The 72,089-nt window shown below is 44.6% G+C and overlaps 3 protein-coding genes across 6 annotated transcripts in view; 2 read left to right on the forward strand and 1 right to left on the reverse strand.

Annotated features, from left to right (window-relative positions):
• The window catches only part of LOC137432380 (uncharacterized), a 515,673-nt gene extending 513,174 nt beyond the window's left edge, over positions 1-2,499 (forward strand). For 3 of the 4 annotated variants that reach the window (XM_078783130.1, XM_078783132.1, XM_078783131.1), the window contains 3 exons: positions 175-373; positions 590-720; positions 890-2,499. In XM_078783130.1, coding sequence (XP_078639256.1) covers positions 175-373; positions 590-720; positions 890-1,714 — 1,155 coding nt within the window. In that variant the 3' untranslated portion in view covers positions 1,715-2,499. The remainder of the gene's footprint in view (positions 1-174; positions 374-589; positions 721-889) is intronic. The other variant, XM_078783133.1, reaches the window with a different exon arrangement.
• A 16,432-nt stretch (positions 2,500-18,931) lies between these two features.
• LOC137432379 (uncharacterized) lies at positions 18,932-45,204 on the forward strand. The gene is made up of 11 exons (XM_078783146.1): positions 18,932-21,842; positions 27,646-27,789; positions 27,968-28,193; positions 31,691-31,810; positions 32,194-33,296; positions 35,619-35,675; positions 36,022-36,088; positions 40,294-40,319; positions 40,720-40,775; positions 42,886-42,922; positions 44,799-45,204. Exon 1 carries the CDS (start codon positions 19,320-19,322, stop codon positions 20,631-20,633), a length of 1,314 nt encoding a protein of 437 aa, XP_078639272.1. The 5' UTR covers positions 18,932-19,319; the 3' UTR covers positions 20,634-21,842; positions 27,646-27,789; positions 27,968-28,193; positions 31,691-31,810; positions 32,194-33,296; positions 35,619-35,675; positions 36,022-36,088; positions 40,294-40,319; positions 40,720-40,775; positions 42,886-42,922; positions 44,799-45,204.
• A 1,965-nt stretch (positions 45,205-47,169) lies between these two features.
• On the reverse strand, positions 47,170-52,186 carry LOC137432383 (aspartate beta-hydroxylase domain-containing protein 2). Its single transcript, XM_068124273.2, has 5 exons — positions 51,746-52,186; positions 50,079-50,372; positions 47,875-48,256; positions 47,689-47,802; positions 47,170-47,466 (listed from the first exon to the last, which is right to left on the reverse strand). The coding sequence occupies exons 1-5, from the start codon at positions 52,184-52,186 to the stop codon at positions 47,363-47,365; spliced, it is 1,335 nt and encodes a 444-aa protein (XP_067980374.2). The 3' UTR covers positions 47,170-47,362.
• Positions 52,187-72,089: the final 19,903 nt, after the last annotated feature.

Genomic DNA, 72,089 nt, shown 5'->3' on the forward strand with positions numbered 1-72,089 from the left:
TGACATTGTTCGATCCCTACTAATTATTATTATTGTTATGATTGTCATTCTGATGAATAATACTGTATGAGAAAGTCCTTGGCTCTATCGAATTGCATAGATCATCACAGAGAGAATAGATCCAGTTTGGATGGCTGGTTTGGTCCTTAACAATAAAACCCCTTTGTTCCTCAGGCATCTCTATCTTTAGATGCCAGTGTGCTTACCTGGTTACTTAATCGCTGCGCTCCGCAGCTGGCTGCTCGATCCTCCTTGGCTCCCCCCTGGAAGGCCGGGGTTCGCTCTCTTGTCTTCTCATGCTTCCCCTCTCTGTTCACCCACTCGCTTTCCCACATTGCTCTACCTCGACTTTGGGACATGTTCTTCTGTGAAGGTTTCACTTTCCCTTTACTTTGTCACACACTTCTTTGATGTCACAATTTTGGTGTCTAAAAAACTGTTGAGTGTCCAACAAAACAAAAGAACAAATTTCTTCTCAGTTATTTTCATGACAGTCTCTTGTTGGAAAAACTTCAGGAAATGGGGTGAAGCTTTTGTTACTCCAAAATACAAATTTCGAGTACAATTATCTTTGGATGGCTGTCTGCAGGAGTAAGAGTGCTCTTGAGGTTGGCTGCTACTTTTCTTCGAGCTGGAGTGAGGGGAGCTCGAGGGAACCGGGGAATTAAAGGAACAGGACCCGGGGGATTTGATGGGACAGAAGAAGGTGTTGTTCGGGCGGTGAGGAAATGCTGAAGTGAAATTTAGTTGACCTTCAGCTTGGGCTAGTGCTCGAGATATAATTTTGTCATCGATGAAAACACAAAATAAAACAGGGAAAGATAGAAAAGTGACAAACAGATCCCATATTGTTTATTGACACATGATTCCCTCACCCCCTCATCCTCAGATCTTGGAGCAGCCTTTGTCTGAGACGGATCTTGAGCGGGCCTATGCCTCACAGTCCCGCCGACGCACCTCGACAGAACCTAACCGATCTTTGGGCTCACGAGCCCCATTGCCTTCCGACTCTCCACCCCCCCATCCCCAGCTTGTTGTCCTTGTTCTCCGCAGACTTACAGCTCCACATGATCTCCGTGGACCACGTCGTGGCACTGGAAGCAGTGGCAGCAATAAATTGCCGCATAGGACACCCCCAGCTTCACCAACAAGTATCGCAAGTGGTGCTCGCTTTGCCAGTGTTGCATGTCGGGTGAGTGGGAGGTTCTGGGGTGGCAGCCCCACTTCCGCTGGAGTTGGTGGTCGAGAGAAGGTTTGGCAACGACATCTTTGGGAGAAAAAGGAAAGGAGGGCTGGAAGTGGAGCAACTGCAGGTAGAGGACCAGGCCGAAGACCAAGTGCTGGTCTTGTTTGCTCGACTGGAGAACACGGTGTGTTGGCACCCGGTAGTAGGGGTGATGGGGTACGACGGAAAAGCCGAGAGATTTTAATTGGGGGGCAAGCTCATGGGCCAGGTGAACCGAATGCCATGGGACGAGAGGAAGGGGCCCGGACCGAAGATGATTCTTCCTCAGGTCGAAGACGGAGCCGTGAAAGCAGGGAGAGCCGTGGAAGCGGGGATTCTGGATGGAAAGGAAGTGATCGAGGCTCAAGCCCATCTAGTCGTGTACCGGACCCTCACACCATTGGAATCGGTCAAACGGTGTCAAATGAAATCGGTTTAGAAAAAGGAGGAAAAAATCGGGGTTTTGAAGGAGATATGAACAAGAAATGAATTAATATTTTGCTTATGGTTTGAGATTTCTTGCCTATTCTGGACCAAATATCCAGGCCCAAAAATGTTGCCTTTGCTGGCACAATTCAGAGTCCTCGTGCTTGGTGCTCTCGGCAGTTGATGGTAGACGTGCTCGCTGCGAGATAACAGATGCCAGGTTTGCCTGATTTGGCCTATTTGGTTTCAAGATGTCCATGTACACACACTATCCATTGGTTAGGCCGAAGTATGCTATGTTAACTTAACATTCAGTTACACCAAGAGGTTTGGACAGTGCGTTGAGAGCTGTGCGGAGATGGGATGCGAAGTCTGCAACATTAGGCTCTTTGCATGCTGTTTCTTCCTTATAGTATGTCACACAAAGAGCAATCATTCTTACAGGCCTTGTTCAAAATTCAGTATTCCTCTTTTCATTTTTTTCATATATTTGTGGATTATATTTTAGTCTTTTCTTGATCCTCCTTTTCTTGATTTTCTTGTTTCCTCCTTTCTTGATTCTGTGTCCTCTTGTAAACCATTTACCTTTTCTCTTCTCCCGGCCATATTAATCTCCATCAGCCCAATATTCTTGCCTATCGTTTATGTGCCCATGTTTGTACAAATCTGCAGTGGCTTGGTGTTTTTTAATCATTGTTTTGCACACGTGGCTTGGTTCTGTGCCTCGGGAGTGTTTTGTAAGCAAAAATCTATTGTGAAAATCTATATTGATATTTAGAGCTATATTGCTATTGATATTTACATCTATATTGTCACTTGTTCCTTCATATTAAAAGTTGTTTGTGCAATCTGGGTGCTTGTTTTGTTGCGTAGGCATTTCTAATTCGGTCAATGATCCATCACATGATTCATAAAACACGAATCTAGTTAACAATACGCTTGTTTGTCCGTGTGGCGTGCGTTTGAATCCCTTCCCCCGGAATAAGCACCTTGTTAAACTCGGACAGTGGACCAGAGGTTTATTATCGATAAGAATACATGCATGGGAGACGGCGTCCACAGCCGGCCCCAACATCTCAGCGCGCCACAACCCTTAGTCGGCTTAATATACTTTTCTCAAAGATCAAAGGAAAGCAAAACATCTCCCAAGTTCATCCCTCCCAAATGCCACAGACTTCCGCCTCGAAGAGAAGTTGTACAGAGTTGACAAGCAGGCTAAGCCTCATAGGAAAATAATGTTTTGCAAGGTCAAACATGGGATTTTGTCCAGTTTTTCTCAAAGCCAGACAACCAGATGCTGGACTGGAAATCGGTCACAGTGTGACGCTGCTGCCACCATCAGGATAGGGAATATAATGAAATCCCTCACACGTGTATGTGTGTGTCTGGAACATTCCCTTCCACCCATTAGTTGGAAAGTTTGCCTTTCTCCACCCACAACTTGTATTTGGAATGAAAATCATGGTCGCCATGTTGGTATTTTCTGCGATGCGAAATCAGACATTTTCAGAGCTTTCATATTCATGATCGCCATGCTCTCCCTGTAAGTTTTCCCTTCATTGTAAAAGGAATTTGAGCCAACAGGTATCATGGGCCTTGTGAAAGTCAGCTTCTCCGATTGAGGCAGGTTTTTGGGACAGGTATGGGCGCATGTGCTGGGGCAGCGCATCGCCACATCCACTTTCTGCTGCTACTCCAGGGGCCCCACATCTGACCACCCAACAGGCAGATGCTTGGCACATCCCCATCTCTTTGAGATGCAAATCGATCTGCTGCAGCCACGATGCACGTGGTCGGCCCGTTGGCCTCCCTCACTCACGAGCTCCGTCACTCACGAAGCTCCCTCAAGAGAATCTGGTGAGCAGGATCAGGTCAGGAAAATGAGTCATGTCCATACAGCTGAGCTGAGGCTCACGGACTATGCAGGTAACAAATTTCATCTGATTCTCTCAGCAAACGCTCATTGGACACAAAATCAGACCAACGACAGCCAAGGAATCTCCGAAGAGACCTGGTACTGAAGGAGTTAAGTATTTGTTTCAGATCCTTGGTCAGAGTCCAAATCTCACATCCGTAGAGAAAGACTGGAAGCACCAAGGACTTAAAGACTCCTGCATCGGTCGTAGTTGCCGCTGTTTCTGTTGATACTGATGAAGTTCCTTCAATAGGCTTTCTCAAGCTCACGATAATAATAACCATTCTTTTCACGCCGTGGGGCGCATCAGAGCTTCCGAGGCAGTTTCATTGGCGAAGGAGTACAATGCTGGACTGGTCACCACTCCGACGCAGGATTCAAGCTCATGAAAGAATCACCCAATTCTTGGTAACTCACCAAGACTTGGTACTCACGCTACTAAACCTATGGAACAACAGCACACTGGGCCTAACACTGGCGAGGAAACACCTGACGATTCAACGACGGCGAAGAACGACATATTAACTGTTGACACATTAGCAGAACACAGAGATCCTTGCTAATGCCTCTTCAGCTGAGGGCACTCATGCAAATGACCTTCGTCATGAGATGCACAGCCAACATTATGTCGATCTGAGTGCGTCAGATGCTCTCTCAGGAACGTCTTGGATAATGTTTGGTTGAATTTTACAGGCTGGGTGAATGGGATGAAATTAAGTATGTTATTCTGAAAGTCGTAAAAATCCCGTTAAATATGATTTTTTTTTTTTTTTTTTTTTTTTTGTATACAAGATCGAGGCTCGTGAAAGAGCGAACATTAATCACACAGAAAGACAAACCGACACATAAAACATATAACATCGGGAGCGGTAGACAAGATGGGGAGAGAGGGGGAAGGACACAAACACAACATTTGAGAGCAGGGACCGAGAGACATGGAGACATCGAGAGATCTGAGAGAGGGCGAGGGCTTTGGGGGGGGGGGGGCATGGGAAGGGGGCGGTGGGAGAGGTATAAAACATATGGACACTGCCAGGACTTCCAGGAAAGAAGTTGGAATTTCAAACAAGGTGGATCTGGGGTGAATTAGCGGGGGTAGAAAAGATCAAGGTTTTGGATGGGGGAAGATAAGAGATGGTGGTGAACAGCTGTTTTAAAGACCTGGAGGGAGGAGTGGGATTGAAGGGAGTGAGGGAGTTTGTTCCAGAGGCGGGAGAAAAGAGGAATGAAAGAGTGAAGGTGAGCAGAGAGCCGAGATTTCGGCAGTTTAACCATCAGAGGGTTGCTGGCAGATCTTGTGCGACCTGTAGGAATATTTGGGGGACAGAGCACAGAGAGAGCTGGGGGTGCAAGGCCGGAGAGGAGTCGGTAGAAGACAGAAAGACCACCTACCTGCCTGCGGTGAGTGAGTGAAAGGCCCTCAGAGATAGCTTCATCGCGGGAGATTCCAATAATTCTGAAAGCTTTGGTTTCAACAGCGTGAAGCCGAGCTAGGTGTGAGGCAGGAGCACCGGCCCATAGGGGAGAACAGTATTCCATTGAGCTGCGGATGAAAGCCTTGTATGTGGTGAGGAGCTCAGGTGTGCCGAGGAAGGACTTCGCACGACGGAGGATGCCCAGTCGGCGACTGGCTTTGGAGGCCAGCTTGGAAATGTGGTTTTCCCAAGAAAGATCATGGCAGATAGTGAGACCCAAAATCTTGAGCGACAGAACTTCTTGGAGAGGATTGTTGAGAAAGTAGATGGGAGGGTTGTCCAGTCGATCTTTTCGGAGAGACATAGTAAGAGTGTGAGATTTGTCAGGATTGAAAGACATGTTCCACTTGTTTGACCAGTCTGTGATTTTGTCCAGGTCTTCAGAGAGTGAGGAGGCAGCAGACTGCCGATCTGAGGGAAGAGGAATGGAGCGGCAGAGAGTGGAGTCATCAGCAAAGAGATAGAGAGGATTTTCGAGAGAGTCAGAGAGACTTATTTGATGGTGCAGCCTCCTGATTGTGCCAAAGTCTGAAGCCTCGGCCTAGTGTCACGGGTCCTTTTATCTTGATCTTTATTTATTCGACATCCTACGGATGTAAATGAACATTCGTCTCACTCTACGCACATTGCAAATCACATGCAGTGAATTTCATCTCCCTGCATCTTGTATTTATTGTTATTTAAAAAACCGCTTCTGTACACCGCCCATGAGGCTCGGTTTGCAAGCCACCGTCTACAATTCCAATACAAGAGACATAATTGCTCTTTTCTGGAAAATCTTTGTCGAGTTTGTTTTTTCCTCAAAAATAGACAGTGGTGAACACACATTCATGTTTAATAAATTGGCCTTTAAAACCTACCCTTACGAAGGGGGACAGACATCTGTACAAACACACAAACTGACATTGTGTTTCATATGGTAGATTGTCAGACTTAATGTACTATTTTGTAACTTTATCAGGATTGTTTACGTGTCAGGTATCATTTTGATACCTGTATCACTTTGATATTTGAGTGAATGAAAGCTTTATCGAGGTTGAAGTGTTTATATTGTACAACAACGAGTGTGCATTGGGTGTGGTGGTGGGGGACAAGGGGGGTGTCGGTGTGTTATTTGTGTGGGTAAAAATTATCATTCAATTATGTCACAGCACCGATGTTGACCCAACGTCGGCAAAGGAAATTCCTGTCCACCTACAAGGTCTTCATTCACAGCTTGATGGAGTACTGCTCTCCACTTTGGGCTGGATCCCCTGCATCACTTCTTGCTCAGTTTAACACCGTAGAAACCAAGACCTTCAAGATCGTTGGAATCTCCAGTGAAGAAGCTGAGTCCATGTGTTTGTCACTTTGCCATCGCAGACAGGTTGGTGGCCTCTGTCTTCTACCACCTCCTTTCTGGTCCTGGACCCTCTGCTCGTTCTGTGCTTGGTCTACCCCAGGTTTCTGCTCGGTACTCCACAATCAACCCCCTTCCAGTGAAACTACTTAAATCCAGAATCGCTACTCCCCTCCATTCATTCGTTCCTCTGTTTTCCCTGCCTGTGACACCAACTTCCACATCCTCTTCAATCTCATCCTTCCCTGCAGGAGTCCAGGTCTTCAAGACAGCTGTTCACCACCATTTCAGATGCACATGATCCCCCATCCACAACCATGATATTTTCCACCCTCGTTACCCTCGCCCACCCCAATCCCTCAATTTAAAAATTGATGGTTATTTTTCAACATCCGTCACATAATGTAAAGCGTTGGTGCAATGGCGTTACCGTATATTATTATTATTAATGTCGTTAAACTAACGCCAACGTGTTTCTTGGGACACTGGCAGTGCTGGCAACACAATCGGATATTCGACTTCACCTGAGAAACAAATATAATTATTAATAGCCGGCGAAGCCGGTGTTGTCAATAAACGAGTACGTATTATGTTGAAAACCTGATTATGCCTTGGCTCGAGAATCCGAAGCGCAGTGGGCGCAGCCATCTTGTGGATGCGGAAGTATGCATAACAAATTTAAAACGTTCATTAGGAGTTTCTTTCACCCGTCGTCGTTTGATTCACAATCTTATGCACCTCCGATGTATTAATAAAAGAATTTAAGACCAACATCGGCCCGCACGGGCCTGGTTATCTTCAACAAAACGCGTCACCAAACACCGGACCCAATGAGAGTCGAGCATTTGCAAAAATATGTCTAAAATGAAATCACTCACTGGATGGAGTGCTGGAGACACGGAGGTATATAATAAACCTGGAGAGCCAATGACGGCTGTCGGCTGAAGCTAGCGGAAGTTGCTTGGCTGCCATATTGGGAAGCCGATTGTGTCTGCGTCCGTGTTTGATCTCACAATCAGCTGATCTCACAATTTCTGATTCATTTTGGATGCTTACCGACTGTAAGGAGTCTTATTTGTGAACGCGCTGTTTCAAAATGCCACAGTGTGTTGCATTTGACTGCACAAATACCTCAGGGAAGGCCTCCACATGCACATTTCACAAGTAAGTGACAAACCGCGATCGCGGGTGTTCTGCTTTTTCAGTTTTTGGCGTGGTCACGGTGGTGGGGCTAGGTAATTAAGTTTCAATGAAGTTTGAACACTGTGTTTGAATTTGATGATGTTAGACCACGCGCAGGGTGTGCAATACGACACAGATCTCAAATATAACTGTATTGTGTATTCACTAGGGCTATGTGAGTATGTCAGACTGATGTCTGATTGACTCATTCATTGATTCAGATTGAAGTATCGAGATTGACTCGTCAGCTCGTGATCATTGTCAAGTGATTTAATTTGTGATGAGCTTCACTTAATTGTCCAGTCTACTACTGTCAGGGTTTCCATGCCCTCCTGTGTCACTCGTGAGCAGAAAGAGCAAATGGGGGTTACTTGTGGAAGGTACGAAAGTCCGACACATGGCAAACATTAGCAGATGAAGTTGTATTTAACTATACATATGAAACTCAAAATATTATTTTGATATGGAGTCGTTTTGACTCGGATGTTTTGACTGCCCTCTGAGGTTTTGACCCGTGTTACATATTTATGTGAATTACCATTCAGGTCTTTGCTTATCCGTGTGTAGTATATTAAGTTGTTGTGTAGTTGTTGTGGTTGGAGGGTCAGGAGCCCTTCTGAGGGAGTGGCCGGAAACGGAAGTGACCGGAAACGGAAGAAGAAAAGACACGAGGGAACAGGACGAGGATTCTTCTTGATCTTCCTCGCCCCGCGACGACAAAAGGTGGAATCGACCTCGCGCTGCGTGGAAAACAGAGGCGTTCCGAAACCCGTTTGGCGAGAGGAGTTACCTGGACGCGTAACTACCTTTTGACCCGTCAAGTCCCCGTGAGTTCGTGCACGGAACCAAGCGGTCGCACGCTGGGCCACGCGCGCGTTGCAAACCGCGCTTGGTTTTGCCCCGTCTACAAGGACGCGTACGGGTCGCACTTTGGGGCCTCGCGCGCGTTGGAAGCCGCGCTGGATTTTGCCCCGTTGCTTGGCAAGGAGGGGCGCTGCAGCAGCTGTCCCCGGTACGAGACGGCACGTTTGGAGCACGTCCGCCCGGGGTTCGTTCAACCGCCCGTGTGCGGAGACGAGAGACATTGTGAGGAGCAGAGACCGAAAGGGGGTGTAAGTACTCACCGGGACACACCTGTATAAGATGGCCATCTTAATCATAGGGAATTGATTGTGAATTGGGAATTGGTGATGATTATGTATTGTTGATTGCTCGGGGAAAATCTCAGTGGTTGTGTTCTTGAAATATTGTTGATGGTTGTGTCATTGAAATTGTTTGGTATCATTACCATAGAAATATATCCTTGAACGTCAGTTGTCTCTGGGGTGAAATTCATATGGCTTGCGTGGCGAAAGCGCATATATAATACAGCTTTCTGGCGAAGTTCCTCTCACGGTCCGGGGGTCACTGGGACCAGGTATTCACCGAGGGGACCACGTAACACCCGCAACCACATTTTGTGACCACAATGTATTTTGTTTCAAGGTTTCCAAAGGATAAGAACTTGTGCTCTCGATGGACATCTGCCCTGAGAAGGGAGTCCTTCTACCCCACCCCAGGCACCACAGTTCTGTGCAGTGATCACTTCAATGAGAGTGACTTCGACAGGACTGGTCAAACCGTCCGACTGAAGCCGAAGTACTCGAAGTACTCGATGCATGTCACATGCTTAAACTTGCAAGAAACTGTCTTGGATCCATGAAAATGATGGAGGATGGCAACAAAAAAGTCATCGCGTGGAAATACATCCAGGCACTCTTTGATCTGCAGAAGAGGGAAGGCTTGCGTCTGGGAAATAAGCTCTCCCGGAAACACATCGAGTGGAAGAGCAATGTCATGAAGGTGGACACAGCCGCTCAGACATTGAGCACTAGTGTGGCAGATGCAATTCGGTTTTGCAGGGACACTTTGCAACTATCAGAATTTCAGGGCAGTGAGGCTACCTGCCAATACATTGAAACATTGGACAAACTGTTTGACATTCTAAATTCTCGCAATCCATTGGCACGAAACTACAAGGCACCACTCATGACATCACGAGAAGGACTTTTCCTGCCATTCCTGGATACTGCCTACAGTTACTTGTCCAACATCAAAAACATGAATGGTCAAGTTATGACCAATACGCGTTTGAAAACCCCCTTCATTGGTTTCATGATCTGCATAGAGAGTGTCACAATTTTGTATTTCACATATGTCAAACCTGCCTCATCTCCCCTGCGATACCTGCTCACGTACAAAATGAGCCAAGACCACATTGAACTTTTCTTTGGAGCGGTCCGCATTGCATGTGGAAGTGGGAATAACCCAACGGCCCGGCAGTTTGTTGCCGCATATAAGCGCCTCTTGATGCGACATGACATCAAGTCGGCAAGTGGGTTGCCCTTTGTCTGATATGGCGAGTTCACCAACACTTCATGTAAATATTTAAACTGTAAAAGATGTGTTGCATGAGATGTCTATATCTCCGCTCCATTATTCATGTAACAATTACCATGTCCTGCTGAACGTTCCATTGCAACATGTAAGTCTTGTATGTTATGAATAGCAAAAACTTCCGAAACCCAAGAATTGTGTGGGTTAACTACATGACAGCGTTTCATGTCATTTATGTGACTGGTTTCTAACATCTCGGTAATAGAAACATACACATCTTAGTTACAATATAATGACTGAATTAAGTAACATCATATAACATGACAACAAATCAGATCTTTATATTGAGTAATATTATAGTTATAGAACAAGCCAAAGAATGGCAAACGACGATGTACCTCAATTTTATAGATTTCTAGAAAGCTTTCGACTCCTTGCCCAGAGAAAGTCTGGGTCATAATGAAGAAATACAGCATACCTGGAAAATTAGTGAACCTTGTAAAAGCCCTTTAACCAAGACTTTCAATGTGCGGTCGTCGACCAAGGTGAAACAGAATGGTTCAAGGTGAAGACAGGAGTTAAACAGGGGTGTAACATGTCAGGATTCTTATTCCTACTAGTGGGTGATTGGGTCATGAGAAGGACGATAAAGAACACCGAGCGGTCATTTTGGGCACTTTTTTTTCAAACAAGCTCTAAACCATTGGATTCCCCAGGAAAAATGCGTCTAGAATCAACTTCAAACTTAATGAACACCATTTCCTTAAAGAACGGGATTCTGAGCCCGAATATCAGTTCAAATATTAGTATTCTATATTAATTAAATAGTCGGCGGTCCTAAAATTCGCTCCAGCTGCATCATCAGTGCGCCACGCCTTTGCTTTGACAGGCTTTGTTTACAAAACAATCGGCTTCCCAATATGGCCGCCAGACTATTTCCGGTGGCTTCACGGCGGTTAATGCTGCGAGGTGGCCAATTGGCTCTCCATATTATATACCTCCGTGGCTGGAGACAGCCATCGACCGGATGCGGAAGTTTGCATAAAACAATTGCGAAAAAGTTCAATAGGAGCTTGTTTCACCCGTCGTTCTTTGATTCATAAATCTAATGAAACCTCTCATTAGTAATTAAAATACGTTAAGACCAACCTCGTTATCTTCAACGAAAATCGTCATCAAACACCAGAAACAATTATTATTACGCGTTTCGGACGGTGAAAACGGCGTCAAATATTCTAAAATTGACGAAGAATTATTTTTTAGAAATCTCGCGGCCGTACGGGATAGTTTTTCACTGCCAGAAATACGGTATAAGCGGTTTACATATTTAGTTTAGAAATACGGATAGTTTTTCACAGCCGGAAATATCCGAAGTTGAGATGGAATTCACCGAATTAATCACTGCAAGCTAACGTCTTCTGGTGGACGAAGCTGCCGTGCCCGGAGAGTCAGAGAACCAGCCCTGGCGCCTGACAGCGACTGAAGTTAGAAGACTACACACTTATTGTGAAAACGTATGTTAAGCCCAGTTAAAAATAGGCCTTAAGCTAGCACATCGTATAGTTACTTCCTTAAGCTTCTTGTGACATTTATTGTATTGTATGCAGGTATTGCCATCGGGGAGGACTGTCTGCTCTTCTCTTTTACCAAGTCTTACCAGGTACGGTACCTACTACACCTACCTACTACCAACTACCTACCTACCTACTACCAACTACCTAACCTACTGATGCCATGGTGATGGGTAAAATAGTGGCAAGAGGTATGCAGGTATTGGGGAGGACTGTCTGCTCTTCTCTTTTACCAAGTCTTACCATGTACGGTACCTACTACACCTACCTACTACCAACTACCTACCTACCTACTACCAACTACCTAACCTACTGATGCCATGGTGATAGGTAAAATAGTGGCAAGAGGTATGCAGGTATTGGGGAGGACTGTCTGCTGTTCTCTTTTACCAAGTCTTACCAGGTACGGTACCTACTACACCTACCTACTACCAACTACCTACCTACCTACTACCAACTACCTACCTACCTACTACCAACTACCTAACCTACTGATGCCATGGTGATGGGTAAAATAGTGGCAAGAGGTTTTGGCTTCGCCGGCTCATTGCGGCTTTGCAGTCGGTACTAGTATTGTGACCAATATATGGTCAGGTTAGATTGAAGTGGTGTATAAGCATTGGTTAATGTTTTGCACAGTTCGATGGCAGTGTGTGTCGACACGAGCGAGTACATTTGTGAATTTACCAACGATAAAGGAAGCCATGTTTTTTGTATCGAGCTGTGAATAATTATATTGTACATATTTTATTTCCTGCCCTCAATATATTTGTTTTTGGAAATTATTTTTTCCTCACTTGTAGTCTTGTACTCTCGCGAGAGTAGAACTGGAAGGATGGATTTAAAGCGCCTCACAATACAGCGGTTTAAAGTGTGGAAATGTACTTTATATCATTCCGTTTGTTTTTGGCATATTATGACTCTTCGACCTGACACAAATATCTTTCCAAAATCGATATATATATATATATATATGTATATTGAAAAAAAGATGGCAAAAGAAACAGGCAATGGAGGATATTTTATTAAGCGGTGTAGCAGGTACATTAAAATTTAGTTACGCTTTTTTGTTGTCTTTGAGAAAAATAATTATTCAGCTCCCAAACTACAAATGCTTAAAAGAAGCTAAAACGTACATCGATTACAAATAAAAATTGGAATTCTTGTGGAAAAAAGCCAAATGTACTTCGCCGGAAAATACGTCATTACGTGGTTTCTATTATATAACGTGTCATTCGTGAGGTAGCCTTTCTTTTCTGCAGAGATCTTGTGAGTGGATGTTTGAGTTTGGGAAAAAGGCTTCGTCCTTTAAAATTGGGTTTGGGTTTGGGTTTGGGTATTGTCTTGTCGTAGCTGCATGGTCGTGTTGTTATTTAATGTTTGTCGTTTAACAAATTTAAGCTTTTAGTTTTATTGAGCAAGTTACAAGTTTGTGATGTTATAGCAACATTGTACCCAAATGTCGACTCTTCCTTGCAAATTAAGTTATTGTAATGTTGGGCTTTATCAGATTGATCTTTTTATTTGAATAAATCGCAAAAGAGAAGTTTTTTGTTTTTTTTAAACTATTAGTCTTTCGAGGCATGTGAAAGGCCTTGCGGCCTAACTAGCCGAGTAGCGGAGCATGGGACCACGTGTGATTTGGCGGGTTATTCTATCGTTTATAAACAAACTCGTTTTGTGATACAGATCTGGTTATGGTGGGAAGAGTTAATGAGGAATGAAAACGAGGTGATTTGGTCCCCTCTTTTTAGTTAAGGATCACCATGGCCGCGGCATGCATTTATCCTCAACATTCACCACCGAATGTGAACGGAGGTTATGTTTTGACCCCTGTTCGTTTGTCCGTTTGTGAACAAAGTGTATCAAAGTTGTGGACGGATTCGGACGAAATTTGGCAAAGATGTAGCGTATGACATTATGATATTTTGGTGAAGATCCGGATTCGGCTACTAGAATTTTTAATGCAATTCTTCACCATTGGATTGGGAGATAGGGCCAAAAACGATACATACATAGCAGGATATCTCAAAAATGTGTGGATGGATTTGGACGAAACTTCAACTGGTTTGGTGTCGTGATTCGATTCGATTTTGGTGAAGATCTGAATGGGCTATGGATTCGGATATGAGTTTAATTTTTTTCAGTGATTCTTCACCTTTGAGTGATAGGACTGAAACTAACATATAGCAGGATATCTCAAAGTTTTGGACGAAACCTGGTGGACAGGTTGTGTGTGTGACGAAGAATCGATTCAATTTTGGTGAAGATCAGGATCCGGCTAGATTAATTTTTTGTGGTTCTTCACCATTGGGAGAAAGGGCCAAAAACGATACATAGCAGGATATCTCAAAGTTGTGAATCGATTTGGACGAAACCTGGTGGACAGGTTGTGTGTGTGACGAAGAATCGATTCAATTTTGGTGAAGATCAGGATCCGGCTAGATTAATTTTTTGTGGTTCTTCACCATTGGGAGAAAGGGCCAAAAACGATACATAGCAGGATATCTCAAAGTTGTGAATCGATTTGGACGAAACCTGGTGGACAGGTTGTGTGTGTGACGAAGAATCGATTCAATTTTGGTGAAGATCAGGATCCGGCTAGATTAATTTTTTGTGGTTCTTCACCATTGGGAGAAAGGGCCAAAAACGATACATAGCAGGATATCTCAAAGTTGTGAATCGATTTGGACGAAACCTGGTGGACAGGTTGTGTGTGACACGAAGAATCAATTCAATTTTGATGAAGATCCGGATCCGGCTAGATTAATTTTTTGTGGTTCTTCACCATTGGGAGAAAGGGCCAAAAACGATACATAGCAGGATATCTCAAAGTTGTGAATCGATTTGGACGAAACCTGGTGGACAGGTTGTGTGTGACACGAAGAATCAATTCAATTTTGATGAAGATCCGGATCCGGCTAGATTAATTTTTTGTGGTTCTTCACCATTGGGAGAAAGGGCCAAAAACGATACATAGCAGGATATCTCAAAGTTGTGAATCGATTTGGACGAAACCTGGTGGCAGGTTGTGTGTGTGACACGAAGAATCAATTCAATTTTGATGAAGATCCGGATCCGGCTAGATTAATTTTTTGTGGTTCTTCACCATTGGGAGATAGGGCCAAAAACGATACATAGCAGGATATCTCAAAGTTGTGAATCGATTTGGACGAAACCTGGTGGACAGGTTGTGTGTGTGACGAAGAATCGATTCAATTTTGGTGAAGATCAGGATCCGGCTAGATTAATTTTTTGTGGTTCTTCACCATTGGGAGAAAGGGCCAAAAACGATACATAGCAGGATATCTCAAAGTTGTGAATCGATTTGGACGAAACCTGGTGGACAGGTTGTGTGTGACACGAAGAATCAATTCAATTTTGATGAAGATCCGGATCCGGCTAGATTAATTTTTTGTGGTTCTTCACCATTGGGAGAAAGGGCCAAAAACGATACATAGCAGGATATCTCAAAGTTGTGAATCGATTTGGACGAAACCTGGTGGACAGGTTGTGTGTGACACGAAGAATCAATTCAATTTTGATGAAGATCCGGATCCGGCTAGATTAATTTTTTGTGGTTCTTCACCATTGGGAGAAAGGGCCAAAAACGATACATAGCAGGATATCTCAAAGTTGTGAATCGATTTGGACGAAACCTGGTGGCAGGTTGTGTGTGACACGAAGAATCAATTCAATTTTGATGAAGATCCGGATCCGGCTAGATTAATTTTTTGTGGTTCTTCACCATTGGGAGATAGGGCCAAAAACGATACATAGCAGGATATCTCAAAGTTGTGAATGGATTTGGACGAAACTTTGTGGACCGGTTGGGTGTCTAAGGATGATTCGATTCGATTTTGGTGAAGATCTGAATATGGATTCGGATATGAGATTTAAAAAATTTTTCCCAGTGATTCTTCACCATTGAGTGACAGGACTAAAACGATACATGGCAGGATATCTCAAAAAGTTATGGATGGGTTTGGACGAAACCTGGTGGACAGGTTGTGTGTGTGACGAGGAAGAATCGATTCAATTTTGGTGAAGATCTGGAACCAGCTTGTATAATTGTTTTTAAAGTAATTCTCCACCACTGGGAGATGGGGGCCAAAAACGATATACAGTATAGCAGGATATCTCAGAGTTGTGGACGGATGATTTTGATTAAATGTGATTCTGTATTAAGATTTTCTGGTCTACTCTGGGATACAAGGCGTAAACTGTTCACCTGGTGGAGGTATGCTCACTACTGAGTGTCGTTCTAGTTGCAAATGGGATTAAGTAGCAGTAGTGAGATTGCTTAAGGATTATGATGAAATATTGTGGGCTCGTGGAGGTAGGCCTACAGCACAGCTATAGGTTAGATTAGTCTGGACTAGTCCCAGACTAATCGTCACACAGATTATTAGATATTAGTCTGGGATCCGAGGCCTGGAAATGTTTAAAAAAGTTATTTTGAAGTGACACCCCTGCTATAAAATGTTTGACCCCTAGATCATGTCTGTGGGGGTGTTAGCCACCAGAAAAGTGACTTTAGCAAGGTAGTTTGGATTGCGCGAATTCTGTAAGGACGTTTTTTAACTTGGGGCGTCAACTGTAAAAAGGCAAGAAATTTATGGGTAGGGGAAATTCAATTGACCATATATCCCATAATACAGGGGTAAGTGCAACAAATTGCCACTCATTCTTTTTGTTATAAAGTTGGCTTTTATATGAAACATGATTCAACGTGATTGGACCATCCATGAGGTCAGCAGAGGTCAAAAGGTCATGGAAAGTGGGTTAAGCTGAAAATTTAGCTCCTTTATCAAATAATTCACATATGTATATGTCACAATATGTTCTTTGCATCCTCTACTGTTTCTGGCCTATATTGATCGTAATAGTGATGGTTTACTGTGGTGGTTGATGCTTTTCATCTTTTGTGTGGTGCTAGTGATTATTATGCTACATTTGTTTCAGCAACTTGCTTCACTCTTGCTGATCTTTATGATTACCATCGATCTTCAGCCTCCCTAGCTGGAGCAAGCTTCCTTCTTGTCAATTATTATTTACTACTCAACCAACGACATATCGAAATTCCCGTGTGGAAGCACTGAATGACATATCGAAAGTGAAACCGGTAGCCATATTCCTTTTTCTGTCAGGAGCTGAATGGAATGGTGATTCCCGTCCAAAAACCGTAAAGTAAGAGCGAAATATGAACTTAGAATAGTTAGATAAGAACATTATATAGTTAGGAATATTTTGTACATATTTTCCTGTCATTCAAGCAATTACCGGTTCACTAGCGTTCGAGAGAAAAGTCTTAGTAAATTTGACTAGTTTCCTCATTGATTATTTTCCACATGTTTTCCTGTCATTCAAGCAATTACCGGTTCACTAGTAGTGGGGCAGATATGTGAAAAAGATGTTCATTTCCGGCAGGAAGTGTGAAATTTCGCATACAGGGGTATTTTGGGGCGCTGATTTCAAAAATTGGCGGATCCAAGAGATCTAACCAATGGACCGGCCGCCATCTTGAATTCCAATATGGCCGCCAAGACGAAATGTTGAAATTCCCTATCTTGGGTTCTAAATGACCTGTGGCGCTGAAATTTGGTACACAAGGGTATGTTGACATGCTGAGTTCAATAATGCAATAATTTGAAATGTCTGACGAATGGTATGGCCGCCATTTTAAATTCCAATATGGCCACCAAGACAAACATCGATGTTTTCATTGCTTTAATAGCACAGTGTACGGTAATGTCATAATGTTAAATCATTTGAGCATTATTATGATAACTGGAAAATTGTTGCATCTCAAATCTACTGATGGGTTTGTAATTTTGTCGAAGGCAGTAGAAATTTGGGAAATTCAGCGCCCCAAAATACCCCTGTATGTGAAATTTAACACTTTCTGCCGGAACTGAACATTCACATGACATTCCAATAATTTATTTTTTTAATGTTTTTTCTCTTTCAGATCCAATGTCGAAATCAAAGAAAACATCGTCAACAATTCCAATGCCAACAGACTGGAACATTTGCGCTCTTTGCCAGAAACGTTCTGAAAATGAACCACTAAGAGATGCACGTAAGGGCAGCAATCAGTCGTGTCTAGACGTCTACGAGAATCTTGCTCAAAATCTCAAAGCATTGAATGATTTAGGTGCCTTGCCTTGCGGGATAAACATTTCCCGACTAGATGATGGTTGCGGTATTGCAGAAACCCTAGCTGCGCATGCTGCCAAATGGCACAAAAACTGTTATGTGCAGTGCAGCAGCTCTCGTGTGGCCAGGGCTGAATCAAGGGAAAGAAAGCAAAGTTCAGACCTTAAACTTGGTGAAGAAACTTACTCGCCTGTTAAGAAAAGACTCAGAACAAGTTTCAAATCTCCATCCGTTGAACAGAGTACTGCTAGCACATGTTTCTTTTGTGATAGCATTATCAGTAATGAAGAAATAGTCCACAGAGCGGCAACAAAAAATGTAGATTCCAATGTTCGATTGATGGCAACAGAATTGAGGGATACAAAACTCCTGGCTAGATTGTCTGTAGGTGATATGACGGCATCAGATGCTGTTTATCACAAGAAGTGCATGACTGTTCTCCACACTCGATACAGATCATTTGTAAGAAAGAATGAGGAAGCCAGTTCAAGTGAAAATATGCCACCAGAATCAGTAGCTTTGGCCGAATTGATAGCCTATTTGGAAGAAATGAAGTGTACAGATGACAGTTACACTTTCAAGTTAGCCGATCTCACAAAGCTTTATACAGAACGTCTGGCACAACTGGGAGGTGATATCTCAAAGAGGATTAATTCAACTCACCTTAAGGACAAGCTTCTCAGACACCTTCCGCAACTTGAGGCACATAAGAGCAACCATGAAGTGGCACTGTCATTCAAAGAGGACATTGGTGAAGCTTTATTGCATGCTTGTAGACAAAGCTCTGACAACGACGCGGTCATTCTCATGAGAGCTGCCCAGATTGTGCGCAAAGATATTTTGCAAAAGCAATACCAATTCAATGGATCCCTAGTTAACGAATCATATAACAACTCACCACCATCATTGGCAGCGTTGATGGAAATGATTCTTGCTGGTACAAACATACAAAAACAAAACGCAAACAACAAGGGAGGCGTCTCTGTGCAATCCTTAACTCAACTTGTAACATTCAACACTATGAAACGAGGAAGGTTGGAAACTACAGCAGTACGTCACAATTTGAAACGTGAAACATCACTGCCACTTTACCTGGGTCTTCTCATTCATAGCAAAACAAGGAAACGGGATCTCGTTGACGTTCTTTTTCAACATGGTTTGTGTGTTTCCTATGATCGCATACTGGAGGTATCCACAGATGAGGCCAACAGTCATAGAAATATACAAACATGACGGCGTTGTGTGTCCAACAAAATTGTGAAGTGGAATATTCACAACAGGCAACCTAGACAACATAGATCACAACCCATCATCAGCATCAGCACAAAGTTCATTTCATGGAACCGCGTTATCACTGACACAACATGTTTCACATGACAAAAGTGGCAGCATTCGAAATCATGAGAATGTCACTGAGAATGAGAACAAACAGCGCTCCAAAACCATAGCCGCCCTTCCTGCATCTTACAGTGATGTGCCTCCTGAAACATTTCCAACTAATAATCCCATTCCAAGAAAACCAAAAGGTCCATCCACTCCAAGTGTGTCCTCCAGAATACAGGACAAAGAAAGTCAGTGGCTTTCGTTTGTACAAAGTCTGCAGGAGAAGGAAGGTCTTGAGAGTGAAGATAATATCTCCTGGTCAGCATACATGGCAAATCTGCAGGTTGAAGTTCCTCGGCCTCCTGCAATTACAGGACTGCTACCTCTGTTCCGCGAGAGTGCTCACACATTGGCAATGGTGAAGCATGGAATGAATTTAATCAAGCAGGCGACAGAACTAGTAAACCCCGGACAAGTTCCAGTTCTGACCGTTGATCAACCACTCTATGCAATTGCAAAGAAGATTCAATGGACTTGGCCAGGTATATATGGTGAAGACAAGTTTGTTGTGATGATGGGAGGACTTCATGTAGAGATGGCCTTGTTGAAAGCGATCGGCAGCTTCCTGGAGGGGAGTGGCTGGGCAAGTGTAATGACCAGTGCTGGTGTAACAACAGAGGGAAGAGTAGATAGTCTTCACAAAGGTTCGCAAATATCGAGGTCACAATGGGCACACCAAGTCACAGTAGCGGCGTTGTACGCTCTGCAGCGAAAGGCATACGATGACTACCGGAAAACATGTGAAACTGAAGATTTACAATCATTTGATCTTTGGAGCAAGAAGATGGCTACAAAGTACCCCCAGTTTTGCTACTGGAATAAAGTCCTGCAGTTGGAGTGTCTTCTCTTGGCATTCATAAGATCACAACGGGAAGCCAACTACACGCTCTATGTGGAGACTCTCACGGCGATCATTCCGTGGATGTTTGCCATGGACCATTACCATTACGCCAGATGGTTGACAGTGCATGTAACAGACCTTCAGGAACTTTCAAACGATTCCATGGATATCCATCGTGAATTTGTCAAGGGGAACTTTGTCACTCAGAAGTCATCACACAAGTTCTCTGCTATGGCACACGATCAGATACACGAACAGCAGAACGCTTATGTGAAAGGTGATGGTGGAGTCATTGGAATTACTGAGAATGAAGGGGCTCTTCGCCGGTGGATGGTAGCTGGTGCAGAAATAGCCAGAATCCTGAATGAGTTTGAGGACCAGTTTCAAAGACAGAGGCAAACTGATGTCCGCCACCACGAACAATTGCCTAGTGTCCAGAAATCCTTTGCATCAGATCTCAATAATGCAATCAGTTCCTTTGAAAAACTTGGAAACCCGTTTGCGGAAGACAGTAATGACTTGTATGTGCTTGACACAAAGGTCATCATGCCTGATGAAGTGATAGCCGCAGTGCGATCCATGGAGGACACTGGCAAAACACAATTTGACGGATTTGTGGGGCAGCGAATCAAGGATCCTTCTGACAATTTCTATGATAGCATTTCAAAGAACAATCTGCCACTGTTGAAATCGAAGCCCAAGAAAACACCTGGAAAGTCTTGTGATCAGGACATTTGGTGACTATGCACAGAAACAGGTCCTTCCGTACATTGCCCGAAAGTTAAATGAGGGGACTGTGATGCGTGTTGATGTGGTGTGGGACACCTACAGAACGGACAGTCTCAAAGAAGGCACCAGGCTTGGTCGTGGCACTGGCATACCACTCCATGTGACTGAACAGACATCCGTGCCACGAAACTGGAGCAGCTTCCTTCGTGTAGATTCCAACAAAAAGACATTATTCAGTTTCCTTGCTGATTCCCTGCAAACGATGCCTATTCCAGAGGGAAAAACACTTCTTACAACCTTAGAAGAAGAGGTTAAATCAAAGCCCCCTTCTGATGTTTCTCAAATTCAACCATACGCATGAAGAGGCTGATTCACGAATGATGCTACATGCTTGGCATGCATATCAGCAGGGGTACAGAAGTATCGTCATTCATGCAACAGACACGGATGTGGTTGTGTTGGCTATCGCAATGGCAAGCATTATGGACGGTTGTGCAATGTGGTTGGCATTTGGACATGGAAACTATTTCAGGCACATTGCTGCTCACACTATTGCGACTCACATTGGCCCTGAATGCTCATGGGGGCTTCTATTCCTGCATACTGTTTCCGGATGCGATACTGTTTCTGCCATATGTGGGATTGGCAAAAAGACTGTGTGGAGCATATGGAATTCCATGCCAAACTTGGGGGAGGTCTTCAATCATCTCTCACATGCACCAGCGGAAGTAACAGATGATGACATGGACAACATAGAGAGGTTCTTCGTTGTTCTGTACAGTAGAACTTCCCCTCTGAAGAAAGTGAACGAAGCACGCAAGCAGCTGTTTGCTCAGGGAAATCGGCAATCGGAAAATATTCCACCGACAAAAGAGGCACTGCGTCAACATGTGAAGAGGGCAGTCTTTCAGGCCGGTCACATCTGGGGACAGTCCCAAATTGCTAACCCAGAGCTGCCTTCACCTGCAGATTGGGGATGGGCTAAAAATGCAGATGATGTCTGGCATCCATTTTGGACAGTAATGACAGAGGCGTCAAAAGGGTGCCGAGAGCTGATCAAGTGCAAGTGTAAAAAACGGTGTGCTGGAAATTGCAAATGTTCTGCTGCTAATCTACCATGCACAGAACTATGTTTCTGCTCTGGACAATGCTTCCGAGATGAGCAGTAGGAGAAGTAAAACGGATGGAAAAAAGCTTGCAGCATGTTACGGCTGCCAACTGGTACGAAATATACTTTGAAATGAGCTCTTTGACTTGTTATATGATTTGTCAACTAGGGATCCATTGAATTGGTATTGCTTTTGCAAAGAACCCGGGATTTTCAACATTTCGTCTTGGTGGCCATATTGGAATTCAAAATGGCGGCCATACCATTTGTCAGACATTTCAAATTATTGCCTTATTGAACTCAGCATGTCAACATACCCTTGTGTACAAAATTTGAGCACCACAGGTCATTTAGAACCCAAGATAGGGATTATCAACATTTCGTCTTGGCAGCCATATTGGAATTCAAGATGGCGGCCTGTCCATTGGTCAGACCTCTTGGATCCGCCAATTTTTGAACTCAGCATGTCAAAATACCCCTGTATGCAAAATTTCAAACTTTCTGCCGGATGTGAACATCTCGTGCAATTTTTGTTACATATCTGCCCCACTATAGCGTTCGAGAGAAAAGTATAGGTAAATTTGACTAGTTTCCTCATTGATTCTTGAAATGTTATAACGTTGTGAAATCATGATATTTACGAATCTAATATATTTCACAGTCGACCCTGATTTACTACACGTGATGGTGTTGATTGGTTTTGTGTGGCGTGGGGAATATGTTTCATTCTGGCCTGGCACCAGGTTTGCCCGAAGATTCGCCTGATGCGAATACAACATTATTAATTTTGTTCCATTTGTGGCATCCATTGTGCCTTTTCCCTTAAAAGCATGAAACTTGGCACATGGCTAGAATACCCGAAAAGAAAGATTTTTAGTCCAGGGGGCATCCCCAATTTCACCCCATATGGCGGCCATCCTGGAATCCAAGATGGCCGTCATACAAGACCTATTTTGATGAATATCTCCATAATTAGAACAGATGTCAAAATGGTTGAAGTGCCTATACCTACATTTTTAGGGTCTAGGAATCCAATGGTAACATAAAATATTAAGCAGTATGTGGCGGCCATATGAAAATATTAATTTTGCATAGTATCATGCAAACTGGGAAAGCACATAAATACTCTTACCAGGTTGGCATTCTTCTGTGATTTAAAGCGTCTATGAAAGTAATTATTTTTTTAACGCTGATGCCAATTTTCTGGGTCAATGATCAAATGAAAACGTAGAATATTGGTTAATGTGTGGCATCAAGATGGCCACCATCTAGGGACCATTTTTATTCACGTCGTATTATGTAATGCATCAGAGTATTGTAAGATATTCTTTGAACCTTTGCCAAAAGTCATCAGAGAGGAGAGTGCAGTGACAAGGGCACTTTGTTTCGCACAGGACCTGAGTGATGAGGCACGGACTGAGGCATTTAGTTACGAATGGCTAGAGTACCCTCCCTCGTTGTTTGAGCCAGAGAAGAATGGATTTTCCATGCGCAAAGGTTGCAAATCCAACTATCTATCCACTCTACAGGCAGAGGTTGCCGAGTCATGGGAACCGTTAAAAGAGTTGCCTCCTTCTGCATCTGATGTAGTTTATGTAGTCGATGCAATGGCATTCATCCAGCGGTTCAACACACTTGGTTCGAGTTCATTTGACCAACTTCAGGAAAGGTACAGGAACAAACTCTTGAACATGAAACCCAGACATTGCACTGAAGTGCATTTCGTGGGCGATCAATATGATTTTGGGTTAAAGAGTCTAAAAGGGGATGAACGCCAGAGACGGGAGTCAAATACCAACTTGCCAGAGTTTGTTCCAGTGGACATCATGAAAATCCCTGATTGGAACACATTCCTGTCAAACCCTTGTAACAAGACTAATCTGCTGTCGTGTCTTGCTTCACGTTGGTCCCAGGAGTCATCCTGGCCTGATGGCTTCTGCCTGGTCCTTGGGGTCAACGCCCAGGCAACTCGTGTGACGCAGACGGAACATACCAATGTTGATGAGCTGTACTGCCCTAACCACGAGGAGGCGGACACCAGAATCTTTGCTCACATTGCTAGCTGTGACAACAGCGTAGTTGTCATTCAGGCTACAGATACAGATATCATCGTCTTGTCAATGTATCATTTCCCTCGGTTGACGAACGTTGTTGAGTTATGGGTGGAAAAGGATGATCTGTTCCTCCCCATCCATGACTTGGTGAATGAGTTGGCCAAAGCAGTTGGAAAGGACGTATTGGCACTCAGACACACTGCTTATCTCCTACATTCTGTCAGGTTGTGATTCGGTGAGCTATCCTTTCAAACGGGGTAAGAAGAGAGCAGTGAAAGTCGCACTCCAGCATGTTGACAAACAGCCAGCGTTGTCCAATTTCATCCGACATGAATCTGGACATTCTGCACATGATCAGGTGATAACTGAAGCACGAAGCTTCTTTTGTGATCTCTACGGCAAGCCAGGGTATTCATCCCTGGATAAGCTCCGCGCCCACTTGTTTGCATCTAGCAAACTAGATCTGCGCTCCCTTCCTCCAACAGAAGATGCTTTTCACTTCCACGTTCTCAGGAGCCTTTGTCAGATCAGCTTATACAAGCAAGCTTCACTCAGCAATCCAGTGCTTCTTCCACCTGAAGAGTATGGCAGGAGTGTGGGTGGTGACAGGTTAATTCCTGTCATGAAGAGCAAGCCATCAAAGCCTTCTGCTGCGAAGTTGAAGTACTGCAAATGTAAGAAGAAACCGAACTGCCTGAGGAATTGCCCTTGTGCGAAAGCTGGAGTACCATGTATCATTGCATGTGCCTGCAATGGCGACAGAGAAAAATGTGGATGGCTTCTGACTGATGACGGTGATTATGGCGAGTAAATAGAGGTAATGACACTTTTCCAGACAGTATGTGGTATGACTTGTCGTTTTAAAACATGTTGAAGAGTACCGTGCAAATAGATAGTGTGAATGCCTGATTTTGGTGATTTAAAGTTTTGGTAAAGCATAATTTTGGTAAAATATAAACCATAATTTTGGTAAAGTTATGCAAATCTAAAGTGACATACATGCCAGTAAGTTAAGTTCAGTCGGGGCATTTCTTTCCCAAAAACATCAGAGGGGTACAAACAACATATTTTGGGTGTAAAAGTTTGGCTATATTGAGCCTGAAGTAAGAAAAATGTGATTTTATTTACTAAAGGAGCTAAACTTTTAGCTTAACCCACTTTCCGTGACCTTTTGACCTCTGCTGACCTCATGGATGGTCCAATCACGTTGAATCATGTTTCATATAAAAGCCAACTTTATAACAAAAAGAATGAGTGGTAATTTGTTGCACTCGCCCCTGTATTATGGGATATATGGTCAATTGAATTTCCCCTACCCATAAATTTCTTACTTTTTTACAGTTGACGCCCCAAGTTAAAAAATGTCCCGACAGAATTCGCGCAATCCAAACTACCTTGCTAAAGTCACTTTTCTGGTGGCTAACACCCCCACAGACATGATCTAGGGGTCAAACATTTTATAGCAGGGGTGTCACTTCAAAATCAAATTTTGAGGTCTCGGATCCCAGACTGTGGCATAGCGCTGAGGCCAACTGCAGCGATAGCAACTGCAGCTTTGATTGATGCAGGAATCATCACAGAAGACAATACAAGTAAAGTGATTGATAAGAACAAGGTCAATAGAGCACAGGAGAAGGTGATGACAGAGCTGGGGGAAGAGTTTGATGAGAGGTGCAGGGAGGAGGGGGGGGATCTCCTGCATCCTCTTTGATGGGTGGATTGACCTGACCAATGTGATGATGGAAGATCAGGGCAGTGACCAATCTTTTCCTGCAAAGATCAAGGAAGAACACTATAGTGTTCGTGAGCCTGGTAGCTACTATCTGTTCCACTTTACCCCAGAGAAAGCAACTAAAGAGTCACATGCGGAGCAGATTGCTAAGGTTCTGTTTGCCTGGCTGAAAGAGAGGGGTTTTGATAAGACCTTGTGGGCCATTGGAGGAGACTCAACAAATGTCAACACTGGTGTGAAAGCTGGAGTAATGCGGAAGCTGGAGCTGCACCTGGGGAGAAAGCTGGTCTGGTTGGTGTGCAACCTGCGCACTGGTGAACTTCCCCTGCGCCATCTCATTGTTCGCCTTGATGGCCCTACTCTGTCAGACAACACATTTTCCGGGCCAATAGGAAAGCTCCTTGCTTCTGCTACAGACTTGGATGTCAATCCAAACTTCACCCGGATCTTTGTTGACCCTCCACTGATCAAGCTGTCTGACAAGGCCATTGAAGATCTCTCAACTGATCAACACTATGGCTATAAAATTGTCTGTGCAATCAGGGATGGAGTGCTTCCTGCAAGGCTGGCTCTGTTGGAGATTGGACCAGTAAACCACAGCCGCTGGCTCACCACAGCGAACAGACTTCTCAGGCTCTGGGTGTCAAAGCATGGACTGAAAGGAAAGAACCGGAAGAATCTGCAATTCATTGTGGAATTCATCATTGGAGTGTATTATCCATGTTGGTTCAACGTGAAAGTCAAGCACTCTTGGATCGAAGGGTCTCGGCACATCTTGTTTCAGCTGGCCTGCCTCAAGTCCCAGAGGAAGGAGGTGCTGGACCTTGTGATGCCGACTGTGAGAAGATCTGCTTGGTATGCCCACAGTGAAGCCATCCTCCAAACACTGCTGTGCTCTGAGGATCAGAAGGAGAGGACTGAGGGGGTGGAGAGAATCCTGGCCATCAGGGGAGAGGGGGACCCAGACACTCAGCTGGGGGCCTCCTCTGTCAGGACCAGAAAGACACCTGACATCAACTGTGATGCTTCCAGCATTGGTAACTTGATCAGCTGGTCAGGTGTGTCAGAGCCACCTCTCACCTGCTCCAGAAGCACCTCAGAGGTGAAGAACTTCATCAACACCCCCATGGAGGTGCTCAACTGGCCTTGCCACACAAAGCATTGAGAGGGTTGTTAAAATGGTGACTGAGGCTTCTGCTGAGTACTTCTCACAGGAAAAGAGGGATGGAGGCATCAGGGCTCAGAGGCCAGTAGGAGGCTGATGTCCAAGAATGAGTCAAAGCAGGACTTGTGCAACCTGGTAAAGTTCAAGAAGTAAGGAGATTGATCTTTGTAATTGTGACCAGTGATGCACATGCAGTTCACCTGTTAATAAATATGTACATTTGATTTGGCTGTGTCAATATGAATGATTTCCCTAATATATTTTAATATCTTATGAAGGGGTTCTAAGCCCCTTTATTAAGGGCCCTTATAAAGCCCTTATAAAGGGGACCCTGGTGTTGGGCTAGCGGCTAGGGTGCCGGCTTAGGATCCTGGGTTCGAATCCCGGTCAATTGCTGAATTAACGCCTGGCCAGGCCTGGCCAGGGGGGTTGACTCAGCCTGTCATCCTTCCGAGGTCGGCAAATTGAGTACCAGTTCACTGGTAATTCCCTGCTTGTCGTTAAAGGCGGCAAAAAGGGTTGGCGTCAGGAAGGGCATCCGGCCGTAAAACATTGCTTCAAAAAGGGGACCGAAAAAACAACAACAACCACAGTTCCCGAAAAAGGCCAACCCCCGCTTGCGGGGAAAAATGGCCTCTAAAGGTGGTTATTTTTTATAAAGGGGTTCGAAAGGGTAAAATTGGCAATTTAGAAATACAAATTGATGTAGGTTTGAGTTATCCTATCCAAAAAATAAACTCATATTTGAATTCCCCATTAAAAAACACATAATATAGACACCCCTCATGTTAGGATTTCCTTCAGATTCATTTTGGCACCTGAGTATGACCCGCCCTACCCCTCCATGCACCCTGCTTGCTTGCCATGGCATTTTCATTACCATTTTGTGGTCGTCATTGGTGATATTTGCTGGAAGTATTTTATATTTAGTATTTCTCCTTCACAACTTGTTTACCTTTGTTCAGCAGACCGAGTGTGACAACTGTACGACATCGCAAATGTACTAAATGGCCTGCGCCTCATCACGAAAGTGCAAATACGGGGAGACCAAGGCTACCATAAAGTTGATCAGCCCGGACCAATTGCATGTGCAAAGGCAAGCAGGAGGGGTAAGTGAGGGGAGAGGGATTGGAAAGATATACTACATACACATGGTGAGCCAGAAATGGTGATTTTTGAAATTTGTGAAGGAAATAAAAAATTGTATTTCAAAATAAATTCATTCATGATATTTAAGTACATAACATGCATTTTTATTTTTTACTGATTTAGTTTTACTTTTTGCAGGCAAAATACTTGTGACCATGTGGAACTGGTCGGGTGAACGTGCTTTTGCTATCGAAGCTTTTTACAAGAATAATAGTGCAACTACTGCACAACGTCAATTCAAACTCAATTTCATTGTTCAACGTCATGGAAATGTGCTGTCTGTTCGTGCTATCAAGTTAAGGGTTCAGACGTTTGAGAAGACCGGTTCACTTTAAAAGAGAAACCGCCGGGAGCTCCCAAATCAGTAAGAACGGCACAAAACATTGAGCGTGTAAGGGAGGGAGTCAGTTTTGAGAAGTCCGCATCACTCCAGCCGAAAGCATGCATCGGCTTTAAGAATTTATCACACGTCACTACGCTGCATATTGCATAAGGATTTAAACTTTTATCCCTATCAAATTCAAACTGTCCAGGAATTAAGCCAAGATGATGAGATTTGCTCTCCATGAATTTAAGGAAAACATCAGATGCTAAATCAATGATATTGAAGTGGCCATGTTGCAGAGCGGCATGAATAAATTGGTGTCCAAGATTAGAGGAATGTGTCAGACTAAATGGTGCGCATCTCCCCCTTCCCCCCCCCCCCCCCCCCCACAAATACATTTCATGTTATGTTCACTTTCTTGTAAATTTTGAAATACAACTTTTTATTGCCTTTACATGAGTGTTAACAACAACAACAACAACATGCATTTTAAGGCCATTTTCCCTGCTAGAGCAGGGGTTAGCCTTGCGGTCCCCATGACAATCTTCTCCGTTTTGCCCTATTTTCTGCATCTCTCCTTGTTAACCCCCTTGCCCGCATTTCTTCTTCCACCATCTTTAGCCAAGTCTTTCTCGGTCTTCCCCGTCCTCTACTTCCTTCTACATTAACTTCCATCACTCTTCTCAACCAGTCACTTTCATCCTTCCTCAATACATGACCAAACCATCTCAACCTGTTCCTCTTCACAGCATCAATCACAGGCAATATTCCCATCATCTTTCGCAATTCATCATTTGTCTTCCTCTCTCTCAACGATACTCTGCACATCCATCGAACCATTCGCATTTCCACCCTTTCCAGCCTTCGTTGCTGCTCTACGTTCGTTACCCATGTTAGCCATGCCAGTACATTGCCATTGCCAGTACACATGCCAGTACATGCCAGTACATTACCCATGAGTTGCGCTCTACATTACCTCCCATCTACATGAGTGTTAAGAATAAACATATTTCTGGCTTACCCTGTACATATTTTTTTTTAGGGGGGAGGTGTGGCTTTGACGGTCCCCTCTGTTTTGGGGGTAGGGGGTGGGAAGGAAGGATGAAAAATTTACCTGTGCAAAGAGTGCTTTAACCTTGGTGTTGCCCAGGTGAAAAAGGAAAGTGTAATACCCTCTGCATTTGTACCCCGGTTAAAGTACGAGGGCCAGTCAATAAGTAACCTTAAAATGGCGATATAAATTTGAGAATGTAATGTGTGTAGTATCTGGGTAACGACATATGTTATATCTATGGGTAAGTCATGTTTTGCCTGTTTTAGATCTGGCAACATTGAGCGTGTGACATCAGTGGAGCAGTTCCAAGATGGCGGCTCCCTTAGAAGCGTGCACCAGGGAGGAGCAACGTTCTGTCATCCGTTTCTTGGGAAGTGAGGGTGTGAAGCCCTGTGAAATCCATTGCAGAATGAAGATGCAATATGGTGACGCATGTTTATCGCTGCAGCAGGTGTATGACTGGGACAGGAAGTTTAAAAGTGGAGTGTCCCGTGTGACAGACGCTGCTCGCTCAGGCCGGCCTCACACAGCCGACACACCAGAAATGGTTGCACGAGTTGAGCGCATGCTAAGGGAAAACAGTCTCATTACGCTGGATAAAGTGGTCTCTGAATTGAACATTAGCCATGGTTCAGCACACCATATCATTCACAACGTGCTGGGGTTCCGAAAAGTGTCTGCAACGTGGGTGCCTAGACAACTCGCACCCGAACTGAAAGAACGGCGAGTGGACGCATGTGAATAACTACTGCAGTGTTACGAAACAGAAGGCAATGCTTTCTTACAGCGTGTAGTGACTGGGGATGAAAGCTGGGTCCACTACTTTCAGCCATAAACTAAGAGGGTAAGCAAAGAGTGGCACCATTCAACTTCAGAGAAGCCCAAAAAAATCCATGCACAACCATCCGCTGGAAAAGTGATGCTGACACTCTTTTGGGATAGCCAAGGCCCACTTGTTGAGCATTACATGCCCAGAGGGACCACAGTAACCAGTGCATCATACTGCAACCTCCTTAAATATCATCTGAAACCAGCAATCAGATCAAAACGTCGTGGACTACTCACTACCGGTGTTTTGCTGCAGCATGACGATGCTCGGCCCCATACTGCCCACGCTACAGCTACAACAATCAGGACCTGCATTTTGAGTGTCTTCCTCATCCACCCTACTTGCCAGTCCTCGCCCCTTCGGATTACCACATATTTGGGCAACTTGAAGAGGCGCTTGGTGGAACAACTTTTTGATTCGACGAAGAGGTCCAAGAGGTGGTGCACGAATGGCGACAGAAGCAGCCAAAATGTATATATATTTTTTCTTGAGAAATCCGAGCCTTGGTAAAGCGCTGGAAAGAATGTATTGAACGCAATGGAGGTTAGGTTGAAAAATAAGTTGTTTCACACGTACATGCAATAAACAAGTTGTGAAAAATATTTTAAGGTTACTTATTGGCTGCTCCTCCTATATAAGTGTTTATAGCTGGAGTAACAAAAAACAAGAGGTTGTTTCTCATTTTTCAGTCATGGAGACTTTTGTGAACTACACTCACCCTGCACCATGATTGGGCTCAGTTGTTGCATCATCCACCCTGTTCTTCACTGATGCAAAATCTTGTAGGGTATTTCATCATCAGGTTCTCCAGGCAATATCCATAGTACCTTTCAGTCAACAATAATTTGTTTATTAAAATAATAGTTGGTGTGATACCTTTGTCTCTGTTTTGGACAAGTCAAGTCTATGTTGGTTGGGCAACAGAATGGTTGAGTGAGACAAGCTTGGATATTGTACTGTTGGTATCGGCCTGCCATAAAAAGGATGAATGAATATGAATGATCGTTTTAAGGCCATTTTCCCCGCTAGAGCAGGGGTTAGCCTTGCGGGCCCCATGACAATCATGGTTCCCTGTTTGAGGCAATGTTTTTATGGCCGGATGCCCTTCCTGACGCCAACCCTTGGTCACGCTCTTAGGATGCGCAGGGATACGGTGTACCTATTCTAAATCGAGGTACACACCGTGATCATTCATAAAATCCGTGATTATCCATAAAAAGGATAATCTCTGTAAACGGCTTGATCAGAATAGCACATCTTTCTGGGAACAAAACTGTTATGGAGAAGTGGTTTGAAAACGGCCCAATTTGAGGTTGAAGATGCAAACGTTTGTCTAAATCACTGTGACTTTCTCAACGTCAAAATTCGAAGCTCTGCAATGGAAATGCTGCAATCCATTTCTGATCCACAAATCTGACAAACGGATCGTGGCATTGAACAAAGTTCAGTGTATTTTTTGTGTCTTTTTGACTGATCTTTTGGCATATCATTGAGATGAATGAGGATAACAGGTATGCACAATTATGGTGTCTGCAGGGAAGTGTCCAATAAACTTTGCTCCCACTCAGCAATGGTTGGGTAGATTTTATGCTGTAGAAATGGCTGCATTTCAGAAACGACACCCATCATGAACATACTCATTTTATTTTCCAGGCTCTTTGAAACGAGTCAGTGTGACCTTAGCAAGAAGCGATCTCTTGCGGTGAACAAACATCTGGGATTGTTGTGGAGCAGGCATGATGGGCCAAATGGTTGCATCCTGCGTCGAATGAGGTGTGTGACAAACTGAGCGAACTTTGAAATGTATTGGTGGTGTGCACAAAACTGAGTTTCTGTATCGTATAAACCAGAGTATTGTACCATTTGTGGTTCTATATAATTATATATTAACAAAAGTTGTCAGGTCTTTTTGGAACACCCTGTATACCTGTACTTGAGTTTGGTCAAAATCCAATGGTTCACAAGGTGGCGTGGTAACAATTTTGACCGTGACCACAAAATCGAATCTATTCATATTTACATCATAATACATGTTCCTAGTTGGACTTGGATCACTTGAGCCAATCGAGTTATTGCAGTAATGAAAAGAAAATAGCAGGACTAGGCAGACGACCTCCCCCTCCTCACACTGCTTTCCCCACTCCTTTATTTTGCAGGAACATGGCTCCTAACAAAAGAAGGAAATGTGTAAGAACTGAACTGAAAAAGAAACGACTTGCAAAAGCTGCATCCAGAGCAGCTGAGAGTCCTCAAAAGCGAAAAAGAAGACTCGAGGCAAGCGCAGCAAGAATGGCTGCACGCAGAGCTGCTGAAACTCCTCAAGAGCGAGAAAGAAGACTGGAGGAAAACGCAGCAAGAAGGGTTGCATCCAGGATAGCCGAGAAGCCTCGAGAGCAAGAAAGAAAACGAGAACCAAAATCTGCATGCAACGCAGCTGAAACTCCTCAAGAGCAAAACGAGAGGCAAACGCAGCAGGAACACCTGCAGCCAGGATCGAGCCCTTGATGGAAAAATAATGCTGCTTCATCGCTCATGTGTGAAGTGGGGCCATCACCGTAAATTACAAAGCAAACAGGAAGTGGCATTGATAGTAATCTTCAAACTCTCAGACTAGGCAAACGAAACAGCTATAAATCACCAACAAAGTGGATCCATGAACATTAAAGGACAAACTTTTGGCATATTTTCCAGACCTTCAAGCACAGTGGAGGAATATTGGTATAGCCGATGTTTGACGATGACGTAGAGACAGGTTCTTTCACAGGGTCTGGAAAATGACTGACGTGCTATATGGATGACTTGAGCAGCACAGATTATTTGACAGCTGTTTGAGGAATGGGATAGCTTTGATGAAATATTTTCTGCTGGATTGTCCAATAGTCAGTTCCTGCCTTCCTACATGCGCAGGTAAAAAGGATTCTTGAAAGATCACCTGTCCTCCCGATCCTGGATCAGCATTGTGTTATGCAGCTCGTCAAATTTAAGTGTGAAGCAAAAGAGGCAACGGGAATTCGACAAGATTTGCACAAAGCCAAGAAACACCGACCTATCGACATGGGCCTCATGGGTGGTTCGTGCTGCCGCCTGCAAGAGGATCCGTCGATAAGACTTCGTGAACTTGGCTTGTGGGAGCGCAAGGTGTTTTCCATCATCCTGTAACTTTGCGGATAAAATCTGTCGTGAAGATCCTTTGGGACCAAATACTGAGTTTGAGCATCATTTTGATTGCTGCCCCGATGACGCTGCCATCGTGTCTCAGGTACCTTTTTGTTCGTCCACAGGATGTTTATTTTATTGTTTGGTATTGGGACCTGTTTTATTGCTTTCTGGAAAACTTAACAAAAAAAAAAAGAAGAAGAAACAACAGGCATTGTATGGCCATTTTCCCTGCCAGAGCAGTACAGGGGTTAGCCTTGCGGTCCCCATGACGATCTTCTCCATTTTGCCCTATATTCTGCATCTCCCCATGTTAACCCCCTTGCCCGCATTTCTTCTTCCACCATCTTTAGCCAAGTCTTTCTTGGTCTTCCCTGTCCTCTACTTCCTTCTACATTCATTTCCATCACTCTTCTCAACCAGTCACTTTCATCCTTCCTCAACACATGACCAAACCAGCTCAACCTGTTCCTTTTCACAGCATCAATCACAAGCTCTATTCCCATCACCTTTCGCAATTCATCATTTGTCTTCCTCTCTCTCTCAACGATACTCCGCACATCCATCGAACCATTCGTATTTCCACCCTTTCCAGCCTCCGTTGCTGCTCGACACTCATTACCCATGTCTCGCTCCCATAAATCATAACACTTCTCACACATGCAGCATACACCTTTCCCTTCGGCTTCAACGACACTCCCCTCCTCATCAGCACGCCACTCAGTTCCCGAAACTTCTTCCATGCACATCTCACTCGAGCAACCGTTGCCGAGTCTGATCCACCTTTTCCATTCAGCATGTCTCCGAGGTAGCAAAATGTTTTCACACCTTCCAGCTTCATGCCGTCTCCAAGATCCAACTCAACATTTCCTCCACCTGCAGCTCCCTCTGTGCACACCTGCAGCTTCCTCTGTGCACACCTGCAGCTCCCTCTGTTCTGGAAAACTTAACAACAAAAAAAAGAACACAAACAAACTTTGTTTTATCCTTCAAGTGATTTGATGTTTGTCTCAATAACGAATTTGCTCTTATTACGATTCACAGGCCGGTGTGTATTGCGCTATTCCTCCTGCAGTTGTGGCTCGAATAAATCCAGACTTGTCAGAGTATCAACATGACCCCCAAATATTGTGTAGGTCTGTTTTATCTTTGCTGGTGGCATTGGAGTTGTGGGGCAGGGAGTGCAAATTCTCTATGTAAATGCATATAATTTTCTCGCTGCCTTGAGGTGAGGGGTATTGCAAGTACCCACCCTTTGCAGTACAGCGTCCCTGTCCCCACGATTTCTAGTGCATGAGGTGTTTTGGATTGCAAGCAGTCAGTATGTTTTTTGCTTCATGCACGTAACAAGTTTTTTTTATTTTTTATTTGAGGGCGCTTGGCAGTTGCCTATACACTGCCCAAATAAAGGTATGTGTCAGAAGAATGTGTTGCATGCTTCGAACAATGTCACCTGTAGGGAGGCCAGGGACCTAGCCAGAGGAGAGGGTATTGCATTTGAGTCTGTTAATGATAATTATGACGTCATAGGTCATGTGGTATGGGCGCCATCTTGGAAAAACCAAAAACCTTTGCGCATCTGTCTCCGAAAGCTCTGCAAAGAAGAAATGGAGACGGCTCATTGTAAAGAACTCTCCATGGGGATTAACACATGTTAACGATGATGTCACAGGTGCCTCCATTATGATGTCATAATTTGACAAGTACAAAACTTCATCCAATCAAGATGAAATTCCTTGAGGGTCATCTCGGGATAAATTGGTGGAGGGAAAAAAAGGAAAAAAAGGGACCATCTGTCATGTGGTTCGGCTGCCATATTTGTTTTTACACAAAAGCCTTAACCACCAAAACATGTCCTGGCGAGGGTGTGCAATCTGATTGCTCTTGTTTTATTTATAATCCCTTTACCTCAAGAACAGGTGTACAAGAATAAAATGTGTTTATTCCTGAATATAGATTGATGCATTTAAAATATTTCATTTTGATAAACTTTGTTTTGTGAACGTGATTTCTTTCATACTGCTTCCTGGTGAATCCTGAGCATCAACATATACTCGGTGCACCATGTCACTCCGATGGTGAATTTCAGACTGAATTTTTTTGTTGCATCAAATAATTTTTCTCATTTATAAATTATTTTCCTGTTGCTGTGCAGTGGATTGCATTCATCATTGTGGGAATGTTTGATTGCTGCCTCTTGCACCCTCATTCAGTTCAGCAGCTTCTGCCATAGTTGCTTGTTCTGGAACAGAGTGCTAAAGCAAGGTTTGTTTCCTTTGATGCAACACCTGGTGCAGCACCTTCCTGCTTCCATGGTTACTTTGATGAGGGACAACTGGTTTCCATGTTTTATTGATTGTGGCTGTTTGCTAAATAGTGTTCCTGCCCTGTGACTCATTGAAGCCATGTCTGTGTTCTGATACAGTGGACGTTTGGATGCATCTCGATGCGTCTTCATCGGTTGGAGTTGCACACCTGCTTGGTATGCATGTTTCACTTTTGTCGCTGCACTCGTACACATGGCCCACATCGGGTAAACTGGATGGGTTTTTCAATGTGATGACCTTTTGAGGTACTATCCCGAGCTTACCGTACCGTTGGTAGGTGACGTTGGAAATTCCTCATAGATCAATTGGACACCTTTTGATGGTACCAGAATGCACTGTGCACCTGGTCATCATTTAAGGTGGTACAGTTTAAGGTTAATTGATGGTTCGTGGTACAGTTCTGTACATGCTTTGTGGTATTCGGTTCCTGTGAAGGTTGTCATGTTTTGGGTTGTTTATTTGCCGATTTATGTTTATGTTGATTTGCTTTTCCTTCCTCAGTGTTTCACCAATCATGTCAGCAATGTTCCTGACAGGTGGAACATGACCAGCCAGACCAATCCTACTGGTGGGTTTATAAATAAATTAATATTTTTCGTCATATTCTGTACAAATTGAAGTATATATATATATATATATATATATATATATATATATAGGGTGGGCTTCAAAAAAGCAAAATGCAGATTTTCTCCGGGACATGGTCTATTTTTGTTCCTTTTGGTGTCAAAGGAAACCACACCAAATTTGAATGGAATCCAATAATATTTAGGGGTGCCACATCAGTGATGAATTTTCCCCCATGCAAAAATAGGAATTCCCATTTTTTGGGTTGTATATACACAAAATAAATACATAATTATATATATACATTAAATATAATATTAAAAATAAATATATAGTAAATATACATTAAATAATAAATATACATAAATACACATACATTATATATATACAATATATTATACATACAGTTTTGAGACTTCCTATGATCACTATCTGGGCAATTTTCATGCATGTTTTGTACAGGTTCCCGGGGTCAGGGGTACGCTTTTTTAGTGTGTAATATGTAGGCCTAACTTATTGACTGTGGCTCTTTTGTAGAGAGTGACCCTGTGGAGTAAGAATTAACAGGATTTTACCCACATTCTTGCTTATTTTGCAGATATGGCATGTGCTAGTACTAGCTTACTTACCAGTGTTTCATTGACAACTCGGGCTCAGGATAATGTGTATCTCATTGGGTCCACTTCTGGAGATGCCATCAAAGGTGCCAAGCTCCCGACTGTGCATCAATCTCTTGTCCTGTTTTTCCATCACCTGAAGAAGGAGAATCGCACTGCCCGGGAGAGTGCAACCCTCACCATTGAAGAGGTTGTGAAGTTCTGGGAAAAAGCTCACCGACCTACAACGACGAAGCAGCACTGCATCCATCGTTTGGAGAGGCTATATGAAGAATGGAGGAGCCTCCAAAAAGGTGCAAAGCGGGGTGGTGCGACCCAAGAGAAAAAGGAAGCATCCTTCAAGGCCTCCTTGGAGAAGACGTTTGATCTTAGGCATGCAGATTCGGAGGCCATAATCACCAAGAAGGCAACAGTGGTGAAACAGGCCCAGAAATAGGAGTTACATTTCTCATTATATTTGGGTTTTTTAATATTATGTGATATGGTGTCTCTTCATTTTATGAACTGAACATTTGGATTGTTATCATTGAATTTGAGTTTTCATAGCAATATAGTGCTATTTGTGCAGCTATTGTAACTTGTGTTTGCTGGAATACAAAGAAAGTGAGTGGAGGGTGGAATTTCATAAAACAAACTTCTGGTTTTGCTTTCGATCCATATATAGAAAAGTTTTGTAGACACCTTTAGTTTGAAGGCTGATGTGGCACCCCTAAATAAAATCAGATTGCTTTAACATTTGGTGTCTTTTCATTTTGGAACAAAAGGAACAACATAAAGCCATGTCCCAGTAAATATTTAAAAAAATTTATTTTGAGCACCACCCTAATATATATATATATATATATATATATATATATATATATATATATATATATATATATATATATATATAGGTGTATATGTATAGGTGTATATGTATATAGGTGTATATGTATATAGGTGTATATGTATATAGGTGTATATGTATATAGGTGTATATGTATATAGGTGTATATGTATATAGGTGTATATGTATATAGGTGTATATGTATATATAGGTGTATATATATATATTGTTACAGATACGACTTTGATGGTATGGTGGGCCGAGCGGGATGGCCGCCGTATCCGTACAAGTTACCCGATTGTGCCCGAACGTTGACTAGCCGCGCTATGCTGGCTCAATAAGAAAAAGAAGACACCCGGCTGGATTACAATCACACAATACGACACCAACGTTTCGATTCTCAAGTATATTCGTACGGAAAAAGGTTAGATTACAGGGGCTAGAGGTATATTACAGGAAGACAGGCACTTAGACACACTCTTATATTAACCCCGGACAGACGACAGACACACGGGACAAAATGCTGACTCACACGGGGGTTGATGAAAAGGAAAGGCAGGTCGCGATGGCTCAAGGTGCACTCTTGGCTCAAGGCAGAATCGACTCGGTCCGGTCCAGAGATGCGGGGAGGTATCGTCGCGCTGGGGGTGGCGGTGGCTTCTCTCTCCAGTCTCCAAGCTGAGGCGCATCTGACGTCACGTCCGGCAAGCGGCTGCGTATATCCGGCGGGGAGTGACACGCCCTCGGCTCGTTAGCTCCGCCTCGTGGAATCGGCACGTTGCTTCTCATTGGGTGCGTGCGGGGGGGGTTACTGGCTCCGCCCCTGACGAGGAGCTGACAGCCAGCCCCTTCGGGGTAACCCCGTGGAGCGCATGGTCTGGAGCTAATCGAGCCGGTGTGAGGACGCATCCTCCCCCGCTCCGCCGCCATCTCCTCTGTTGTTGTTGTAATTGTTGTTGTAGTTGTTGTTATTGTTGTTGTTTGGGGAAGAAGATGGGAGGAGGTATGGGAAAGGTCCTAAACTCACTACTGATGCCATATAATCACATTCTGGTGCAACGAAGAGTCATAATTAATGGAGACGAGGCCTTAACTGACATAGATTAAGAATAACTAGGAAGATGTCCGAAAGTTGTCTACGTGTGGTGCGGTGGACCTGGGCACGACATTTAATGGGGGAATAAGGGGAAGGTCGGCTCTACTGATTGTTATTTACATGCAATGGGACTAGGGAATGGGGGATCGGGGAAAGTTGGGGAGTATTGGAGAAAATAGGGGAATATTTACAAGCGGATATGGAGGCCAAATTCCATATTCGCAACAATATATATAGGTGTATATATATATATATATAGGTGTATATATATATATATAGGTGTATATATATATATATATATATATATATATAGGTGTATATATATATATATATATATATATATGTATGTGTGTGTGTGTTTTAACATGTGCTTGTTTTGTATTTATAAATTTATACCTTTTGCCTCGAATTCAGATTTTCTGATTTAATTTGTCGAACTGTTCCAAATCGGTAATCATGATCTGATTGGCTCATTTGAGCGCATCAAACTGTTTTTGATTGAGCCGAATGATTATGCATTCCCTCTGTGCCCTGCTCATCCAACCGATACTTCCGAGTGAATTGCTTGAATAGCCAATCGGGTTCTTGCTTGCATCTCACCTCTGCCTCACTTGCTTTCAAACAGCTACTGAAGTATTTATGAAAAACAAAAATCTAAAATAGTTTACTATCCCACTCTGTGATTGGCCTTTTCACCTTGTATAAGCTGTTTATGGAAACTTGAAATGCAACTTGCATGTATTTCCCGATCCGTCCTGTCCCCACACTCGTTGATTGCGAAAGTCATGTGAAGGGAAATTACCTTGTGTGGCGTGGCCACTCTCGATTTGACAGAGGTGCAAGATGTGTCTACTGACTCGAGTAGTTGTTGTTTTTATTTATTTATTATTGAAACTATTTGTACTCGGGAATTTAAATGATCTTGTGATGCACAGCATTTGTGCTTTGTCCTAATAAGTTGAACTTTGAAGAACAATAAAAACTGGCCATAAATTGTGATTCCGCATTTTCTACTCCTTTGAATTGCAAACCTCTGAATTTTATCACTGAGCGTGAACCTGGCGTCTTGGTGGAAATGTGCGACATGTTTTGTATTTTATTAGTCAAAGTAGTGAATTGTTGGATCTTGTATTTCTTTTAATACATAATCATAAATGGCTTTCACAGGAGGTTAACCGCTTCTGTTGCCAGTTTTATCTCACCCTTGTCTGTGACCGAGATTTTTAGTAAAATGGCAGATTGAGCTGAATGCCGGTTTGTTTCGTGGGTTATCTTAACTGGTGATATTTTATTGCTGGTTAAGGTGGCTTGTCAGAACTGAATACATGCACTTGGTCAAAACAACTTGTAACAGCACAACAGTATCTCCTCGCATTGCCTTGTGGTGGCATGCGAGATCGCAGTTGTGCGAAAGCGAGGCACATCTGGTTCCGCAGTCTCCGAGGCAATTGAACTCCACTGGCGATTGGTTCCCGTGTGCGACAAATCAAATAGCATTTCCTTTGTATCAAAGCTTGGTGTTGGGTTCCTTTTCGTATAGAGATATATATATATTTTGGATGCTTTATTTTGAGCTATTCCTGCTTTGTCTTGATGACAGGTTGTTGAAATGAATGCTTCGCTGTCATGTTTGCTGATGTTTAAAACTTATTTCTCTCTTCTTCCAGATGTTCAACTTTAATCTGAAAATGAGGTAAGAATGAGAGGTTTATCACTGAATTATAAGTATTGAACCGGTTTTTTTGTACAAGTGGCTGTCATACCAAGGCCGGGAGCTGTCGTGCTTCTTCGCTGTGGAAACGGCCATAAAGTAAATGTTCTTTGAAGTTCCATCGGCAACTGATTTGTCGTAGTTTTGCTTCGGGACTACAGTTTGCTTTTTCAAAATGTGAATGTCCCCTTTGATCTGGCATCTCGATCCAGTTTACACGATCTTCTTCCTGCCCTCCCTGCACCCCTTCACCTGTTTTGCACCCCTTCACCTGTTTTGCACCCCTTCACCTGTTTTGCACCCCTTCACCTGTTTTGCACCCCTTCACCTGTTTTGCACCTTCACCTGTTTTGCACCTTCACCTGTTTTGCACCCTCAACAGATTCACTGCATCTTGAGTGCATCTCCTACTTTTATTTGAGCTGTCACCTTGGTAAGGTGAGGAATTGTATATAATTGCAAGTACTGTTCGACCCTGGTTTATGGTGTGGATGTGTTCCTGAAATGTGCGACGAACATCAAAATGACGAAGTTCTAATGTTTTATTTTTTTCTTATAATAATGGAATGAGGAAGGGGGCTGGGGGTGGTGTGAGGGGGGGTGGGTTGGTGTGAACACAGTCACGTCACGTGTATGTATTTACGTACATACAAGTGCCTTTGGACATAATCCCTGAACCCCAAGGAATCAAATCGCTTATATTGTGCATCTGATCCACGTTTTATCAAATGTGGAGTACATTTTGTCGTATCTTGCTTCGTTGATGGAGGTCTGCTTTTGGTTTTCTTTTTCTTTTTCTTTTTTTCCCCCATTATTTCCGCGTGGTTCATAATTTATTTTGTACACGCGAACCCTTACCCCTATACCCAAAAGGTAATTTTACTACGGGAAGATTATGCCACATGTCCAGTTTGAGACAATGTGCTCCAACTTTTTACCTTGGCAATGCAATATTATATAAACACGTCTCGGCACCTGGACCTGCAGAGAAGCCGACTTGCGCGAACTCATGCGCAATTGGCAACAACCAGTAAATATTTGGCAAAATCGATCGTATGTCATAGATTCTATTTTCAGAGGTTAAATCATGATTGTCCTGAAGGATGTTATACGAGACACCAATGTGGAAGTCCATTCGCTGGTGTTCATATTGGATTAAAATAGTTTGTTTCAAATCTGGGGATCGTTTTATTGTGGTATTGCACGATGTTGGGTCTACTCAAGGCAGCGCTGGGTTCGTTCTCGTGGTCCAGTTGCTGAACGATGTGACCCCAAAGACAAAATCCCCTCTTTCTCTTGGTGACTGATGTGAGGGGTTTTTCCCCCTCTGCCATTTGAAACCTTTGGAAGAGTGCGGAGACAAAATGTCGAAGTTCAACCTATGACTGGTTGGTTAATTAATCGCTGTGTTCACCGTGTTAAAACTGAGTTTATCAGGCGCATTAGAAATCTGTCTCTGAGCATTCTGTTGGATTGACGCAACTTCTGTTTTCAACCGATGAACATCAACGTTGCTTCATTTCAGTTATTTCTGATTGGCTTTATCCAATTACTGGTGATTGTTTAAGTTTACCTTGGACAGGCCGTGGATTTATCAAACTTTCCAGCAAAAATTATTGCTCGAGTCATGTGATAGAGCTTCTACTTTGGCCGACTCGTTCTGTCCTTTTTCACACCGTCTCTCCATTCCGGCCCTTGGGTGGTGCCTCATGATTCACTTAAGGTCGACAGGTCATGGTTTACCGCAATACAAATTTTTGAAATCTTGTGAATAAATCAAACACTGGCTCTTTATTTCTTTTTCTGAGACTTGGTGAGCGCTTCTCAAGTAACTTGGTAAATAAACACCTCTGATGTTCTTGATGCCCAACCCTAGATCTACTGTAATCTATATACCACAGATAGGAATGACCATGCTGCTCCCCCGTGTACTTGTACGGGTGTACTTGCACAATAAAACTGTGCGTGAGTTCCACCCATTGGTTGGACAGTTCGTCTGGCACTCCCTGCAATTTCTATACTTCGTATACGTCTGAGGTTTCATAGGCCTCTTTTGCAATGCTTGTGCTGACGCCCTTTATCTTGACTTCAATTTTGTACCCAATTTCATTTTTCATTGTTGCTGAGATTGTTTGACTATTGCAAAAAAAAAAAAAAGTGGGAAGAAAATATGATAAATATTGAGGTTTTCAAAGGCAAAACTCATTTGAATAGCTGTTTCTGGATGGGTGCGATGTGAGGAGGGGGTGGAGGAGGGGGGGGGGCGTGTTAGGTCAATATGTTATTTGTGTTATTCGATACATGTGCCTCATTCAATGATTGATATCGAGGGAGTGGTGGTGGTATGTCAGAATTGTGAATTTCATTGGTAAATTTGCAGCCAAAATGTGACTGCGCGCATCATTGTTTGGGTGAAGGGAGGAGGAAGACGTCGTGGCAATCACCCTATGGATAATGTGCTGGTGTACCTTCCTGCTTGCTTTGTTCTCCAAGTAAAGTAATATATTTTTTATATTTATTTATTTATTTATTTTTCTCTCGTTTCCAGCGAATGAAAACCATCCCAGATGCAGATTACAACCCAGGTTTGTTGAATTTGTGCGCAACTTTTATAATTCTATTTTTTATCCCAGGTGAAGCTGATGAGCATCTTCTGCTCACTGATACTTGCCCTCGTGGTGAGAGTGATGAAAAGATTTTCTCTGATTCACCAGGAAATAGATTTCTGTGGGGTGCATCCCTTACCTTACCTTACCTTACCTTACCTTACCTTACCTTGCCGTGCTGTTGGGGCTCGCTTGCTGATTTACTTCGGTCAGATTAGTTGTTGTCATGAGGTCTTAAAAAGTGAGATGCGCCATGAATAATTGATGAAATTCACTTTTAGCAGTGACATTGGAGCGTTCTTGGTTTCAAGCATGGCCAAACTGATTTTGCAAAAAAAAAAAAAAAAGTACAGGTAAAGCTGTTCTCGTCCCGGTCGGTGGTGCAGGTCGTACTGAAATACATCGTCATCCTGGGGGAATTATCCCGTCTCGAATTCTTGGAATGAAGGGTAGGGGTGATTGAGTAACGGACCGGTGCTTTGAAAGAACAAGTTCAGATTGGTTCTTATTGTAGTCAGGTTCACTATGTTTTTTTCGTTCAAAATCATGGTAGATTAGCAAACCTATACATTTTTGGAAACGTTATTGCATGGAAAATCTGAAAATCGATGTTTACATTTGCCAATTCCGACCAATTAGATTCGACCAATCGCTTCGATCGATCGATTCGATTCATCGAATTTGATTCATTCGACCAATTCGATTTGCCAATCAATTTGACCGGCCTTTGCTTGTGTGGAACGGACTGTGAAAACGATGCGGACTATATTGTCGGATACGACACACAGGACAGTGATGACGAACTCTAAATGGCATATTCTGTAATCGTGTACGTTTGATGCCATTGACTGCCTGTGTATATTTTGTCATTGACTGCCTGTGTAGATGTGAAGTTATACTGACTGCATGTGTATATATGATTTTGCTGACTGCCTGTGTATGTTTGGTGATATGAATTATTGTGACACATTTTGATATTAACTGCCTGTACAAAATGATAACATGTATTTGATTATGCAACTTATCGCGAATATAAAGACAGTATTTTGCAATTCAAAACCTTTGATTCGTGTCTTACCATTCCCCATAGCACTAATTTGATACTTTCATTGGATTCCTTGTCCCTGAAAATATCGGTTTAGTATATATTTTTAAGTTTTTAGGGTAATTAGAGGCAGAAATAGAACAAAATATGTATTTTACAGTGGCCATTTTGAAAATCCAAAATGTCCGCCATACAGGTATCTCTCCAAATGTAAACATTGATTTTTAGTTTCCTTATGCTATAACCTTTCCAAAAATGTATAGGTTTGCTAATCTACCATGATTTTGAACGAAATATAATTTATTGACATAGTGAACCTGACTATTGATGGGAGTTTGGAAATTGAAGATGTTTTTTTTTGTTTGTTTTTTTTTGGTGGGTGTGCGTTTCCTTCTGGATGAGCTATGGTCAAGGAAGCCACCACATCCGTTTATAGTCCACAACATTTTCCTGAACCATAAAAGTTCGTTTGCTGCTGTTCAATCAGAAGTGAGCTCCAGTTGCCATTTGAGACCAGTGGTTTCATGCAATCCCAGACTAAGTAGTTTGTCCTTGTTCTGGGGGTTAATCACTTGAATCTGGCATTTGAAGCAAACATTCTCAGCCTCACTAGAAGTTTGAGGGCACTTACCTTGATGGCAGAAAAATACTTTGCTTTTGATGGCCAAGATCAGCACCCATGTGCTGCATCATGTCTTAACAAACTAGACTACTGTATTTGTGGCCTATATTATTTATTTAATTTTGCCTCAAGGTGGAACTTGTTCGTGTTGTGCTGCATCGAACTGATGTTGGTCATTTTCTTTTCAGATTTGGGTTCAGGATTGTGGAGACAGATGGTTGGACTTGCAGGAAAAGGTGTGCTCATACGGAGCTGTTCTTTGCAATAGGTTCCACTTTTCGAAAACCAAGCGTTCAAACAAATTCTACATGAATCGAACTGTCAAATCCTGTCAGTGAGCTTTCGTCCATTGAATCAAATTTTAATTGGTATTCATGGCCTTGTAGCATACCTGTTGCTGTAGAGCGAGCATTAGCTTACCTTTCGGCGAGCCCAGATGTTTGGGGGGTGGGGGGGGGTTAATTGTACATTTATTATTGCAAATTATCCTAATATTGCTATTGATTAATATTTGCTTTTTGACAATTGTCATTTTTGTTATTTATTTTGTAATTGGAATGCCATGGAAGGACCAATAAACGGCTGTGTACACCTTACCATGACGCGTGTTTTGAAACCTGGGAATTCTTCTGGATTTATTTGTAGTTTATTACCAACCTGGGAGATCATGACAATTTTGGCCTATCACATTCCACATCTGGAAGCCCCAGTCATTAAGTGACATGTGGGAATATTACACGCCCAGGCCTGGAATCGAACCCAGGTCCTCTGAACATAACACTGGTTCTGGAACAGAACACACCTGACAAATGGGCAGAACCAAAGCACTGGTTCACCAGAGGACCGAAGTTGGATTCTTGGTCTGGGCATGTAATTTCCCCACATGTCTTTTCATTATTTACAATAATGTTCATGTATATAATTAATTAATAGATGCTTTGTCACAATAATTGTGCAAACTGGCTATGAGAATTGAGATGTAATATTGAGGGGGTTTGTACATACAAGGATTGGATGGGGAGATGTAACAGGTGGATTGGGAGGTGAGTATTTAAATAAATTAATTTTAACCCATTGAAGGCGCAATGGCAAATCTGATGTAGTGAGAAGTCACAGGTTAAACACCGTTTCCTTGAATTGGTCTAATTTTGGGTAGTTTGATGAGGGGAAGAGAAGCAAAGCCATCAAAGTTTGTATAACAAAGGCCACCAACTTGTGACTTTTCATGGAAATAATGCTACTCAAAGTATGGGGTTGCAGGAAAGGGGAGAATAAGGTGGTCCCTCAATCCACCTGCCTTGAAATTCAGTTGTTTTGACTGATATGTCCAGGAATTCTAAGGAATGTACCTTTTCTTGTCGCTGTCTGGAGTGGATGGTTTGATTACTGATCCATAGTGTGACTTGTTGAAGTCCTCGCACCTCCTGGAAATTCAGTGGTCAGAACTGATGAAAAATGGTTAAAATGAGGAAGTTGCTGGGACTTGTGAAAATGTTCATTGTATCAACATTTGGGAAAGGTCCAACAATGGCCGGTTTTGTTACGAAGTGTCAAAGGTGCCATTTCTCAATTTCCTCATGGTCTCGCCCTGCGCAGCGCATCAAACGATTTGCACAGCACTACACGCAACTGGGTTTGTTTTTAAATATTAAATTTCATCCAATCTTTATTTGTACAGGTATATACGTTTCATCCAGTCTTCGTTATTTGTACAGGTGTATATACGCAGACTGGAGTTGGCAAACAACCTGATTGCCAACAGCATCAGCAGAGATCACATTGATAATGCTGGTGGCTGAGACAGTCATGTCTGAGGAGCTGTTAACCCAGCGGGGGAGACAGCAGTATCGTCCCCATCGCAAATAAAAGGGAGGAAGAGGAACCTTCCTGAAGGAGGTTGAGGTTCTGAGAAAAAAGAAACAGCAGCAGTGATATTGACTTTCTGATGAAGGATTCTAATCAATAAATCATCTGGAAAAGTAGAGCGTCTGCAGAGTTTTAGCCATTTGTCTAAGCTTGGTCAACAAAGAAAAGCAAAACATGTTGGTCGAAGAGGTTAAACAGTTGAAATAAAAAAAAACATTTCTTGGCCAATGTTTGAATATATGCTCGCAGGAACGAGTACCTGGCCTTGCCCGGTGATCTAATCCTGTTTGCATTTTGAAGAAATCAATTGGTTTTTCTTTTCTGTATTGGAAGAGGAAGTCGAGTACTTGTCCGGTGTTTCAATTCATTCATTCATTCATTCATTCATATTGGTGCTTAAAACACTCCCTGGCACCCATTGCTGAACCTCAAAGTTTGACGAAGACTCATTCAGCCATCTCTGAGAAAAATGATAGACAGACAAGCACCTCTTGTCGTATCGATGAAGTGTAAATGTTAAATGGGAAGCATCTTTTGTGTTACATCCAGACACTGATGAAATTTCAACTCTGACTTGTTGATTAAATTGGAAGCAGTTGCGCATTTTAGGCCAGCCTCTGAATTAGGCCTTTGGGGTGTCATATTACATATTTACATTACAAGATGAAACAGCTTTGTTGTAATTTTCTTTTTATCTGATAATGTGGTCAGAGCAACACGATTTATCATCAGTACAACGAAACAACTTGGAAACCTCATGGTAATAACATTGACTTTTCTCATGGAGAACTTGGAAAACACAGACCTTTTTCATAAGGAATGTCGGCATTGAACGGCGAATACCGTGTGGGAAAGGGGGGCAAAGCGAGGGGTGTGGATGATTACTTCATGGGGCAAAGAGGAAGTCGAGTACTTGTCTCTCTGTTGGTGCCACATTGGGATGCCAAAGGTCCACAATGAATATGATCAGGAGGCCTGAGTCAGGTGAACCTGTGAGTAGAAAAGACCAGCGAAAAAAACGACAACTTTGGATCCGCACGTTGAGGTCTGGAAAATAGTTCACCACCGTGGTGTTCAGGTATTGAAGCTTTTTACCTTAATCATGAAATGATGCACACAATTGCTTTGATACTGTATATGCAGTAATAATTAACCTCTGCTTCCAAATGGATGGAAATGCCATATTAATCAAAGCAGATATCAAATACGCACCATCATGGCAAATGGTGTGGAGGAATGAATCGTCAAAGAGGAGACAACGTCCGCGACTCCAGCTCTGTGGCTCGCCTCCGACCACCAGCTCACAGTTGGATGGTACGCGTAGTCCTACGCAGGGGCGGAGAAAAAGCAGTTCACACCTGCTCTTTCCTCAATTTACCCCGTGCTACTTCAACTCACCCAAATGGCACCGCAGGCGCGTGTTGGACATTCCGTGCCTTGGCCCGGATCGCTGTCCTGGCTCGAGCACTATAAACCCAGCTCCCCCGAACTCGTTTCCCCCAACAAATGTCCGCAATCCCCCCACAACCCTAGCAGAGATGGGGCACCGGCGGCAATTGTTCACGATCATTTTTCCTCGCCAGACCAAAGGAAACAAAGCTAGGCCAAAACCACACTGCTCTGGTTGCGACGCTCCATCCTCGTTGCCATTTTCCCGGGATTCTCCCGCGACATGATGGAGCGTTGGTCGTTGGGTAACAGATGGTACGGGACGCCAGCCCCCTGATGGACAACCCCTGGTGAGACCATGACTGATGGTGTCGAATTCAGACAGAATGAGCTGGAGAGACGGCAGGTAGAAAACAGGTGTTAAGACTTTTGTATGGATGGTACACAAGTGATAATTTCGTTGTTTCAACTGGTTTTTCAATTACCTTTTAATCCACGGCCTACCTGGCATTCTCATCTGAGTACCACCTCATGATGGGATCTCAAAAGCAAATCTCTACAAAAACGAATTGTCCCCCTTAATGTTGTGATTTATAAAAATCCACGATTAATATTTGTACAAGGTCCAAGAGCCATCACTATAAATAAATATTGTTACATTATTCCCAATGAATGGAAAATCATATCTTACTATAATTCACCAAATGTCTGTCTGTCTGTCCGTCCGTTCCCAGGTACCACAAAAACGGCTGAAGCGATCGCAACGAAATTTTGGGTGGGTAATCCTGGGACCCCCTGGAGTAAAATAGGCTATATAGTTTTTCCAATTTCAGCTTTGGTCTCCAGCATTTTGAGGGTTGGACTCCCGCATAACGTTATTGTCCCGGGTACCGCAAAAACGGCTGCACCGATCGCAACGATTTCCTGGAACCCCTGCAGTAAAATCCTACGATAATTCACCAAAAGAACAGGACATGAAAATTAAAAACGGCTGAACAGTATTTCATGAACATTTCATTGCGGAATTGAGGAAAATCCTGATGAATTACGAACCTGCCGCGAATGCGGAAGTGGACAGATTACGGCAATGAGCTGGTTTGATAATATCCCAATACAACCGTCATTCAAAACAGTATTTTGTTAAAGTATCAATTGATGATTGGAATTGAGTGAATACAATTACGATTTTGAATTCGTAATTGTATTCACACAACCGTACGGAACTTCACATCAGGATTTAAATATTTGTTTATGTCACGAACGTTGTTAAAAGTTTATTTTTTATATTAATGCTATTTAATTTGTGATTGGAGTTATGCTGTTTGGAATGAAAAAAGAGATATCGAGTTCAAGTGAATGATGAAATGCAGTGACGGTTTCAACTTTCTAAACGTGAAATTCGTGGATCGCCACATGCAGATTCGCTACGGACCCACGATCGATGTTTCTATTCGTGAACGTACCCGTTTGTTTGCGAACGGGTACGTTTTTCATGGAAGTCCTTCACGAACTTGCTGTCCATGTCTGACGTGCGACTGAATGTGCTACAGGAATGTGGAATTTATTAGTTTCATCCTTTAGCATTTGCCGTTTCTGCATTGCCTGTTTGCTTCTGGCCTCCCACTCGTGCATAGCACAGGTATCTCACGTTATCAAAATGCAAATTCATTACCCCCGTGCACATAGCAGAAAACAGGCTTCACCAATTACTCCACTCCATCGGTCTATTTCTATGATCGACTTCCTTCTTCCGAAGGAAGCTGCAGGTTAGCAGTACTTTGGCTAAATTGTATGCTGTCTCGACCAATCAAATTTGCCCGTGCGTCTGAGAGCGGAATAACGGCAAGATTCAGACAAAATGGCGGCACCTAGAGGTGCAACGACAGAGCTGACCGTCCAAACGATGTTTGTTTAAGTGCATTCTTTTTTCTCAAAGATCATTCCAATATCATCAGTTTCTCTGAGAAGATTTGGCAGATGGTTCAGATCTGGATTTATTTGTTTGACCTGTCTGCTTCGCACGGTTTACCTGCATCACGCCCGTTATTCAAAGTTCACGAACAAGGCCAATATATATCGTGCCCGAAAATGCACAGCAAGAGTTCAAAAGACCCGATGGCCTTTTTGTGAAGACCGTGAACCAGTAGGTTTATGAATTTTAGTTTTCAAGGTAACAAGTTTGGTGTGTGTGGAATTGTACTTTTTCTTCTCACCTGGTAACACCGTTCCAACCTCTCCACATCCAGTTTCTGTGCATCCCTTGGAAAGAATGGTGCTGAAGGAAGGTCAGGCAGGTGGAACGTAGATCCCCTTTGGAGTGGAATCGCAGGCTGAACGTCCGATTTGAAACCCAACAGGCCAGGTTTAAATCCCAAACCTCCAGATCCAGGTGCGATGGACCCTCCGAGGACCCGTCCTCCACCGTACCCTTCTTTGCAACCTCTGGATGGCCGGACCGCTTTGTGGATTCGTCCAAGGCCGGACCATGAGTTTCGTTTGGCATAGGTCTGAGGTTTGGATTGGGATTTGAGGAAGAGATCAGACTCGAAAAATTTATATTGATCAAAGTTTTGTTTCGAAGGTCGCAATAAATTGGCAAAAATAAATGAAGACCATCAATCACCATTACAGGATCAGCATATTTAAACACCGACATTGACACGGTTTTGAAAATCAAAGCCTTCGGTCAATTTTAAAACGAAACGTTTTTGACTTCAAACTTCAGAGCTAAACCAAGGGAGGTCGAGGTAATATGTTCCCAATTTCAGCAACGTCCGTGTCCGCATTCTTGTTTGATTAAGAAAATCCTCGAATTCACGTTGGTGTCCGTCCGTCTGCCCCAAATGTGTTGGCTTGGATATCTCAATGGCTATACATCAAAAGTAGCTGAAACTTGGAATATGCATCGACCAATAGGTCTCGTTAATGGCTTTCGAAACGAATTCAAAATGTGCGCTCATTAAGCAGGTTGCGTGTGGGGGGAGGGGGGGTGGACCACTGCGAGTCGGTGGACCACTTCGAGTCGGTGCACCACTACGAGTCGGTGGACCACTTAGCTGGTGGACCACTGTGAGCTGGTGGACCACTTCGAGTCGGTGCACCACTGCGAGTCGGTGGACCACTGCGAGTCGGTGCACCACTGCGAGTCGGTGGACCACTTCGAGTCGGTCCACCACTGCGAGTCGGTGCACCACTGCGAGTCGGTGCACCACTGCGAGTCGGTGGACCACTTCGAGTCGGTGCACCACTGCGAGTCGGTGCACCACTGCGAGTCGGTGGACCACTGCGAGTCGGTGGACCACTGTGAGCCGGTGGACCACTGTGAGCCGGTGGACCACTGTGAGCCGGTGGACCACTTCGAGTCGGTGGACCACTTCGAGTCGGTGGACCACTTCGAGTCGGTGGACCACTGCGAGTCAGTGGGTGTAGGGTGGGGTTTTGGATTTTGACTTCGAGTCGGTGGACCACTGCGAGTCGGTGCACCACTGCGAGTCGGTGGGTGTAGGGTGGGGTTTTGGATTTTGACTTCGAGTCGGTGGACCACTGCGAGTCGGTGGGTGTACGGTGGGGTTTTGGATTTTGACTTCGAGTCGGTGGACCACTGCGAGTCGGTGGACCACTGCGAGTCGGTGAACCACTGTGAGCTGGTGGACCAGTGAGCTGGTGGGCCACTTCGAGTCGGTGGACCACTGCGAGTCGGTGAAGCACTTCGAGATCCTCCCCTCCCCCTTTCCTCCCTTCCCCCTTTCCTCCCTTTCCATTCGCCCCCAGCTTCTCTTCCATCCCGTTCTTCCAACCCGATCCCCTCCCCTTATCCTTGCCTGCATTTGTATGCTGACAATTAAATACACCATAAAATGTAAATGACGATCTGTCTCACCTGTAAACTTCTATACAACCTTCTCCGGAGGTATGCTTCATCCTCCGCACGTCCTCCTCCGTCTTCTTCCTCTTCCCCAGCACGCCCTCCCACGAGCCCAACTCCCCGACCCCCACCTTGCCCGGACCCTGGGATCATCACCTTCCGGCCGTCTCCGATTCTCACCCTGTCCATACCCCCGGCTCTGTCCCCGCTCTCTCCTCGCGCTCTTCTGCCCCCGAAGCCGGTGGTCCTCCCACCCAGGTGGTAGCAGTAACACAGGAAGAAGAAGAGCGCCACGACCCAAGATCCGCGGGGGAAGTAGCAGCTCAGGAATGACAACCACCCGGAGATGGGAGAGGGGATGACGGAAGACCAAGCGAAGGACAACAGCAGGGAGAACATCGCGCACCAATTGGACTCCGGGTAGCATCTGGTCGTGAATATGAAATGTGACGTCATGACGTCATGAGAATAACACGGAATGGGAGGAGCCCCGTTTCCGCGGGAGAAATCTGCAGTCAATGCGGGTTCGGTTGTCATAACAACGTCAATCCTTGGAGCACGTCACAGATTTATATTTTTCTTATTTTCATGTTTGTTTCAAGGCCAATTCGTTGGCCATTTATTTATTACATACGCAAGTTTGGCAGAATTGCATGGACCACCCTCCGTCGTGCGAAGTCCTTCCTTGGCACTTCTGAGCTCCTCACCACATACAAGGCTTTCATCCGCAGCTCAATGGAATACTGCTCTCCCCTCTGGGCTGGTGCTCCTGCCTCACACCTAGCTCGTCTTCACGCTGTTGAAACCAAAGCTTTCAGAATCATTGGAATCTCCCGCGATGAAGCTAACTCCAAGAGCCTTTCACTTACTCACCGCAGGCAGGTTGGTGGTCTTTCCGTCTTCTACCGACTCCTCTCCGGCCTTGCTCCCCCAGCTCTCTCTGGGCTCTGTCCCCCTAATATTCTTACAGGTCGCACAAGATCTGCCTGCAACCCTCTTATGGTAGTCCGGCAGCTAAGCTAAATATAGCATAACAATCGTGCATTTTGTGAGGGAAGCACCAAATTTGGCACACTAGTAGACTATCACACTATGAAAAGATCTGGATATTGGGCCATCTCAGATTCAGAGATTTGATTTTTGCAAGATTTGCAGATTTTGCAGATTTGCAAGCTGAGATTGCAACGCCAGGGACGGCCGACTACTTCCTGCGAGCTGCCCACGTCACCGGCACAGGAAGAGCTCATCAAATCACTGCAGTGGCACTGCACATCCTGCAACACCGTGCGTATGAACGCCACTGTATAACATGCTGATGATGCAGAAGACCTGCCTGAGTTCGAAGACTGGTGTCACCAGATAGGAGAAGACATTCCCAACTTTCAGTACTGGGCAACTGTGCTGGAACTAGAGATGTTGGTCCTGGTCTACGTGCGTTCTCTGCGGCAGGCTTCATTCACGATGTACATTGATGCCCTGACGGAACTGGTCCCATGGTTCCATGCCTTAGACCACACACACTATGCCAGGTGGGTCCCCGTTCACCTGAGGGGCATGGTCGCACTCCCAATGAAGCACCCAGATGTAGCCAGAGAATTCAGGGCTGGCAACTTCACTGTACAGAAGACGAAGAAGGTGTTCTCTTCGATCCCAATCGAATCGAAATCTTGCAAAAATCAAATCTCTGAATCTGAGATGGCCCAATATCCAGATCTTTTCATAATATTGTTGTGGATATGAGAATGGTTTGTTTTTTTGTTGTTGTAGTGTAAATTGTTGTAAAATATCGCCCTCCTTACTCCAGTGTTGTATAAAGGTCAAAGGGCGTTCCCGTAGTTAGTTCCATAAAGCATACATGAAGGACACCGTAATATCCCTGTTCAGTAGCTTATTTCCTTATTATGTGTATTAGGGTAAGGCCTTGTCTTCCATTAAGATGACACTCCATTGCACCAAGTGAAATAAGATAGATTCCCTTTCATTCCCAATTCCCACTCCCAAAACTTCTACTGCCAACTACAATAGCCGCCATTAAGCATGTGCTCAGCTTGGGGAAGAAGGGCGTGCCCGCCCATCGTCATCAAGGGTGGAGTCAGAGGGCCTGTGCCCACCAATCAGGGCCAAAGCGATCTCACCGAGGGGCGTGTCCTGAAGGCCGGCGGCTTGATCGCCTGAGGCGCTATAAAAGCGCGCGCGCAAGAACCGAGTGTGTGGTTGGACCAAAAGGGAGACGTGAAAAGAGAAGTGGTTGGACCAAGCGAGAGACGTGCAAAGTGTGGTTGAACTAAGTGGAGTTGAGTTGCGTTGAGTACGAGAAGAGTTGAGTTGAGTACGAGAAGAGTTGAGTTGAGTACGAGGGGAGTTGAGTTGAGTTAAGAAGAGTTGAGTAAGGGATCCCTAAAAGAGCAGCTCCAGCCACCGCAAGTTCAGTCACAGCAGCTTCAGCCACAGCAGCAGCAGCCACAGCAGCTTCAGCCACAGCAGCTCGGGGGCCTTGACGGCAGTTTTTGAGCAGGGCCGCGAAGGAACGGCGGCTGCTAAACACGCCGATCGGAAGAGGAACGGCGGCTGTTAAACGCGCCGATCGAGAAAGGGCGGCGGCTGCTAATCCCAGACCCGACCGTGCTGCGGGTCCAGCTGAACCTTCCTCCCCCTCCAGCCATCCACCTCCTGCCATTCCTATCATCAGTCCCCGCGTGAGTCTGTCTTTTGTTTGTTCTGTCCTGGGGTTAATTAAGACTGTAGGTAAGCTAATAATTGCACTGTGTCTCTGATTCTTCTGTATATTATTTTATTATCCTTCCTTCTCCTTGGTTACTTTGAGCGTGTAAATAATAAATCCTGTTACTCTTCTGTACGTCTTCTTCTTCTTCCTCTTTACATTCGGTCGCTTTAGAGGTTTCCAAATTGAATACCTGTGGCGCGATTTCGGCCAACGTCCAGGAATCAGGTTAGTCGGGGTAACTGTTCGGCCGCGGTGCCATCCGCTCAGCAAAACAACATCTTATCCGCGGTCCGTAACAATTGGTAGTCAGGAGTTGGGATTCGAACCTGGGACTAAATTTATTTAGCCCAAATTTTGGGACACCAATTGTACTATTGGCCGTAACAATTTGTGTCGGGAGTGTCGGATTCGGACCTGAAGCGCTTAGCGCGCTCAAATTACGAGTGGCCCAAAATTGTATTTTATAAAAATCCTAAATTTGAAAGTCGCGCCATGGACAATCAAGGCGATCGGATGCCGGTGGGAGAGATAGACGGGGTAGAATCGACCCAGGACCTCGGGGAAATGTATGTGGAGGAAAGGGAGGAGGAGAACAATGGCAATGTGGTTGAGGGGGTTTCAGGCGCGCAAAATGGCGCCCTCGCGCACGAGGCTTCAGGCGCGCAAAATGGCGCCTCGCACATGGCTACGGCGGCCGCACCCGCTGTACAAGTGGGAGGGATGGCCCAAATGCAGGCCCTCATGGAGCAATTTATGGCGCAAATGCAGGCGTGCCTCAACCTGCAGAGGGACGAGACGAGGGCTCAGAGTGAGCAATTGGGAGCAATGAGGGATGAAGCGAGGGGTACCGGTGAATGGTTAGACAATAAATTTGAGGGGTTAGACAACGGGATAAAAGAGGTGAAAAATGGGTTAGAGGGGTTAGAAAACAAGATGGAAAACAAATTGCGGGAAATAGGGGAGCAATCCGCCCGAGAAATTAAACAAATGGGAGAGCAGATAGAGGAGGTGAAAATCGGGTTAGAAAGTAAATTGGATGCTCAGAGGGATGAATTGGGACAGATGAGGGTGGCATCTACAAAAGAGATGGAGGAGATGAAGGAGGAGATACGACGAGGTGTAAGCGAGGAGGTCTCGGGAGTATGCGAGGAGGTAAAGCGAGGTGAGAAGCGTATGGAGAAAGAGGTGAGAAATGGAACGGCTACGTTAAAAGGGGGCAAAGGAGCACTAGTTTTATGGGGTTTGGCAGTGAAAACTAGCCCGGGAGGGTTAGGATATAATGATAGGGATCTAGAGAAGATGACCTGAGGTAACGTTAAGATTAGGTAGTGACAATGATACCTGTAGTGGGGACGCAGGTAGGTTAGTTTGGATGATAATGACGTGGTATGTGCTTAGTTTAAAGGGAGGACGGGGAGCACTAAGTTAGCAGGGCAACAGGTAGTTCAGATGATGCCGTGTGAGTGTTGGAGGTGTATTCAAGTGTATTGAGCAGGGTATGAGTAAATGATTGTGAGTTGTAGTGTGATTGCACAGGTGTGCAACTGAACAGGTGGATGGAGCAGTGTATGAGTGAGAGAAGGTGATTGTGCGTTGTGTTGACCAAATGGTCCAGGAAGGAAGGAGGGTGCAGGTGGCACCAGGTGTGATTGCACAGGTGTGCAACTACAGGTGAATGGAGAACAGGTGTATGGAATAAATGGTAGTGTGGAATATATGGAGTATTGGAATGGATGGTCGTGGAGTGAGTATGGAGGAAACTGTGGAGTGGAGTGGATGGTGCGAAGGCGTGGATGGGGGAAAGGAGGATGGACCCCATCACGAATACCCGGGGAGGGTAGTGTAAGTGTTAGGTAGAGGGTACAGGTAAATTGTGGTTGGATATTGGCATCTGTGGTGCGAGGTGAAAGAATGGTATTTGGATGGGTGCATTAGTGTTGTGGAAATGGCTGGGCGTGTAGCCTGTTAGTGTGTGTAGTTGGTTTGGGCACTCCACCACTGTGAGGATGTCGGCCAGGTGAGGCCGCAGGTGGGCTCTGGGAGCCGGTAGAGTTGTTGTGGATGGGGCCCGAGGATCCGGAGGACGGACCCGGGTAGCCCAGTGCCAGAGGGCACCAAGGGGTGACAGAGCCAGGAGGGGCCTTCCCCAATTAGATAGGTTAGGGTGAGGAGCTAGGTAAGCTCGGGTGGCAACTGCAGTGGTGGAGGTGTGCAGGTGGGTAGGCCTGCTGGGAGAGCTACACGCCCCAGTCCTGAAATTGTGCAAGGGCACAGGGAGTTGCATCGGGGGAGTGAGACCCCAAATTGAGAAGCACCACAGTTTGGTCAATGGGAATTTGGTTCTTAAAACCGCATAGAGTAAGATGGCCAATGGTTTGGCAGGGAAAGACCCCGGGTAGTGTAAAGTGTGTTAATGTCATTTAGAAAGTAGTTAGGATGAAAATCTCCTCGCACCATCTACATCCACGCACCTGGGATGACGTACCTCCACACCATGCCAGGTTATTTTATTTTTATTGATGCAAATGTTTGGAATGTGAGACGCATCATGACGTGGGTGTGACATTGTGCTTGATGTTCCATCTCTTCCTCCTTATGAGGATTGATGATGAATTGGGTGATGGCAAATTTTGGATAGAGGGATTGTGGAGACAAATTTGGTATAGGGGGAAGATGTGACGGTAGCGACGGATTTGTAAATGTGTAGATTGTTGTACATATGGGGTAAGGGCAAGGGTAGTGTAGGTGACAGGGGGGGTGACGTACGGTAGGGACGAGCTTTCTCACTTCGCTCTCCGTACGCACTTCACCTTGCATTGCCTTATTGATGTGTACCCTTGTGACCTTAACCCTCGCTCATCTGTCTTTTCCCCCCTTGTCTCCCACATGAAGACTGTGCGCCACTGGGCGCCGAGGGGAGCATGCGTGAGTCTGCCATTGTGCGCCCGGAACTCCCAGAACCAGCTGTCTGCATCGATGCACCACATTATGGACCACATGTCTGTGGCTGAGCACCACTTATGGACCCCATGGGTTGGGGCATGGCCCCTCTGCTGGAACCGGCCATGAAGGCCCGAAATCTTGCTGGCGGACCTTGGCCACAGGGCACCGATGCCCCACAGGTGAACCACACTAGTCGGCCCCCTGTGGGCCATAAATAAAATAAAAATGGACACGTTGGGTGCATTTTATTGTAATACAAATAGGCCGCCAGCAAAGAAAATGACAACACCTGGAAGATAGTAATAGCCAGCAGAGGGAGCCGAAGAGCAAGAGACCACCTGCAGGGTTAGGGGTTGTCGGTTTATTTTATTCATGAACAGTGATGACTGTGCACCGATTGGTGCTTGAGGGTGTATTGGTGCGTTTTGGGGTGCTTTCATGGTGCATTGATGCAGAGCAGACTGTCTCCCCCCCCCCCCCCCCAGAAAGAACAATCACAGGTCCTGGGTTAGTTTTGTAAATAAAGTAACGTCACTGTAAATAATGCTCCCCACCGTCAATGTATAGTTTGAAGACCATTCCGCAATTCGGTTAGCTGTGGGCGTGAGTGTTAGGTAGGGTGCAATGGAGCAGCGGGACATATTTATTTATGTTTTAAAACTGTCGCACTCAGGGTCAGGTTAAATGTAGAGGGAACTACACCTACGTGCCACACTAAAAGTTAAAGTTATAGGCCCGGGACGTGCCTAAGAGGAGGAGGGTGCAGTGTTGTGGATATGAGAATGGTTTGTTTTTTTGTTGTTGTAGTGTAAATTGTTGTAAAATATCGCCCTCCTTACTCCAGTGTTGTATAAAGGTCAAAGGGCGTTCCCGTAGTTAGTTCCATAAAGCATACATGAAGGACACCGTAATATCCCTGTTCAGTAGCTTATTTCCTTATTATGTGTATTAGGGTAAGGCCTTGTCTTCCATTAAGATGACACTCCATTGCACCAAGTGAAATAAGATAGATTCCCTTTCATTCCCCATTCCCACTCCCAAAACCTCTACTGCCAACTACAATAGCCGCCATTAAGCATGTGCTCAGCTCGGGGAAGAAGGGCGTGCCCGCCCATCATCATCAAGCGTGGAGTCAGAGGGCCTGTGCCCACCAATCAGGGCCGAAGCGAGCTCACCGAGGGGTGTGTCCTGAAGGCCGGCGGCTTGATCGCCTGAGGCGCTATAAAAGCATGCGCGCAAGAACCGAGTGTGTGGTTGGACCAAAAGGGAGACGTGAAAAGAGAAGTGGTTGGACCAAGCGAGAGATGTGCAAAGTGTGGTTGAACTAAGTGGAGTTGAGTTGAGTACGAGAAGAGTTGAGTTGAGTACGAGAAGAGTTGAGTTGAGTACGAGAAGAGTTGAGTTGAGTACGAGGGGAGTTGAGTTGAGTTGAGTTAAGAAGAGTTGAGTAAGGGATCCCTAAAAGAGCAGCTCCAGCCACCGCAAGTTCAGCCACAGCAGCTTCAGCCACAGCAGCTCGAGGGCCTTGACGGCAGTTTTTGAGCAGGGCCGCGAAGGAACGGCGGCTGCTAAACGTGCCGATCGGAAGAGAAACGGCGGCTGTTAAACGCGCCGATCGAGAAAGGGCGGCGGCTGCTAATCCCCGACCCGACCGTGCTGCGGGTCCAGCTGAACCATCCTCCCCCTCCAGCCATCCACCTCCTGCCATTCCTATCATCAGTCCCCGCATGAGTCTGTCTTTTGTTTGTTCTGTCCTGGGGTTAATTAAGACTGTAGGTAAGCTAATAATTGCACTGTGTCTCTGATTCTTCTGTATATAATTTTATTATCCTTCCTTCTCCTTGGTTACTTTGAGCGTGTAAATAATAAATCCTGTTACTCTTCTGTACGTCTTCTTCTTCTTCCTCTTTACATTCGGTCGCTTTAGAGGTTCCAAATTGAATACCTGTGGCGCGATTTTGGCCAACGTCCAGGAATCGGGTTAGTCGGGGTAACTGTTCGGCCGCGGTGCCATCCGCTCGGCAAAACAACATCTTATCCGCGGTCCGTAACAATATGATAGTCTACTAGTGTGCCAAATTTGGTGCTTTCCTCACAAAATGCACAATTGTTATACGAAGTTGCCCCACTATGGTGAAACTTCCAAAATCAAGACTCTCTGCTCACCTTCACTCCTTCATTCCTATTTTCTCCCCGCATCTCGAACAAACTCCCTCACTCTCTTCAATCCCACTCCTCCCTCCAGGTCTTTAAAACAGCTGTTCACCACCATCTCTTATCTTCCCCAATCCAAAACCTTGATCTTTTCTGGCCTCGCTAATTTCACCCCAAATCCACTTTTTTGAAATACCAACTTCTTTCCTGGAAGTTCTTGGTGTCCTTGTGTTTTATACTTCTCACCCTCCCCCCCCCCCTTCCCACGCCTCCTCCCCCCAAGCCCTCTCCCTCCCACAGATCTCCCGATGTCCCTGCTCTCAAATGTTGTTTGTGTGCTTCCCCTTCTCTCCCCATCTTGTCTACCGCTCCCTCTTTTTATATATTTTGTTTGTCTGTTTGATTTGTTTGTGTGATAAATGTTAGCTCTTTCACGAAGAAAAGTGGGAAGAGTAGAAAAGCGGGAGGGCCGACGGGAGGTGGGAGAAATATGTTGAAGGCAGCAGGAAGTGGGGTGTGAAGAGAATGACAGAGATCTGTAATCTGGTGGTGAAAGAAGGCCACAATCCAGTGGATTGGGAACTGAGTACCCTCGTCCCTCTATACAAGGGGAAAGGTGACCCTCTACAGTGTGGCTCGTGTCGAGCGATAAAGTTATTGGAGCATGGAATGAAGGTATTGGAAAGGGTGTTGGAGAGGAGGATAAGGAACAAAGTGAAGATCGACGAAATGCAGTTTGGATTCATGCCAGGAAGAGGAACGACAGACGCGCTTTTCATTGTGAGGCAGTTGCAGGAGAAGTACGTGGAGAAGAGGAAGAAGTTGTTTCTTGGGTTTGTTGATCTGGAGAAAGCATTCGATAGGGTTCCATGCAAAGTATTGACATGGGTATTGAGGAAGTTAGGAGTGGAGGAATGGTTGATCAGAGTAGTGATGGCAATGTACAAAAGAGCACGCACAGCTGTAAGGACGAAGGACGGGAACAGTGGTGAGTTTGAGGTGAAGGTGGGAGTGCATCAGGGGTCGGTACTATGTCCACTACTATTTGTAGCTGTGATGGAGGTGCTGACTCGGAACGTAAAGGAGGGTTTACCGTGGGAGTTGTTGTATGCAGATGATCTGGTGTTGATTGCGGAAAGTATGGATGGACTGAAGGAGAAGATGAACAAGTGGAAGAAATGTATGGAGACAAAAGGTCTGAAGGTGAATATCGGAAAGACGAAGGTGATGGCAAGTGGTAAAGCATGTGGTGAGGTGGAAAGAACTGGGAAGTGGCCCTGTGCTGTGTGCAGGAAGGGTGTCGGAGTGAACTCCATTCAATGTACAATGTGCGCTGAGTGGGTTCATAAAAAATGTAGTGGTCTGAGAGGGTCATTAACCAGTGTGGCAGCTACATTCAAGTGTAAGGTGTGCACAGAGGGAGCTGCAGATGGAGGAAATGTTGAGTTGGATCTTGGAGATGGCGTGAAGCTGGAAGGTGTGAAAACATTTTGCTACCTCGGAGACATGCTGAATGGAGAAGCTGGATCAGACTCGGCAACGGTTGCTAGAGTGAGATGTGCATGGAAGAAGTTTCGGGAACTGAGTGGCGTGCTGATGAGGAAGGGAGTATCGTTGAAGCTGAAGGGAAAGGTGTATGCTGCATGTGTGAGAAGTGTTATGATTTATGGGAGCGAGACATGGGTAATGAACGTAGAGCAGCAACGAAGGCTGGAAAGGGTGGAAATACGAATGGTTCGATGGATGTGCGGAGTATCGTTGAGAGAGAGGAAGTCAAATGATAAATTGCGAAAGATGATGGGAATAGAGCCTGTGATTGATGCTGTGAAGAGGAACAGGTTGAGATGGTTTGGTCATGTGTTGAGGAAGGATGAAAGTGACTGGTTGAGAAGAGTGATGGAAATGAATGTAGAAGGAAGTAGAGGATGGGGAAGAGGACGGGGAAGACTTTTTTTTTTTTTTTTTTTTTTGTATACAAGATCGAGGCTCGTGAAAGAGCGAACATTAATCACACAGAAAGACAAACAGACACACAAAACAAATAACATCGGGAGCGGTAGACAAGATGGGGAGAGAGGGGGAAGGACACAAACACAACATTTGAGAGCAGGGACCGAGAGACATGGAGACATCGAGAGAACTGTGGGAGGGAGAGGGCTTTGGGGGGGAGGCATGGGAAGGGGGGGGGGGGGGGTGGGAGAGGTATAAAACATATGGACACTGCCAAGACTTCCAGGAAAGAAGTTGGAATTTCAAACAAGGTGGATCTGGGGTGAATTAGTGGGGGTAGAAAAGATCAAGGTTTTGGATGGGGGAAGATAAGAGATGGTGGTGAACAGCTGTTTTGAAGACCTGGAGGGAGGAGTGTGATTGAAGTGAGTGTGGGAGTTTGTTCCAGAGGCGGGAGAAAAGAGGAATGAAAGAGTGAAGGTGAGCAGAGAGCCGAGATTTCGGCAGTTTAACCATCAGAGGGTGGCTGGCAGATCTTGTGCGACCTGTAGGAATATTTGGGGGACAGAGCACAGAGAGAGCTGGGGGAGCAAGGCCGGAGAGGAGTCGGTAGAAGACAGAAAGACCACCTACCTGCCTGCGGTGAGTGAGTGAAAGGCCCTCAGAGATAGCTTCATCGCGGGAGATTCCAATGATTCTGAAAGCTTTGGATTCAACAGCGTGAAGCCGAGCCAAGTGTGAGGCAGGAGCACCAGCCCATAGGGGAGAACAGTATTCCATTGAGCTGAGGATGAAAGCCTTGTATGTGGTGAGGAGCTCAGGTGTGCCTAGGAAGGACTTCGCACGACGGAGGATGCCCAGTCAGCGACTGGCTTTGGAGGCCAGCTTGGAAATGTGGTTTTCCCAAGAAAGATCATGGCAGATGGTGAGACCCAAAAGCTTGAGCGACAGAACTTCTTGGAGAGGATTGTTGAGAAAGTAGATGGGAGGGTTGTCCAGTCGATCTTTTCGGAGAGACATAGTAAGAGTGTGAGATTTGTCAGGATTGAAAGACATGTTCCACATGTTTGACCAGTCTGTGATTTTGTCCAGGTCTTCAGAGAGTGAGGAGGCTGCAGACTGCCGATCTGAGGGAAGAGGATTGGAGCGGCAGAGAGTGGAGTCATCAGCAAAGAGATACAGAGGATTTTCCAGAGAGTCGGAGAGATCATTGATAAAGACCAGAAAAAGCACAGGGCCCAGCACACTGCCTTGGGGAACTCCAGCCTGAACGGGAAGGGGAGATGAGAGAAATCCATTCAGGGCCACACGTTGACTACGACCAGAGAGGAAGTCCGCAAGCCATGCATGGAGATTTCCATGGATACCATAGGAGGAGAGTTTGGTGAGCAGAGCTGGGTGCCAGACCGTATCGAAGGCACGTGATATGTCAAGGGAGACAGCTCTGATTTCCTGTTTGGCATTGAGGACCTCCATCCATTGTTGAGACAGCAGAAGCAGCATGTCCAGAGTAGAGTGACCTGGTCTGAAACCAAATTGATGATCAGAGATCAAGCCATTGGAGAAGAGGAAAGATTTCATATCCGAAGCAATGATGGATTCCATGACTTTGCTGATAATTGGGAGCAGGCTGATTGGTCTGTAGTTGCAAGGATCTGTTTTTGCACCTTTTTTGTGTAAAGCGGTAATGTTTGCTGATTTCCAGGATGCTGGCAGATGACCTTGAGCAAAGGATAGGGTGAAAAGAACAGAGAGAGGGTGAGATAGAGCGGCAGAGCAGGATTTTAGGACCCGTGGGCTGATGCCATCTGGTCCAGTTGCAGAATCAGAGTCGAGGTTTGACAAAAACTCCTCCACCTTGTCAGGAGAGAAGGTCACAGAGTCCAGCAGCAGTTTGGTTCGACTGGGAAAGGTGGGAACAGAGAGAGATGGGTTTGGGACTAAGGATTTTGAGGCAAACACAGAGTTGAGGCATTCGGCTTTGTCACGTGCGATGTCAACTGTGTGGCCATTTGAGGTAAGGGAGGGGATGGAGGGGGAACAAACACCAGAAACGGATTTGACCAGACGCCACCAGGATTTGGAGGAAGGAGACAGGTTTGAGAGTTCATTCTTGAGTGAGGAGAGATAGTGCTTCCTGGCACTCCTGAGGGTAGACACACACTTGTTCCGAGCTTGGTGGAAGGAACTGAGATTTCCTTCAGTTGGATTAGCCTTCCAAGAGGCAAAGGCAAGTTGTTTCAGGGCAACTGCCTCACCACAAGATTCAGTGTACCATGGACGGGAGGAAGGGTAAGACAACTGAAGGCGAGATGGGATAAATCTGTGCATGAGAGAGATCAGTTTGCTTTGGAAGAATTCCCAGGAAGAATTGATGTCAGAGGCAGTGGAGATGGGAGACCAATCCAGACGATTGATGGCTGCTTGAAGACCGTCCCAGTCGGCCTGAGTGAAATGCCAGACTCGTCGACGCTGAGGAGGCTCTCTGAGAATGGCCAGAGAGATGTCCACTTTGACAAGCACATGATCAGAAGAACCGATTGGAGCAGAAGAAGAGCAGCAGACATTAGCAGGGAAGTTAGGCATTACCAAGTCTAGAAGAGAAGATACTCCATTGGCTGAGATCCGGGTTGGGAAATTGACAGATTGTGTCAATCCCAGTGAGTCACAGAAGTCCTTTGCTGAGGTGCCATGACTGGTGAGAGAGGAACCCACACCCAACCAGGTGGCATGATGACAATTGAAGTCACCACATATGAGGAAGAGAGAGTTGGGATGAGTGGATAGAAGTTGGTCCATGTTGTCAGACAGTGAAATGTAGATGGAGTCATCACTGTTTGGGGGACGGTACAGAACACATATGAACAAAAGGTGGGAGCGGAGAGGAAGCCGTAGCCAGAGGTACTCCTGGGGGTGAGGAGGAGAGAGGGCAGTGCAAGGAGAGTGAGGAAGAGAGTTTTTGATAAAGATAGCCACCCCACCACCAGGCCGAGGCTCAGGTCTATCATACCGGAGGAGGGAGTAACCAGGAAGAGATATTAAGGAATCAGAGACATCTTGAAGGAGGAAAGTCTCTGTTAAGCAGATCAAGTCTGGATTGTCAGAAGCAACCTGTATGGAGAGATCAGTCAGGTTTGAGCGAAGGCCCCGGATGTTTGAGGTCCATACCGTTAATGAAGAGAGAGGGGGAGCATCGGGTACAGGACAGGGGAGGGGAGGAGTAGGGTAAGATGAAGGATGAGAGGGGGAGGTAGGGAGAGCAGTTGTTAGTGTGTCAGCGATTGCAGAAGAGTTCCAAGAAAGGGAAGGATGAGGAGGATGAAAGGTTTGAAGGTGAAGGGATGAGGCACAGAGAGGGGTTGTTTGAGGGGGGGCAGAGGAAAGAAGAAGGTTGGGGGGGTGGAGGTATGAGATAGAAGGGAGACGAAGTGGGGAGGAGGCAGCTTTGAGGAGGAGGGGGGAGGAGGGAGAATTGGAGAGGAATGGTATGGGGGGAGATTTGAGTGGGAGGGGTTGGGGGGGAGTTTTGAAGGGGAGGAGTGAGGGGGGAGTTTAGGAGGGGAAGGGCAAGGGGGGAGTTCAGGAGTGGAAGGGCAAGGGGGGAGTTCAGGAGTGGAGGGGTAGGGGGGGAGTTTAAGAGTGGCGGGGCAAGGGGGGAGTTTAGGAGTGTAGGTGCAAGGGGAGGGATTTGGATGGGAGGGGCAAGAGGGGAGTTTAGAAAGTGGATGATTAATGAAAGACGAACATTGAAAACAAATTGGGTTTGTTGTGATTTTCAAGTTAGCAATCCGGTTCAGAATGATGGAGGAGGGATGGAATGAATGTGAATTTAGACCATGTAGTGAGGGAGACGTATAAGATATTGAATTTCTTTTTTTTGAGGTGGAATGAGTTGGAGAGGAAATTGAGAAAAGCCTTTTAAATAGGAAGAAAAACAGCGTGTTGTAAAATACCACTGAGTAAAACACTGAAGGGGAAAGGTTAAACATATTTAAATAATATTTAAACAGAACCGTGAACAATCTTATGTGCACAAAAATACCAACGGGGGGAGAGCCGAGAGGGACCACCACGAGTCACGTGAAGGGCAAACGGTGGATGGCAAGGAGTTAATGGGGGCGGGGCGAACAGCACACCTGGACAGAAAATACAGGATGAGTCAACAGTACACGTGGAGAAAGGAAAATAAATGTTTTTTTTTTTTTTTTTTGTTTGTTTGGTTTTTTGGGGTGGGGAGGTGGGGATTTAGAATGTTAGACAGAGTATTATGTTCGGGGTAGAAGGGAAAAAAACGAAGAGCCAAGCAAAACACGATTAAGATAACAAACACCGACGGGGGTACAACTACAAGGCCGCACACGAGTAGTCTAGTAGGAAGACTAGGTCCCCCTGCACCCCCCGGAGATATACTTCTAATCAGTGTTTCTAGATTGGAAAAAATGTGTAGAAAATGACTAGCTATGGCCCCAAGCTGAAAAAATGTCCCACATACCATTTTTATGCAAATTACTGCTGCCATTATCAAAAAAACGATTTTTGACATATCTCAGCCAATATTGCAGATAATTGAAAAATGAAGGTGTCTAGACCCATGTTTTGAAGGGCATAGATCATGATAGAACTATTCATAACATGATTACATGTGTCTATGGTATACTAGTATGCTAATTAGTGCTTTATTTACAAAATAATCACAGTTTTACGAAATAATAGACTCATATTAAGGTCCGTCTACACAGACGTTAACACAAAGTTTTATTTTTCTAAATATTACAACTGTCAAAATAGTCCTAGCACTCAATGTGACCACTCTTCTCTTGCTTGTTTTAGATAAACATCATTAGCATTAGTGATTCTACACTGAGTCAGTCATCATCATTTTCATCGAAATCGTCAGAGTCAAACTCTTCTTCTCCTTCCTCTTCCTCCTCCTCTTCGTGCTCTCCTGTGTTCAGAAGATCCACCAGTGAGGTTGGTAGGATGGGACCACTGGACCACATTGGTTTCAACAGTCCTTCATCAGTCCTTATCCATCCTTGCTCCTCATAAGGTTTTGGCTTTTCGATGATAGGTTGATCGGCTCTTTTGTACAATGCTACGCGGTGGTTCACACGCTGGATGTGCGGCTTCAGGGCAGACTGGCATGGAGGAAGGCGAGCCAGATCAACCTTGGACTTGGATGTGAGGGTCTTGTCCTCTCCCACCATTTTTCGTAGCAGCTTGGCACGGACAATGTCCACTGATGACTCGCGACTCTGGCCGTACATCACACAGGTGAATTTTTCTAACTGCCTCTCCACCTCAGGGTTGGCATCCCAGTTGTCACCCAGTTCACCGAATGCCCTGTGAAACCTGGGTTTATTAAATAATTGACTTGGCTAAAGATGGTCGAAGATGAAATGCGGGCAAGGGGGTTGGCAAGGAGAGATGCAGAAAATAGGACAAGACGGAGAAGATTGTCATGGGGACCACAAGGCTAACCCCCGCTCTTGCAGGGAAAATGGCCTTAAAATGCATGTTGTTGTTGTTGTTGTTTCACGAGCCTCGATTCTGTATACAAAAAAAACAAAAGAAACAAAAAAAACCCCCACCATGCTCTCTAACCACTTCCTTCTCCAGCCTCCCCCTCCAAAAAACCTTATTTAGCTTTTCTCCATTTATTTCACTTCTTTCGTATGCAGAAAATGGCTGCGAGTAGCATCATTGTCTGTGTCACCGATGCAGTGCCCCCTTTAGGTTAGAGCAGGAATTTCATCTATTAATTATATTATGTCTATTAATGAATTGTGTCCTATTGAAATGTACCTTTTCGTTAAATCTTTAGACTGCTGAGACCCCTTCGACCTTTGAAGACCCCTAAGATGCTGAAGACCCGGAGGACCCAAAAGTTTGCGAGGACCCAAAAGTCCCCCAGGACCCAAAAGACCGCAAAGTTCCCAAGGATTCAAAATGCCCAAAGGTCCCTGAGGACCCAAAATACCCAGATGACCCAAAAGTCCGAGGAACCAAAAGACCTAGAAGACCCAAAGGTCCCCGAGGATCCAAAAGACCCAAAAGTCCCTGACGACCCAAAGACCCCAAACACCTAAAAGACTCCGTGGACCCAAAATACCCCCCGAGTCCAAGACGGTGAAGACCAATGAAAATTTGATCCAATGGACCAACGGGCCCACGAGTTAAATACAAACCCAGCAGAATTTCAACCAGAGATCTTCACCATTTAGACCTTGATTTAGATCCTCATTTGAATCAATGTAAAACCATCCCGTGGTATCGACCCAACCACACGATTCACCAAATTCAGTCGATGTGAAAGGATGAAAAATGTCACATTCAAGGTAATAGACCCTCCTTCTATGGCTTCTGCTGCTGGAAATCATCCTCCCACTACTAATTTGGAATTGGTCACTGGTTTGGACACCAATACAGGTCAGTCTTTTGGGACTGCCACTGGGAACATGGAACCTCGTCCAGTAAGGATATGGTGTGTCCTAAAAAGCACCCATCCAGTTTGGACCGGCTTGAGTAATACCAAAGACTTAAAAATGGTACGTGCTGCTTCCTTGCTTGATGCTCAGCATTTAAAGGATAGAGCACAGACAATCCCCATCGTTTGGCATCCATGGGGAGGAGCCCCGCTGAGTGCAGTGAGAAAACGGCGCCATTGTTGTGACGTCACTGGTACCAAGAGTATACCAGGAAGTAATGGCACCACTTCCCCAAGATCAGTGGATGTCTTAAGTGTTTGTCTCATCGAAACGTCCGTGTGTGTGCGTGCTGAGCTCCATTATGAGCCTTAGACCATATATAACTAGAACTGCACTCGGTAGAGTCACATATCTCCACCACGCTGAAGACTTTGTTTTGTATCCCACTGATAGGCTGGATCCGGATTCGGACCTGAACCAAAATCGAATCGGCTTGTTCTTGTCACCTACCCAACTCATCCACCAATTTAGGCCTAACTCCTCCACAAGTTTTAAAAATATGGTTTATATCGCTTTTCACCCGATATCGCAATGGTGAAGAATCACTTGAAAATTAAATAATTCTCATATCTGAATCCATATTCAGATCTTCACCAAAATTGAAACCATTCTTCCTTGTCACACGCACAACCTCTCCACCAAGTTTCATCCACATCCGTCCACAACTTTTGGAGATATCCTGCTATGTATCGTTTTAGGCACTATCTCCCAATGGTGAAGAAGAATCACTTAAAATACCTCCGTCGACCGATATACCTCCGCTCACATTAGTATATATACTTATACCAAGTTTTTTTGTATTTTCCCATCACTCGTTCACAAGTTGGTCCGGCAACTATTTTTACTTAACCCCAAAATTTACCTCTTGACCCCAAAATCGAATGAGTTCATCTTTACATCGTTATACATAGCTGTACCAAGTTTGACTTAAATCTCTCCAGCCGTTCTTAACTTAAGTTATCGCGGAAACTAAATAATTGTAACTTAACATGACCTCTGACCCCAATATCGAATCAGTTAATTTTTGTATCATAATATAAAAGTGTACCAAGTTTGGGCAAAATCCCATCACTGGTTCGCAAGTAATAGCTTGGAAACAGAATTTTTACCTAATGGTACGTCTGACATTTGACCTAATGACCCCAAAATTTAATCAGTTAATCTCTACATCATGATACATACATGCACCAAGTTTGACTTAGATCCCTTCAGCCATTCTCAATTTATTGCGGTAACAAAAACCCGGATGGACGGGCAGATGGCAACTCGAAAACATAATCCTCCGGCGACTGTCGGCGGAGGCGTAAAAACAAAAATCCAATTTTTATTACAGAGCCTCAGCATCAAAAACCTTCACATATCGAACCAAGAGTTCCAAATGAAGCACCTCGCCGCCATTAGAGCATTTAAATTGCATCAGATGCGGCAATAAATGTGAATTGTTGCCCCCAGCTTGCCGGCTCGATGACAGAGGACTCATGATGAATCCCATTAATCAATTTCAGTACTGTGTTGACACTTCCACAAACAAGACCATCCAGGTTAACAATGGCTTTATAGAGCAGAACTTCCACCAGCTTCGTTTGCCACCACGATTCCCCAAAACCCATGGAGAACGAAGAATGGATTTAAAGACATGATCTTCACCAAGGTTGACTCCTGCAGTGAGAGAATGTTGTCACGTGATTGTCACCCTCCAGAGAACCACTGGAGAGAGGAGACCATTCAGTCCGGATCTTGTCTGCGGATACCTGGTTATAATTACCCTTGCAAGAGGGTATGCGTTTGGGTTCGTTTGTCTGTCTCTGTCTGTCCACGCATAATGTGCTAACGTAGGCCAAAAACGCCACCTGGTGGTAACAGGTATTGCACGTTATCCTTTTTCAACCGAGTACATCTATAAAGTATTGTCGTGTCGCCGGCGATTAAGATCACCGGTGACGGATAGCCAAAGCGGTCTTGCTCGCGAGGCGGCAGCCAAAAATGGAGGTGATTGTGCGTGCAATATGAAGGATACGAGGCGTTTACCTGAACGGAACACACGGGTTTATTCCAAAACCACAAAACACGCAAACACGACAGTAAATTCAACAAATATTAATTTAATGAAAATAACCCAAAGAATAAAATGAATGCTGAGGTAAACTAATTCCTAACTGAGGTACCTCCACATACGGACTCAAAAACTGACAAGTGGAATGATAAATGAATGGATGATCATTTTGAGGCCATTTCTCCCCCCCACCCCCCATCACTCCAGGGGCGTGGCCATTTTCCTTATCAGGTCCTTTGGGCGGGGCTTAGTCCGATCGGCTCTGCTTGGGTACTGTCGGCGGTGGCTGTTGTTTAAAGGTTTTCATGGCCAGCCTTGTCAGCAAAACGTGAAGGGGAAATTACAGAGGGAAATCACGTACTGCGGAAAATGTCTTAATCCCTACACTAATTAGCACTGCTTCACCCCTCGTGTGAAGACACATACACAATCTTAAGCTACAGTTGAAAATAAATACAGTAAAAAAACAGTTTCCCTACTTAAGTACACCAAGATTTCTACTATGCGTCCACGGTTCATGCTACAATTATACAATCCTACCTTTCCTATGGGATATTTTTACCTAACCCCCCCCCCCCCCCCCACAAATGTAACAGTATGCACAATTATAATGCATATAATGCAGGTACAAGTTTTTTTTTTTTTTTGTATACAAGATCGAGGCTCGTGAAAGAGTTAGTTGACATTAATCACACAAAAAAAATCAAACAGACACATAAAACATATAATAAGGGGAGTGGCAGACAAGATGGGGAAGCACACAACACAACATTTGAGAGCAGGGACATCGGGAGATCTGTGGGAGGGAGATTTTAAGAATTCTGTATCGAGAACAGAATTTATATTTTACCATGCAGTTACACATCTTACTATAATTCACCAACGATATTTTGGGTGGGTATTCCTGGGACCTCTGGGAGTAAAATAGGCTATATTGTTTTTCCAATTTTTCCAAACACGATGGAATACTATTTACCGATATTAACAGTGATGTGGCTTTTGTTGAAATTCTACAAATACTGTTTATTCTACGTACCAGGAGAGAGTAGATCAATTCCTGAGGAACTCTCACTATATAAACGTGCGGCTCCGAAGTAACATGGCAGCGTGTGCAAAGCAACTGAGAAAGACGTGCAGCGGCCGCTTCCATGTTACAGATTCGGCGCGCACTCTTCACACATAAACGTGCGACTGAGAAAGACGTGCAGCGGCCGCTTCCATGTTACAGATTCGGCGCGCACTCTTCACACATAAACGTGCGACTGAGAAAGGCGTGTAGCCACTGAACTATAACACTACGTGGAACGGACGGTGCCCGTGATCCGCTGAAGCCACCGACATGTATGGCGCCCCCTATCGTATGCACCCAGAAAAATGAATGCCCCCATAGCCTTTGTGGGTAGGTGTAAGTTTTCCAAGATAAATTTTGCCATTATTTTCATCGCAAGAACGTACTAAAAATATTGAATCCATGATTATCAATGTTACACACATGACTAATACTGTAATGTACACTGTACTTGCACAAAATACAAGGCAAAACATGGCTATCAAGGTCGAGTTTAGGTAATTTTGTGGCATACTGTCCATAATTCACACACAAAGCAAATTACAATAAACATGTCAAAAAAAATTAAAGGAAGTGTAGCACAACAAAGCGCTTAAATTGCATCATATACTTCATACATGTACACATACATAGATATAATAGTGAGTAAACATGCATAAATGTCCATGATAGGTACATGAACATTTTCTGTACAGTGTATACAGTAACAAATATGTTGCATTTCAGAAATGAGCTGATGAGAGTGAGGCAAGAACTTTCAACTGTAGTTATACAAATAACAAGGCAAATTACTGTACACAGTCAAGTGTCAAAGCTTCATACTATTAAAAAAATTACCAGTGACAATAATTTTCACTATCATTAAGATCATACATGTCTTTGAAATATCTGGATGTTGTATGCTAATAAAAAAAAAAATCCAATTTATTATCATTTTCTACATAATATAAAGTCCATGTCTACTGATGACGAAACAA

The sequence above is a fragment of the Myxine glutinosa genome, chromosome 8, assembly GCF_964187855.1.
Source record: "Myxine glutinosa chromosome 8, kmMyxGlut1.1, whole genome shotgun sequence".
In the NCBI taxonomy this organism is placed as follows: domain Eukaryota; kingdom Metazoa; phylum Chordata; class Myxini; order Myxiniformes; family Myxinidae; genus Myxine; species Myxine glutinosa.

Coding starts and splice junctions, on each gene's coding strand:
- LOC137432379 (XM_078783146.1), top strand. CDS start 19,320: ATGGCAAATCTGCAGGTTGAAGTTCCTCGGCCTCCTGCAATTACAGGA.
- LOC137432383 (XM_068124273.2), bottom strand. CDS start 52,186: ATGACGTCACATTTCATATTCACGACCAGATGCTACCCGGAGTCCAAT. Junction 47,803..47,874: donor GCGCCTGCGGTGCCATTTGG/GTGAGTTGAAGT, acceptor GCCCCTGCGTAG/GACTACGCGTACCATCCAAC. Junction 47,467..47,688: donor CCACACCATTTGCCATGATG/GTGCGTATTTGA, acceptor TTCTACTCACAG/GTTCACCTGACTCAGGCCTC.